Below are 72,089 nucleotides of genomic sequence, written 5' to 3' on the forward strand. Positions count from 1 at the left end.
TGACTAGTCCGTCTCACGTGATGATCGGACACGACCTAGTTGACTCAGATCATGTTTCACTTAGATGACTAGAGGGATGTCTATCTAAGTGGGAGTTCATTGAATAATTTGATTAGATGAACTTAATTATCATGAACTTAGTCTAAAATCTTTACAATATGTCTTGTAGATCAAATGGCCCACGCTAATGTTGCCCTCAACTTCAACGCGTTCCTAGAGAAAACCAAGCTGAAAGATGAGGGCAACAACTATACGGACTGGGTCCGGAACCTGAGGATCATCCTCATAGCTGCCAAGAAAGATTGTGTCCTAGAAGCACCGCTAGGTGACGCACCCATCCCAGAGAACCAAGACGTTATGAACGCTTGGCAGCAGTGTGCTGATGATTACTCCCTCATTCAGTGCGGCATGCTTTACAGCTTAGAACCGGGGCTCCAAAAGCGTTTTGAGCAACACAGAGCATATGAGATGTTCGAACAGCTGAAAATGGTTTTCCAAGCTCATGCCCGGGTCGAGAGATATGAAGTCTCCGACAAGTTCTTTAGTTGTAAGATGGAGGAAAATAGTTCTGTCAGTGAGCACATACTCAAAATGTCTGGGTTACACAACCGCTTGACTCAGCTGGGAGTTAATCTCCCGGATGACGCGGTCATTTACAGAATCCTTCAGTCGCTTCCACCGAGCTACAAGAGCTTTGTGATGAACTTCAATATGCAGGGGATGGAAAAGACCATTCCTGAGGTATATTCAATGCTGAAATCAGCGGAGGTGGAGATCAAAAAGGAACATCAAGTGTTGATGGTGAATAGAACCACTAAGTTCAAGAAAGGCAAGGGTAAGAAGAACTTCAAGAAGGACGGCAAGGGAGTTGCCGCGCCCGGTAAGCCAGTTGCCGGGAAGAAGCCAAAGAATGGATCCAAGCCTGAGACTGAGTGCTTTTATTGCAAGGGAAGTGGTCACTGGAAGCGGAACTGCCCCAAGTACTTAGCGGACAAGAAGGCCGGCAACACCAAAGGTATATGTGATATACATGTTATTGATGTGTACCTTACCAGCACTCGTAGTAGCTCCTGGGTATTTGATACCGGTGCGGTTGCTCATATTTGTAACTCAAAGCAGGAGCTGCGGGATAAACGGAGACTGGCAAAGGACGAGGTGACGATGCGCGTCGGGAATGGTTCCAAGGTCGATGTGATCGCCGTCGGCACGCTACCTCTACATTTACCTACGGGATTAGTTTTAAACCTCAATAATTGTTATTTAGTGCCAGCTTTGAGCATGAACATTGTATCAGGATCTCGTTTAATTCAAGATGGCTACTCATTTAAATCCAAGAATAATGGTTGTTCTATTTATATGAGAGATATGTTTTATGGTCATGCCCCGCTGGTTAATGGTTTATTCTTAATGAATCTCGAACGTAGTGTTACACATATTCATAGTGTGAATACCAAAAGATGTAAGGTTGATAATGATAGTCCCACATACTTGTGGCACTGCCGTCTTGGTCACATTGGTGTCAAACGCATGAAGAAGCTCCATGCGGATGGACTTTTGGAGTCTCTTGATTACGAATCATTTGACACGTGCGAACCATGCCTCATGGGTAAGATGACCAAGACTCCGTTCTCCGGAACAATGGAGCGAGCAACCAACTTATTGGAAATCATACATACTGATGTGTGCGGTCCAATGAGTGTTGAGGCTCGCGGTGGCTATCGTTATGTTCTCACTCTCACTGATGACTTAAGTAGATATGGGTATGTCTACCTAATGAAACACAAGTCTGAGACCTTTGAAAAGTTCAGGAATTTCAGAGTGAGGTTGAGAATCAACGTGACAGAAAAATAAAGTTCTGACGATCAGATCATGTAGGGGAATATTTGAGTCACGAATTTGGCACACACTTAAGGAAATGTGGAATAGTTTCACAACTCACGCCGCCTGGAACACCTCAGCGAAATGGTGTGTCCGAACGTCGTAATCGCACTCTATTGGATATGGTGCGATCTATGATGTCTCTTACTGATCTACTAGTCACATTTTGGGGCTATGCTTTAGAGACTGCCGCATTCACTTTAAATAGGGCTCCGTCGAAATCCGTTGAGACGACACCGTATGAATTATGGTTTGGGAAGAAACCTAAGCTGTCGTTTCTAAAAGTTTGGGGATGCGATGCTTATGTCAATAAACTTCAACCTGAAAAGCTCGAACCCAAGTCGGAAAAATGCGTCTTCATAGGATACCCTAAGGAAACCATTGGGTATACCTTCTACCTCAGATCCGAATGCAAGATCTTTGTTGCCAAGAACGGGTCCTTTCTGGAGAAAGAGTTTCTCTCGAAAAGAAGTAAGTGGGAGGAAAGTGGAACTTGATGAAGTACTACCTCTTGAACGGAAAGTAGCGCAGCTCAGGAAGATGTTCCTGTGGTGCCTGCACCGACTAGAGAGGGAAGTTAATGATGATGATGATCAAGGTACTTCGGATCAAGCTCCTACTGAACTTCGTAGGTCCACAAGGACACGTTCCGCGCCAGAGTGGTACGGCAACCCTGTCTTGGAAATCATGTTGTTAGACAACGGTGAACCTTCAAACTATGAAGAAGCAATGGGGGGCCCAGATTCCCGACAAATGGCTTGAAGCCATTGCAATCCGAGATAGGATCCATGTATGAAAACAAAGTGTGGACTTTGACAGACTTGCCCGATGATCGGCGAGCGATAGAAAACAAATGGATCTTTAAGAAGAAGACAGACGTGGATGGTAATGTTACCATCTATAAAGCTCGACTTCTCGCTAAGGGTTATCGACAAGTTCAAGGGTTGACTACGATGAGACTTTCTCACCGTAGCGAAGCTGAAGTCCGTCCGAATCATGGTTGCAATTGCCGCATACTATGATTATGAGATATGGCAAAATGGACGTCAAAACGGCATTCCTTAACGGCTTTCTTAAGGAAGAATTGTATATGATGCAGCCGGAAGGTTTTGTCGATCCTAAGAATGCTAACAAGGTATGCAAGCTCCAGCGCTCCATCTATGGGCTGGTGCAAGCATCTCGGAGTTGGAACATTCAATTTGATGAGATGATCAAAGCGTTTGGGTTTACACAGACTTATGGAGAAGCCTGTGTTTACAAGAAAGTGAGTGGGAGCTCTGTAGCATTTCTCATATTATATGTGGATGACATACTGTTGATGGGAAATGATATAGAATTCTTGGGAAGCATAAAGGCCTACTTGAACAAGTGTTTTCACTGAAGGACCTTGGAGAAGCTGCTTATATATTAGGCATCAAGATCTATAGAGATAGATCAAGACGCCTCATTGGTCTTTCACAAAGTACGTACCTTGACAAGATATTGAAGAAGTTCAATATGGATCAGTCCAAGAAGGGGTTCTTGCTGTATTGCAAGGTGTGCAATTGAGCACGGCTCAATGCCCGACCACGGCAGAAGATAGAGAAAAGATGAGTGTCGTCCCCTATGCCTCGGCCATAGGGTCTATTATGTATGCCATGCTGTGTACCAGACCTGATGTAAACCTTGTCGTAAGTTTGGTAGGAAGGTACAAAGTAATCCTGGCATGGAACACTGGACAGCGGTCAAGAATATCCTGAAGTACCTGAAGAGGACTAAGGATATGTTTCTCGTTTATGGAGGTGACGAAGAGCTCGTCGTAAAGGGTTACGTCGATGCTAGCTTCGACACAGATCTGGATGACTCTAAGTCACAAACCGGATACGTGTATATTTTAAATGGTGGGGCAGTAAGCTAGTGCAGTTGCAAGCAAAGCGTTGTGGCGGGATCTACATGTGAAGCGGAATACATGGCGACCTCAGAGGCAGCACAAGAAGCAATCTGGGTGAAGGAGTTCATTACCGACCTAGGAGTTCTTCCCAATGCGTCGGGCCTGATGACTCTCTTCTGTGACAACACTGGAGCTATTGCCCTTGCCAAGGAGCCCAGGTTTCACAGGAAGACCAGGCATATCAAGCGTCGCTTCAACTCCATTCGTGAAAATGTTCAAAATGGAGACACAGATATTTGTAAAGTACATACGAACCTGAATGTAGCAGATTCGTTGACTAAACCTCTCCCTAGAGCAAAACATGATCAACACCAGAACTCTATCGGTGTTCGATTCATCACAATGTAACTAGATTATTGACTCTAGTGCAAGTGGGAGACCATTGGAAATATGCCCTAGAGGCAATAATAAAATGGTTATTATTATATTTCCTTGTCATGATAATTGTCTATTGTTCATGCTATAATTGTGTTATCCGGAAATCGTAATACATGTGTGAATACATAGACCACAACATGTCCCTAGTGAGCCTCTAGTTGACTAGCTCGTTGATCAATAGATGGTTACGGTTTCCTGACCATGGACATTGGATGTCATTGATAACGGGATCACATCATTAGGAGAATGATGTGATGGACAAGACCCAATCCTAAGCATAGCACAAGATCGTGTACTTCATTTGCTAGAGCTTTTCCAAATGTCAAGTATCATTTCCTTAGACCATGAGATTGTGCAACTCCCGGATACCATAGGAGTGCTTTGGGTGTGCCAAACGTCACAACGTAACTGGGTGGCTATAAAGGTGCACCACGGGTATCTCCGAAAGTGTCTGTTGGGTTGGCACGAATCGAGACTGGGATTTGTCACTCCGTATGACGGAGAGGTATCTCTGGGCCCACTCGGTAATGCATCATCATAATGAGCTCAATGTGACCAAGTGTTTGGTCACGGGATCATGCATTACGGTACGAGTAAAGTGACTTGCCGGTAACGAGATTGAACAAGGTATTGGGATACCGACGATCGAATCTCGGGCAAGTAACGTACCGATTGACAAAGGGAATTGTATACGGGATTGATTGAATCCTCGACATCGTGGTTCATCCGATGAGATCATCGTGGAACATGTGGGAGCCAACATGGGTATCCAGATCCCGTTGTTGGTTATTGACCGGAGAGTCGTCTCGGTCATGTCTGCATGTCTCCCGAACCCGTAGGGTCTACACACTTAAGGTTCGGTGACGCTAGAGTTGTAGAGATATTAGTATGCGGTTAACCGAAAGTTGTTCGGAGTCCCGGATGAGATCCGGACGTCACGAGGAGTTCCGGAATGGTCGGAGGTAAAGATTTATATATGGGAAGTCCTATTTTGGCACCGGAAAATGTTCGGGATTTTTTCGGTATTGTATCGGAAGGTTCTAGAAGTTCCGAAGTGGGGCCCACCTGCATGGGGGGACCCACATGAACGTGGGTAGTGGGGGCAAGGCCCCACACCCCTGGTCAAGGCGCACCAAGATCCCACCTTAGAAGGAATAAGATCATATCCCGAAGGGATAAGATCAAGATCCCTAAAAAAGGGGATAACAATCGGTGGGGAAGGGAAATGATGGGATTTCTTTCCCCCACCTTTGCCAACGCCCCAATGGACTTGGAGGGCAAGAAACCAGCCCCCTCCACCCCTATATATAGTGGGGAGGCGCATGGGAAGCAGCACCCCAGCCCTGGCGCCTCCCTCCCTCCCGTGACACCTCTTCCTCCCGCTGCACTTGGCGAAGCCCTGCCGGGATCCCGCTACTTCCACCACCACGCCGTCGTGCTGCTGGATCTCCATCAACTCTCCCCCCCCTTGCTGATCAAGAAGGAGGAGACGTCCCCGCCCGTACGTGTGTTGAACGCGGAGGTGCCGTCCGTTCGGCGCTAGGATCATCGGTGATTTGGATCACGACGAGGTACGACTCCATCAACCCCGTTCTCATTGAACGCTTCCTGCCGCTGCGATCCTACAAGGGTATGTAGATGCACTCCCTCTCTCTCGTATGCTAGATACTCCATAGATTGATCCTTGGTGATACGTAGAAAATTTTAAATTTCTGCTACGATCCCAACAATAATAAGATGAAATTAATAACTTTGGCATAAATCGACGAAAATAGTACCAAATGAGTTTTGAGATCAGAATCAATTACATCGAGGGAACAACCCAAACTTCTTCCTGTGCTTGCTCCCACCCCAAGAAACAAGGCCGCGCAGGAATTAGCCCATGCCCGGGCAACGGTGCCTTTGAGGCGCTCCTCAAGGCCGTTAGAAACTTGGATTGGGAAATGAAAAAACTCGGATTGGAAACTGCACAATCCCGCAGCCGTCCACCTACGAGCCAAAAGGCGCATATTACGGCCCATCCCATGAACGCCTAGATGAGAAATCCCCAATCAATGTCAACCCAATCCAAATCGACTTACCTCACTGTCTGCGGAGGAGCTTACAGACGAACATTGGCGGACTACACATGGACGGGCCCAGTCGTGCCTCCTCCAGAGCTCCAAATCACCGGTGCCCAACCGCCTTCCTGTCTCCTATGGTCGTCGGGAGGTGAAGAGACGAGTGAGATAGATAACTGTCGGCCAGGTCCCATTGTAAGGAGGGGCATACTTGTCCAGAAAAAGTCCCGAAGTCAGTCAAACTCCTTTGACTGGACGGAAACGGTGCGGAGGGGTTATTTTCCATAACGCCATCTAACGGAAGAGGGTATAGTTGAGACGTTTTATTTTAGGGGTAAAGATGAGCTCGGGACAAAGTTAGGGGGAAAATGGAATTGGCCTTCCTTTATGGTCATGCACCTTGAAGAGTGGTCTATTTTTGTTGAATCTCGATAGTAGTGTACACATATTCATAATATTGAAGCCAAAAGATCAGAGTGATATGATAGTGAACTTATTGTCCACTGCCGTAGGTCATACTGTAAAGCAGAGAAACTCCATACTGATGGACTTTGAACCACTTGTATGATCCTTGGTACTTGGACGTGGCCTCATGGGCAGAACTCCGTTCCGGAACTATGAGAGAGCAAGATTTGTTTGGAATTACATACATTGTATGTGTCCGATGAAATGTTGATTGGTGATTCGTTATTTTCTCACCTTCCAGATGATTGATGCAGATATGTATATCTATTAATGAAAACAAAGTTGAACTTGAAAAGTTAATTATTTCAGAGTAAGTTGTAAATTTCGTCTAACTAAGATAAATATTTCTTACGATTCTGATCGTGAGGAAATTATTTGAGTTATGAGTTTAGTCCTTCATTAAACAATGTGGAATAGTTTTCGCAACTGTGACGCCCCCAATTTGGCCGTACACTAATCATGCACGCAAATGTGTACGATCAAGATCAGGGACTCACGGGAAGATATCACAACACAACTCTAAAACATAAATAAGTCATACACGCATTATAATACAAGCCAGGGGCCTCGAGGGCTCGAATACAAGTGCTCGATCATAGACGAGTTAGCGGAAGCAACAATATCTGAACACAGACATAAGGTAAACAAGTTTGCCTTAAGAAGGCTAGCACAAACAGGGATACAGATCGAACGAGGCGTAGGCCTCCTGCCTGGGACCTCCTAACTACTCCTGGTCGTCGTCAGCGGCCTGCACGTAGTAGTAGGCACCTCCAGTGTCGTAGGTGTCGTCGTCGACGGTGGCGTCTGGCTCCTGGACTCCAATATCTGGTTGCGACAATCAGATAGATAGGAAGGGGGGAAAGAGGGAGAGAAGCAACCGTGAGTACTCATCCAAAGTACTCGCAAGCAAGGAGCTACACTACATATGCATGGGTATATGTGTAAAGGGGCATATCAGTGGACTGAACTGCAGAATGCCAGAATTAAAAGGGGGATAGCTAGTCCTGTCGAAGACTACGCTTCTGGACATCTCCATCTTGCAGCATGTAGAAGAGAGTAGATTGAAGTCCTCCAAGTAGCATCGCATAGCATAATCCTACCCGGCGATCCCCTCCTCGTCGCCCTGTTAGAGAGCGATCACCGGGTTGTATCTGGCACTTGGAAGGGTGTATTTTATTCAGTATCCAGTTCTAGTTGTCATAAGGTCAAGGTACAACTCCGGGTCGTCCTTTTACCGAGGGACACGGCTATTCGAATAGATAAACTTCCCTGCAGGGGTGCACCACATAACCCAACACGCTCGATCCCATTTGGCCGGACACACTTTTCTGGGTCATGCCCGGCCTCGTAAGATCAACACGTCGCAGCCCCACCTAGGCTCAACAGAGAGGTCAGCACGCCGGTCTAAACCTATGCGCGCAGGGGTCTGGGCCCATCGCCCTATGCACACCTGCACGTTGCGTACGCGGCCGGAAGCAGACCTAGCCCCCTTAATACAAGCGCGAGCTTACGGTCCAATGCGGCGCGCGCCACTCAGTCGCTGACGTCAAAAGAGCTTCGGCTGATACCACGACGTCGGGATACCCATAACTACTCCCACGTAGATGGTTAGTGCGTATAGACCAAATGGCCAGACTCAGATCAAATACCCAGAACTCGTTAAGCGTGTTGTTTATCTGCGAACGCCGACCAGGGCCAGGCCCACCTCTCACCTAGGCGGTCTCAACCTGCCCTGTCGCTCCGCCATAAAGTAACAGTCGGGGGCTGTCAGGAACCCAGGCCCACCTCTACCGGGGTGGAGCCACCTGTCCTTTCAGCCCCCTCATCAGAATCACTTGCGGGTACTCAACGAGCCGACCCGACTTTAGTCACCACATGTGTCATGTATATAATGTATATAGTATATACCCGTGATCACCTCCCGAAGTGATCACGGCCCAGTAGTATAGCATGGCAGACGGACAAGAGTGTAGGGCCACTGATGAAACACTAGCATCCTATACTAAGCAGTAGGATAGCAGGTAAGGGTAACAATTGTAGAAACAATGACAGGCTATGCATCAGGATAGGATTATCGGAAAGCAGTAACATGCTACACTACTCTAATGCAAGCAGTATAGAGAAGAGTAGGCGATATCTGGTGATCAAGGCGGGGGCTTGCCTGGTTGCTCTGGCAAGTAGGAGGGGTCGTCGACTCCGTAGTCGAACTGGGCAGCAGCAGTGTCGGTCTCGTAGTCTACCGGAGAGAAGAGGGGGAAGAAACAGTAAATACAATGCAAACATAAGCATGACGATGCGTGACATGACAATGAGCGGTGCTAGGGGTGTCCTAACGCGACAGCAGGTGGTATCGGTGAAGGGGGGGACATCCGGGAGGTATTCCCGATGTTACGCGTTTTTGGACAGACGGACCGGAGGGGGAAAGTTGCTAGTTCGAGGGAGGTGTGGTGGACGAACGGACTGCGTATCCGGATTCGTCTCGTCGTTCTGAGCAACTTTCATATAGAAAACATTTTCATCCGAGTTACGGTTTAAAAGATATGAATTTTCAAAGTTTATTTGAACTTCTGGAATTATTTATATTAAGAAAAATGAATTATGACGTCAGCATGAGGCAATGCTGACGTCAGCAAGTCAACAGGTCGGCTGACCAGTCAAACCAGACAGGTGGGTCCAGTGGGACCCACATGTCAGCCTCTGTTAGTCTAATACTTAATTAAACTAATCTAACAGTATAATTAGAGGGGTGGGCCCCACATGTCAGTGAGTGATTAGTTAAAATAATTATTTTTATTTATAAAACATTTTCTTTTCTTTATTTTTGCGGCGGGGCCCGCATGTCAGTGACTGGGTCTGCCCAGTCAGCAGTTGACTGGGTCAACCGAGTCAACTGGGGCCCGTGGGGGCCACTGGCAGGGGCACTGGGGTGGCCCCAGGCCTGCCACGTCGGCGGCCGGCGCCGGAGCAACGCCGGCGACCAAAACGCACGGCGGCGCGCGCGGGAGGGGCGCGGGTTTCACCCACAGTGGGTTTGCGGGGGCGGGGCTGGGCGCGTTCGACGCGGCTCGACGTCGCGCGTCCAACGGCGGTGGTCGGAGGGGCTGAAACGGCCGGGGACGACCGCTACGAGCTCGCCGGCGGCGAGGTGCTACGGGTGCCCGACGGAAGCTGCGTTAGAGCGCGCGAACGGCCGAACTAACTACCTAGGCGGGCGCGGCACGGTGCGGTCGGGCTAGCGGGCCTACGGCCGTGACCATTTGGTCACCGGAGACACGCCGGCGGCGAGCTCCGCGGCGTGGCGTTCGGGCGCGCGTGGGGGAGCAGCTACGGAGCGCGAGCGAGCTAACGGAGAGGGGGAGGAGAAGGAGAGGCTCACTGCGAGGCTGTAGGGAGTGGCAGTGAGCTCGGGGAGGGCGCGGGGTAGCCGGAATCGGCGACGAACGACGGCGGCCGAAGGTTGAAGACGAGCTCGGGGAGGCCGGTGCAGAGGCGCTCGACTCGTTCCCGAGGGCGTAGTCGACGTAGTCGACGGCGGGAAGTCGTTCGGGCACGTCGTCGGGGCGATCGGGGCACGGTGGCCGCGAGTTCGACGGTGAACGGCGGCGAGCACGCGCGGGCAGAGGAGATCGAAGGGGAGAGAGAGGTGGATCTGGCGGGGGAGAGGCGCAGAGGCCGAGGGAGTGAGCGGGGTGAGTGGGAGAGAGGCCCGAGGGGGCGGGGGCCGCTGGCGCCCTTATCCTCTCCGGCGTCGGTGCCGGCGAGGGGGTCGGGCGGGAGCGCGCCCCTGTTCCGACCCGGTCGGGGGAACAGGGAAGGGGGCGAGGGAGGAGAGGTGGGCTGGGCCGGGGTCGGGGGTGCGGGGGTGCGGCCCAGTTTGGGCCGGGGGGGTTCGGTGCAGATGGGCCACGGGTCCAGTGGGGGGGGAAGGCCTGCTCCTTTTTTTTCTTTTCCTGCTCTGTTTCTGTTTTCTGTTTTCTTTTTATTTGCTTATTTCCTTTTCTGTTTTATTTCATTTAAAAGTATTTAGGTATTTTATAAAAATGTGTTTTCTCCACCATAATTACCAGTGTAATATTTGGCACCCACTGAACATTTTTGTTTGAGTTTTTGAAAACTTTTATTTTTCACTTTAATTATATTTGAAGTTTGAACTAGGAGTTTGAAAAGGAAGGTGATTCAAATGTGATCAAGCCCTGTTTAGCAACATGATTAGTTTAATCACAGGGAGTTACTGTAGCATGATTCTCAGGGTGTTACAAATCTCCTCCACTACAAGAAATCTCGTCCCGAGATTTAGGAGGTAGAAGGAAACAGTGCGGGGTATTCTTCGCGCAGACGATCCTCTCGTTCCCAAGTGGCCTCATCTTCAGAATGGTGCGACCACTGGACTTTGAGAAACTTGATCGTCTTCTGACGTGTGCGGCGTTCAGCTTGGTCGAGAATGCGGACCGGATGCTCCTTATAGGAGAGGTCTTGCTGCAATTCGAGCACTTCATGATCCACAGCTCGGATTGGATCCTTGAAGCAACGGCGGAGCTGTGACACATGGAACACATCGTGAACCTGAGAAAGGTTCGGCGGTAGCTCCAGTTGGTATGCCACTTTTCCACGCCTTTCGAGAATAGTGAATGGGCCAATATAGCGAGGAGCTAGTTTGCCCTTGATCCCGAAGCGGTGAGCACCCTTCATAGGTGTGACTCGAAGATAAGCCTTTTCGCCAGGTTGATAGACCATGTCTTTATGATGACGGTCATACTGACTCTTCTGACGTGACTGAGCAGTCTTGAGATTCTCGCGAATAATGCGGACTTGTTCTTCGGCATCTTGGATAATATCCGGACCGAAGAGTGGACGTTCCCCAGTTTCTGACCAGTTCAGAGGGGTTCGGCACTTTCGTCCATATAACACTTCGAAGGGGGCCATCTTCAGACTAGCTTGATAGCTATTATTATAAGAGAACTCAGCATACGGGAGAGATTCCTCCCATTTCTTGCCGAAGGAAATAACGCAAGCTCGAAGCATGTCTTCGAGAACTTGGTTGACGCGTTCAACTTGTCCTTGCGATTGAGGATGAAACGCAGTACTGAATGACAGATGAGTTCCCATAGCTTCTTGGAAACTTGCCCAGAATCTTGAAGTGAATAAGCTACCACGGTCTGAACTGATAACCAATGGAATACCGTGGAGTGAAACAATCCTGGACATATAGAGCGTTGCCAACTGGCTAGCAGTGATCGTTTCTTTGACTGCCAGGAAATGTGCAACTTTGGAAAGCCGGTCAATGACGACAAGAATAGCATCATTACCTTTCTGTGATTTGGGAAATCCAGTGACGAAGTCCATCTCAACATGGTCCCATTTCCATTCAGGAATAGAGATAGGTTGCAGAGTTCCAGCAGGCCTTTGATGTTCTGCTTTGATACGACGGCAAACGTCACACTCAGCAACATAACGAGCAATGTCTTGCTTCATATTAGACCACCAGAATCTCTGTCGGATGTCTTGATACATCTTTGTACTACCAGGATGGATACACAGAGGCGTATCATGAGCTTCTTTCATAACTTCCTGTGTCATATCCAGGTTTTTCTCTGCACATGGCACCACTAGGCGGCCCTTGAAGTATAGGGTGCCATCTTCAGCAATGGTGAAGAATGAGGGCTTTCCTTCTGCGAGGTAGCGCTTAATCTTGTAGGCTTCAGAGTCATACTGCTGTAGCCTTTTGATGCTGTCCTCGAGATCTGGTTTAGCAACTAGGGTATTGAGAGAACCCTGGGTAACAACGTGGAGGTTCACCTTGCCAAACTCCTTAGGAGGGGGAATGAGTGCACCCGGAGGAACAATATGGAGGTTCAGCTTCCTGAATTCCTCAACAAGCGAGGGCTGAACTTTGTGAACCTGAAGGTGGTTGCAGTAAGACTTGCGGCTCAAGGCATCAGCCATTACATTAGCCTTGCCTGGCGTATAGGAAATACCCAAGTCAAAGTCTGCAACAAGCTCCATCCATCTCTGCTGGCGGAGGTTCAGATCTGGCTGAGTAAACAGATACTTCAGACTTTGGTGGTCAGTGAAGATCTCGCAACGATTACCGAGAAGGTAATGTCGCCACTGCTTCAGCGCATGAATGACTGCAGCAAGTTCGAGGTCATGAACTGGGTAGTTCTCTTCGTGAGGGCGCAATTGTCGAGAGGCATAAGCAATCACTTTGCGGTCTTGCATTAGGACACAGCCTAATCCTTGACGGGAAGCGTCGCAGTAGATGACGAAGTCCTTCTTAGTATCAGGTGGAGCTAGAACTGGAGCAGAGGTCAACTTGTCTTTGAGTGCCTGGAAACTTTCCTGACATTTGTCTGTCCATTGGAACTTGACACCCTTATGCAACAGGTTAGTCAGAGGCCTGGCGATCTTGGAGAAGTTCTCGACAAATCGACGGCAATAGCTGGCGAGACCGAGAAAACTTCTGACTTGCTTAACGTTCTTGGGAGGAGTCCAATCAAGAATAGCCTGAACTCGCTCGGGGTTGACGGCAATACCATCCTTAGAGATGACATGCCCAAGATAGGTTACCTCCGGTAGCCAGAATTCACATTTGGAGAACTTGGCATATAGTTGATGTTCTCGTAGCTTTTCCAGCACAAGTCGAAGATGTTCAGCATGTTCTTCTTCGTTCTTGGAGAATATCAGGATATCATCCAGATAAACCACGACGAACTTGTCGAGGTAATCCATGAATATGTAGTTCATCAGACGAGAGAAGGTGGCTGGAGCATTGGTTAAACCGAAAGACATGACGGTGTACTCGTATGAACCATAGCGAGTCACGAAGGCGGTCTTTGGGATATCCTCTTCGCGAACACGGATCTGGTGGTAGCCCAACCTCAAGTCGAGCTTAGAGAACACTGACGAACCCGCCAGTTGATCATACAGATCATTGATCCGAGGAAGAGGGTATTTATTCTGAATGGTAGCTTGGTTTATAGGACGGTAGTCTTGAACCAATCGGTTAGTCCCATCCTTCTTCTTGACAAAGAGAGAAGGTGCTCCCCAAGGAGAGCAACTTGGGCGAATGAATCCTTTGCGAAGAGACTTGTCGATTTCCTCCTTAAGCTCAAGGAGTTCATGCGGCGGCATTTTGTAGGGTCGCTTGGCTATGGGAGTGGTGCCTGGTTTCAAGTCGATGATGAATTCGACAGCTCTAGCAGGGGGAATCCCCGGAAGTTCTTCAGGGAAGACGTCGAGGAATTCACGCACGACGGGAATGTTTTCAATGCCCTCGAGTGGTGCAGCGTTCAAGGCATTCAATGCGTAAAGCCTTGCCTCGGCATTTTGCACCAGATGAGCTTGGTAAGCAACTATTTCATCAGAAGGGTGTAGCAGATGGACGGTCTTAGTGGCGCAAACTATAGAAACAGTATGCGCTTTCAACCAATCCATACCCAAAATGAGGTCGATGTTAGACGACTTCAGGATAATGGGAGAGGCATAGAATTCCAGCCCTTCGATTTCCACGGGGACATCGATGCCAACCAAGGAGGTTTGACACTGTCCCACGGGGGTTTTGACCAATACAGAGGTGTTCATCTCCTCACATTTAACGTCGTGCTTGTATGCAAAATCTTCTGACATGAATGAATGCGATGCACCTGTATCAAATAAAACGGATGCTGGTACTGAATTTACGAGGAGTGTACCCATCACAGTAGCAGGCTGGTCTTGAGCTTCGTTGAGATCAACGTGGTTGGCATGAGCACGACCATAAGGCTTAGCATTGTTGCTGCGGGGCTGGTTGTTACCACGGCCCGTTGCTGGAAGGGCAAGTTGATTCTGATTCTGATGGCAGTCCCTGGCACGGTGACCGGGTTGTCCACACTTGTAGCACAGACCATTATTGGGAGTGGGAACCGGAGCTTGGGATGGTGGGGCTGGAAGTCTTGTCTGCCTAGATGGTGGTGGAGGCAGACGAGGTGCAGCATAGGTCTGCCTTGGGGCAGATGCATTTGGACGGTACGTGCTGTTCGGGATCCATATCTTACGCTTCTGTGCGGGCGAACCCGAAGATGAGCCCGTGTCACGGTTGCGCCTGTGAGAGCTCTGGTATTCCTGCAGACCAGTTTCGACATTGATGGCCTTGTTCACCAAGGTGGCGAAATCAGCAAAGTCATGCACTAGAAGTGCGAGCTTGATGTCAGCTTGAAGGCCATCACGGAACTTCTCCTGTCTGCGTGCATCAGTTGCAATGTCTTCTTCAGCATAGCGGGACAAGTCCAGAAACTCCCGCTGATAAGCTTCGACAGATTTGTTGCCTTGGGTGAGGTTGCGGAACTCACGCTTCTTCCGGTCCATGACTCCTTGAGGAATGAAGCGGGCACGGAAAGCAGCTTGGAAGTCTGGCCAGGTGATGATTGTTCCAGCTGGCAGAGTACGCCTGTGGCTGTCCCACCATTGAGCTGCGGGTCCCTTCAAGAAGAAGGAAGCAAAATTGACATAGCTGGCAGGGGCTACATCAGCAGACTCCATCTCATAGGTGATGTCACGGAGCCAGTCATCAGCATCCAGAGGCTGAGTTGAGCTGCGGTAGATGGTTGGGTTGAGGCGTATGAAATCTTGAAGAGTCACTTGAGCTGGCTGTTGGTTCAAATTGGGGCGAGGAAACTGAGCCATCATATTTTCCATGAATTGGCGGTTCAGTTCAAACTGTTGGATCATACCAGCCATGTACTCAGGTGGTGGTGGGGCATCGCCACCACGACCACGACCACCTGGTCTAACCATCCTGCTAATATATAACAGGGGTAGTTCAGCATTTAGAAAATTTGCAATGACAAGAATCATTCATGATGAAACATGCATAATGAAAGGAGCACGATAGCTACTACATAGTAGTCGGCATAGCTTACAAAAGGGGTCATGCATAGAGTTCAGTACACAGAGTTCAGTACATAGACTAAAACATCATAGGCGGCACACAGGCTCGCGGCGAATGCCTTTAACACTACAAACAAGCCTACATCAGTCCCAAGAGGTACTGTGGAGGTAATCGTAGCCCGACAGCTGGTAGTGAGGCAACGGATAGCCCTCCACGTCAGCAGACTGGGGGCCGCGGATACTCAGGTGTAGAGCCCGACGCTCAGGTGGCAGAAGAGGACCAAGTGCGGGAGAGTAGCCTCCCACCTCTGGCCAACCAACACCGTGGGGCATCACGGTCCTGGCTGGGTAGATCGCAGTACGCGGTACCTGTCCAGACCGGACAAAGGGGTGCAGCAGCGTCAGAGCACGGTAAAGGTGCTGACGGGTGGTGTACATCTCGTGGCGAAGAGCTCGGTTAGCTCGATCCAGCCCATCAGCATGCAGAACCAGGTGCTGATGGTAGAAGGGCTCTCGGGTGACAGTGGAGTAGGCAGCAGTATAGTATCCCTCCGCACCAACATCAGAGGCGATAGCAATGTGCCTGAAAGGGGAGGTGTCCAACTCCTGATACTCTCCACGAAGACGTGTCAGAGCAGCATAGGCAGCATCGTGGACAGCCATATCGATGGTCACACCAACACCATGTGCGGTGTGCAGCACAGTAGTGGAGTCGTACTCCCGAGAGTAGAGGTGGACGATGGCACAGTACTGCTCCTGGTTAAAATCCTGGTACTCCTCGTAGACGGTGTACTCAGGGTGCCAGCGATAACCCAGATAGGTCATCATCTCAGCTAGCACCGCAGGTGATCCCGAGGCACCAATGGCCATCGTGTGGCGAACGACCTGCCTCGTGGGTTCCATCTGAAAGCAAAAGACGTTTCAAAGGAGTCAAATGCCAGTGTGTGTATTGTTCAAAATACTACTCTAAGAAACAACTATGGCTTATCCAACTTTGGGGTGAATGTGGTCACGGGATCCTAGTGTTAGAGTTAGTAAATTCGTTTAACCCGAGTAGAAGAGAGTTCAGAGTCCCAGAGTAAAGGTCGAGGAGTAAAAGATCCTAGTACCACCCAATGGCGACGTGGGCCCGTAAGACACACAACCATGTTAGTAAAATGTTTTGTAATGTCTAGACTCGACTTCGGCCAAGGAGTGTGGATAGGGGGATTCCTACAGGCAGTCGGCTCTGATACCAACTTGTGACGCCCCCGATTTGACCGTACACTAATCATGCACGCAAATGTGTACGATCAAGATCAGGGACTCACGGGAAGATATCACAACACAACTCTAAAACATAAATAAGTCATACAAGCATTATAATACAAGCCAGGGGCCTCGAGGGCTCGAATACAAGTGCTCGATCATAGACGAGTTAGCGGAAGCAACAATATCTGAACACAGACATAAGGTAAACAAGTTTGCCTTAAGAAGGCTAGCACAAACAGGGATACAGATCGAACGAGGCGTAGGCCTCCTGCCTGGGACCTCCTAACTACTCCTGGTCGTCGTCAGCGGCCTGCACGTAGTAGTAGGCACCTCCAGTGTCGTAGGTGTCGTCGTCGACGGTGGCGTCTGGCTCCTGGACTCCAATATCTGGTTGCGACAATCAGATAGATAGGAAGGGGGGAAAGAGGGAGAGAAGCAACCGTGAGTACTCATCCAAAGTACTCGCAAGCAAGGAGCTACACTACATATGCATGGGTATATGTGTAAAGGGGCATATCAGTGGACTGAACTGCAGAATGCCAGAATTAAAAGGGGGATAGCTAGTCCTGTCGAAGACTACGCTTCTGGACATCTCCATCTTGCAGCATGTAGAAGAGAGTAGATTGAAGTCCTCCAAGTAGCATCGCATAGCATAATCCTACCCGGCGATCCCCTCCTCGTCGCCCTGTTAGAGAGCGATCACCGGGTTGTATCTGGCACTTGGAAGGGTGTATTTTATTCAGTATCCAGTTCTAGTTGTCATAAGGTCAAGGTACAACTCCGGGTCGTCCTTTTACCGAGGGACACGGCTATTCGAATAGATAAACTTCCCTGCAGGGGTGCACCACATAACCCAACACGCTCGATCCCATTTGGCCGGACACACTTTTCTGGGTCATGCCCGGCCTCGTAAGATCAACACGTCGCAGCCCCACCTAGGCTCAACAGAGAGGCCAGCACGCCGGTCTAAACCTATGCGCGCAGGGGTCTGGGCCCATCGCCCTATGCACACCTGCACGTTGCGTACGCGGCCGGAAGCAGACCTAGCCCCCTTAATACAAGCGCGAGCTTACGGTCCAATGCGGCGCGCGCCACTCAGTCGCTGACGTCAAAAGAGCTTCGGCTGATACCACGACGTCGGGATACCCATAACTACTCCCACGTAGATGGTTAGTGCGTATAGACCAAATGGCCAGACTCAGATCAAATACCCAGAACTCGTTAAGCGTGTTGTTTATCTGCGAACGCCGACCAGGGCCAGGCCCACCTCTCACCTAGGCGGTCTCAACCTGCCCTGTCGCTCCGCCATAAAGTAACAGTCGGGGGCTGTCAGGAACCCAGGCCCACCTCTACCGGGGTGGAGCCACCTGTCCTTTCAGCCCCCTCATCAGAATCACTTGCGGGTACTCAACGAGCCGACCCGACTTTAGTCACCACATGTGTCATGTATATAATGTATATAGTATATACCCGTGATCACCTCCCGAAGTGATCACGGCCCAGTAGTATAGCATGGCAGACGGACAAGAGTGTAGGGCCACTGATGAAACACTAGCATCCTATACTAAGCAGTAGGATAGCAGGTAAGGGTAACAATTGTAGAAACAATGACAGGCTATGCATCAGGATAGGATTATCGGAAAGCAGTAACATGCTACACTACTCTAATGCAAGCAGTATAGAGAAGAGTAGGCGATATCTGGTGATCAAGGGGGGGGGCTTGCCTGGTTGCTCTGGCAAGTAGGAGGGGTCGTCGACTCCGTAGTCGAACTAGGCAGCAGCAGTGTCGGTCTCGTAGTCTACCGGAGAGAAGAGGGGGAAGAAACAGTAAATACAATGCAAACATAAGCATGACGATGCGTGACATGACAATGAGCGGTGCTAGGGGTGTCCTAACGCGACAGCAGGTGGTATCGGTGAAGGGGGGGAACATCCGGGAGGTATTCCCGATGTTACGCGTTTTTGGACAGACGGACCGGAGGGGGAAAGTTGCTAGTTCGATAGGTTAGGGAGGTGTGGTGGACGAACGGACTGTGTATCCGGATTCGTCTCGTCGTTCTGAGCAACTTTCATACAGAAAACATTTTCATCCGAGTTACGGTTTAAAAGATATGAATTTTCAAAGTTTATTTGAATTTCTGGAATTATTTATATTCAGAAAAATGAATTATGACGTCAGCATGAGGCAATGCTGACGTCAGCAAGTCAACAGGTCGGCTGACCAGTCAAACCAGACAGGTGGGTCCAGTGGGACCCACATGTCAGCCTCTGTTAGTCTAATACTTAATTAAACTAATCTAACAGTATAATTAGAGGGGTGGGCCCCACATGTCAGTGAGTGATTAGTTAAATAATTATTTTTATTTATAAAACATTTTCCTTTTCTTTATTTTTGCGGCGGGGCCCGCATGTCAGTGACTGGGCCTGCCCAGTCAGCAGTTGACTGGTCAACCCAGTCAACTGGGCCGTGGGGGCCACTGGCAGGGGCACTGGGGTGGCCCCAGGCCTGCCACGTCGGCGGCCGGCGCCGGAGCAACGCCGGCGACCAAAACGCACGGCGGCGCGCGCGGGAGGGGCGCGGGTTTCACCCACAGTGGGTTTGCGGGGGCGGGGCTGGGCGCGTTCGACGCGGCTCGACGTCGCGCGTCCAACGGCGGTGGTCGGAGGGGCTGAAACGGCCGGGGACGACCGCTACGAGCTCGCCGGCGGCGAGGTGCTACGGGTGCCCGACGGAAGCTGCGTTAGAGCGCGCGAACGGCCGAACTAACTACCTAGGCGGGCGCGGCACGGTGCGGTCGGGCTAGCGGGCCTACGGCCGTGACCATTTGGTCACCGGAGACACGCCGGCGGCGAGCTCCGCGGCGTGGCGTTCGGGCGCGCGTGGGGGAGCAGCTACGGAGCGCGAGCGAGCTAACGGAGAGGGGGAGGAGAAGGAGAGGCTCACTGCGAGGCTGTAGGGAGTGGCAGTGAGCTCGGGGAGGGCGCGGGGTAGCCGGAATCGGCGACGAACGACGGCGGCCGAAGGTTGAAGACGAGCTCGGGGAGGCCGGTGCAGAGGCGCTCGACTCGTTCCCGAGGGCGTAGTCGACGTAGTCGACGGCGGGAAGTCGTTCGGGCACGTCGTCGGGGCGATCGGGGCACGGTGGCCGCGAGTTCGACGGTGAACGGCGGCGAGCACGCGCGGGCAGAGGAGATCGAAGGGGAGAGAGAGGTGGATCTGGCGGGGGAGAGGCGCAGAGGCCGAGGGAGTGAGCGGGGTGAGTGGGAGAGAGGCCCGAGGGGGCGGGGGCCGCTGGCGCCCTTATCCTCTCCGGCGTCGGTGCCGGCGAGGGGGTCGGGCGGGAGCGCGCCCCTGTTCCGACCCGGTCGGGGGAACAGGGAAGGGGGCGAGGGAGGAGAGGTGGGCTGGGCCGGGGTCGGGGGTGCGGGGGTGCGGCCCAGTTTGGGCCGGGGGGGTTCGGTGCAGATGGGCCACGGGTCCAGTGGGGGGGAAAGGCCTGCTCCTTTTTTTTCTTTTCCTGCTCTGTTTCTGTTTTCTGTTTTCTTTTTTTTGCTTATTTCCTTTTCTGTTTTATTTCATTTAAAAGTATTTAGGTATTTTATAAAAATGTGTTTTCTCCACCATAATTACCAGTGTAATATTTGGCACCCACTGAACATTTTTGTTTGAGTTTTTGAAAACTTTTATTTTTCACTTTAATTATATTTGAAGTTTGAACTAGGAGTTTGAAAAGGAAGGTGATTCAAATGTGATCAAGCCCTGTTTAGCAACATGATTAGTTTAATCACAGGGAGTTACTGTAGCATGATTCTCAGGGTGTTACAGCAACTCACGCCACCCGGAACACCACAGCGTAATGGTGTGTCCGAACATCGTAATCGTACTCTACTAGATATGGTGCGATCTATGATGTCTCTTACTGATTTACCGCTATCGTTTTGGGGTTATGCTTTAAAGACGGCCGCATTCACGTTAAATAGGGCACCATCAAAATCTGTTGAGACGACGCCTTATGAACTGTGGTTTGGCAAGAAACCAAAGTTGTTGTTTCTTAAAGTTTGGGGCTGTGATGCTTATGTGAAAAAGCTTCAACCTGATAAGCTCGAACCCAAATCAGAGAAATGTGTCTTCATAGGATACCCAAAGGAGACTGTTGGGTACACCTTCTATCACAGATCCGAAGGCAAGACTTTTGTTGCTAAATTCGGAATCTTTCTGGAGAAGGAGTTTCTCTCGAAAGAAGTGAGTGGGAGGAAAGTAGAACTTGATGAGGTAATTGTACCTGCTCCCTTATTAGAAAGTAGTTCATCGCAGAAACCGGTTTCTGCGACGCCTACACCAATTAGTGAGGAAGTTAATGATGATGATCATGGCACTTCAGATCAAGTTGTTACTAAACCTCGTAGGTCAACCAGAGTAAGATCCGCACCAGAGTGGTACGGTAATCCTGTTCTCGAGGTTATGCTACTAGACCATGACGAACCTACGAACTATGAAGAAGCGATGGTGAGCCCAGATTCCGCGAAATGGCTTGAGTCCATGAAATCTGAGATGGGATCCATGTATGAGAACAAAGTGTGGACTTTGGTTGACTTGCCCGATGATCGGCAAGCAATTGAGAATAAATGGATCTTCAAGAAGAAGACTGACGCTGACGGTAATGTTACTGTCTATAAAGATCGACTTGTTGCAAAAGGTTTTCGACAAGTTCAAGGGATTGAGTACGATGAGACCTTCTCACCCGTAGCGATGCTTAAGTCTGTCCGAATCATGTTAGCAATTGCCGCATTTTATGATTATGAAATTTGGCAAATGGATGTCAAAACTGCATTCCTGAATGGATTTCTGGACGAAGAGTTGTATATGATGCAACCAGAAGGTTTTGTCGATCCAAAGGGAGCTAATAAAGTGTGCAAACTCCAGCGATCTATTTATGGACTGGTGCAAGCCTCTCGGAGTTGGAATAAACGCTTTGATAGTGTGATCAAAGCATTTGGTTTTGTACAGACTTTTGGAGAAGCCTGTATTTACAAGAAAGTGAGTGGGAGCTCTGTAGCATTTCTAATATTATATGTGGATGACATATTGCTGATTGGAAATGATATAGAATTTCTGAATAGCATAAAGGGATACTTGAATAAGAGTTTTTCAATGAAAGACCTCGGTGAAGCTGCGTATATATTGGGCATCAAGATCTATAGAGATAGATCAAGACGCTTAATTGGACTTTCACTAAGCACATACCTTGACAAAGTTTTGAAGAAGTTCAAAATGGATCAAGCAAAGAAAGGGTTCTTGCCTGTGTTACAAGGTGTGAAGTTGAGTAAGACTCAATGCCCGACCACTGCAGAAGATAGAGAGAAGATGAAAGATGTTCCCTATGCTTCAGCCATAGGCTCTATCATGTATGCAGTGCTGTGTACCAGACCTGATGTGTGCCTTGCTATAAGTTTAGCAGGGAGGTACCAAAGTAATCCAGGAGTGGATCACTGGACAGCGATCAAGAACATCCTGAAATACCTGAAAAGGACTAAGGATATGTTTCTCATTTATGGAGGTGACAAAGAGCTCATCGTAAATGGTTACGTTGATGCAAGCTTTGACACTGATCCGGACGATTCTAAATTGCAAACCGGATACGTATTTACATTGAACGGTGGAGCTATCAGTTGGTGCAGTTCTAAACAAAGCGTTGTGGCGGGATCTACGTGTGAAGCGGAGTACATAGCTGCTTCGGAAGCAGCAAATGAAGGAGTTCATATCCGATCTAGGTGTCATACCTAGTGCATCGGGTCCAATGAAAATCTTTTGTGACAATACTGGTGCAATTGCCTTGGCGAAGGAATCCAGATTTCACAAGAGAACCAAGCACATCAAGAGACGCTTCAAATCCATCCGGGATTTAGTCCAGGTGGGAGACATAGAAATTTGCAAGATACATGCAGATCTGAATGTTGCAGACCCGTTGACTAAGCCTCTTCCACGAGCAAAACATGATCAGCACCAAGGCTCCATGGGTGTTAGAATCATTACTGTGTAATCTAGGTTATTGACTCTAGTGCAAGTGGGAGACTGAAGGAAATATGCCCTAGAGGCAATAATAAAGTTATTATTTATTTCCTTATATCATGATAAATGTTTATTATTCATGCTAGAATTGTATTACCGGAAACATAATACTTGTGTGAATACATAGACAAACAGAGTGTCACTAGTATGACTCTACTTGACTAGCTCGTTGATCAAAGATGGTTATGTTTTCTAGCCATAGACATGAGTTGTCATTTGATTAACGGGATCACATCATTAGGAGAATGATGTGATTGACTTGACCCATTCCGTTAGCTTAGCACTCGATCGTTTAGTATGTTGCTATTGCTTTCTTCATGACTTATACATGTTCCTATGACTATGAGATTATGCAACTCCTGTTTACCGGAGGAACACTTTGTGTGCTACCAAACGTCACAACGTAACTGGGTGATTATAAAGGTGCTCTACAGGTGTCTCCGAAGGTACTTGTTGGGTTGGCGTATTTCGAGATTAGGATTTGTCTCTCCGATTGTCGGAGAGGTATCTCTGGGCCCTCTTGGTAATGCACATCACTTAAGCCTTGCAAGCATTGCAACTAATGAGTTAGTTGTGGGATGATGTATTACGGAACGAGTAAAGAGACTTGCCGGTAACGAGATTGAACTAGGTATTGAGATACCGACGATCGAATCTCGGGCAAGTAACATAACGATGACAAAGGGAACAACGTATGTTGTTATGCGGTCTGACCGATAAAGATCTTCGTAGAATATGTGGGAGCCAATATGAGCATCCAGGTTCCGCTATTGGTTATTGACCGGAGACGTGTCTCGGTCATGTCTACATAGTTCTCGAACCCGTAGGGTCCGCACGCTTAACGTTTCGATGACAGTTATATTATGAGTTTATATGTTTTGATGTACCGAAGGTTGTTCGGAGTCCCGGATGTGATCACGGACATGATGAGGAGTCTCGAAATGGTCGAGACATAAAGATTGATATATTGGAAGCATATATTTGGATATCGGAAGTGTTCCGGGTGAAATCGGGATTTTACCGGAGTACCGAGGGGTTACCGGAACCCCCCCCCCCCCCCCCCCCGGGGGGGGGGGGGGCTTAATGGGCCATAGTGGGCCTTTGTGGAGAAAAGGAGAGGCGGCCAGGGCAGGGCCGCGCGCCCCTTCCCCCCTAGTCCGAATAGGACAAGGAGAGGGGGGCGGCGCCCCCCCCCCCCCCCTTTCCTTCCTCTCCTCCACCTCTTTCCCCTCCACTCCTAATCCAACTAGGAAAAGGGAGGGTGTCCTACTCCCGGTGGGAGTAGGACTCCATCTGGCGCACCCCTCCTGGCCGGCCGCACCTCCCCCCTTGCTCCTTTATATACGGGGGCAGGGGGGCACCCTAGACACAACAATTGATCGTTTGATCTTTTAGTCGTGTGCGGTGCCCCCCTCCACCATAGTCCACCTCGATAATACTGTAGCGGTGCTTAGGCGAAGCCCTGCGTCGGTAGAACATCATCATCGTCACCACGTCGTCGTGCTGACGAAACTCTCCCTCAACACCCGGCTAGATCGGAGTTCGAGGGACGTCATCGGGCTGAACGTGTGCTGAACTCGGAGGTGCCGTGCGTTCGGTACTTGATCGGTCGGATCGTGAAGACGTACGACTACATCAACCACGTTGTGCTAACGCTTCCGCTTTCGGTCTACGAGGGTACGTGGACAACACTCTCCCCTCTCGTTGCTATGCATCACCATGATCCTGCGTGTGCGTAGGAAATTTTTTGAAATTACTGCGTTCCCAACAGTTTCGTGGGCGTCCTGTGTCCTACAGTTTGACTCCCCTGCTTCTTGGGCTTTAGGGAGGGTTTTTTCCACTTGTGCTGCTGTTTTTTCTCTTTTGTGTTTCCTGGGTTTGTTATCGTAGTGTGCTCTTTCTTGTGGACACCGGCATTGCCCCGATTCTCTTGGCTGGATGGTAGGGGGCAGTGCTAAGTGGGAATATTTGTAACTCGTGGTTCTTCAGTTGTGTTGTATGATTTTGACTGTACTAGGATGGGCTTGCTTGTTTACTCATTCTTGTACCTTGACCTGAGAATTACTTGCATGGAACTGACTGCTGATTCTTATTTTTCTTCAGGAGTTCAGGGTGTATTTCTGAGGGGAGCGTATGAACTTCGATTGAGTTGAGTTTCGTCTGCTGTACTTCCTGTAACTAACAGCAGCAAAGAAAGGGCGTCATGGTTGAGAAGGTATGCTTGAGCTCTATCATTGCACAACTTTTGATTGCTCATTTACACCAAAGTGTGATTAAAATCTACAAGTTCTGTAATAAACAAGCCATTTGTTTTGAAGCCTTGAACATCCAGTCTGGCTCAAATAAATAAAACCCTGAGTATCACTTTGATTGCTGGTTCCTCATATGCTAAAGGAAAAGTTGAATTTCTTTTTGTTCTGGATCACATAGAATATCTCATTTTTTTAGCATTGACATAGTGAACATGATGAACTTTTGACATGTCATGTGTTATGTGGTTCTTTGAAAGCCGCTGACATGTTTAATCTCTTATGCAGATTGAACATCACACAAGTCCAAAGAACATAATAGCAATGGGATCTCGAAGCATCTGCCTTCTCATTCTTCTTGTGATCTTCATCCCCAGTTCTGTCATGTCTGAATCAAGTGATATAAAAAGTTTATTCACTCCGAGGCACTCAATTGCTGAAGAAAAGGGTTTCCTCCGCAGCTGGTTTGATTCAGAAACTCCCCCTTGCAGCTGGTTAGGTATAACCTGTTCGGGGCGTAGTGTTGTGGCCATAGACTTGTCCTCCATGCCACTCTACGTCCGGTTTCCTTCATGCATTGGGGCATTCGAGTCGCTTGTTCTGCTGAACTTAAGTGGGTGTGGGTTTACCGGTGAGGTTCGGGACACCCTGGGGAATTTGCAGCGTCTTCAGTACCTAGAACTGAATGATAACCAGCTTAGTGGGTCCCTGCCTCCCTCATTATATACCTTGAAGATGCTAAAAGAAATGGTGCTTGACAACAACTTATTACATGGACAACTGAGCCCTGCAATTGCTCAGTTGCAGCATCTCACCAAGCTGTCCATATCCGGGAATTCCATCTCTGGTGGCATTCCTACAGAGCTGGGCAGTCTGCAAAACCTAGAGTTCCTGGACCTTCACATGAACAGCCTAAATGGATCAATACCAGCAGCTTTTCGCAATCTGTCTCAGCTGTTGCATCTTGATCTAAGCCAGAATAACCTCAGTGGATTAATATTTTCTGGAATAAGTTCGTTGGTGAACCTTATGTCACTTGATCTGTCCTCAAACAATTTTGTGGGGCCAATACCTAGGGAGATTGGTCAATTGGAAAACCTTCAACTGCTGATTTTGGGCCAAAATGCGTTCACCGCGAGCATTCCAGAAGAAATTGGTAATCTGAAGCGGCTTCAAGTACTTCTGCTCCCTGAATGCAAACTCACAGGCACCATCCCTTGGTCAATCAGCGGTCTTGTAAGCCTGGAGGAATTTGACATATCAGAGAACCACTTCGATGCTGAACTCCCAACATCAATCGGTCTGCATGGCAATCTGACACAGTTGATTGCGAAGAATGCAGGGCTCAGGGGGAGCATACCGAAAGAACTAAGTAACTGCAAGAAGATTACTCTCATACATCTGTCATTTAATGACTTCACTGGCTCCATCCCTGAAGAACTTGCAGAACTGAAAACTGTTATTTCTTTTTCTGTGGAAGGGAACAAACTATCAGGCAATATTCCAGATTGGATAAGGAACTGGGCAAATGCAAGATCTATATCGCTGGGTCAAAACTTGTTCAGTGGACCTTTGCCATTGCTGCCATTGCAGCATCTACTCAGTTTCTCTGCAGAAACCAACCGTCTCTCAGGTTCTGTCCCTGCTGAGATGTGTCAAGACAACTCCCTGCAAACACTCATATTGCATGATAACAATCTGACTGGAAGTATCGAGGAAACTTCTAAGGGATGCACAAACCTCACCGAGCTGAATTTGCTAGGTAACCATCTTCATGGAGAGATACCAGGGTACCTGGCTGACCTGCCTTTAGTTAGTCTGGAATTGTCCCTAAACAATTTCACAGGAATGCTGCCTGACAGGTTGTGGGAGTCATCAGCTCTTTTGCAGATCTCTCTCAGCAATAATCAGATTACCGGCCAGACCCCAGATAGCATTGGTAGGCTGTCCAGCTTGCAGAGGTTGCAGATTGACAATAACTATTTGGAAGGACCCATACCACAGTCTGTCGGCTATCTACGAAATCTGACTATTCTGTCTCTGCATGGCAATGGGTTATCTGGGAACATTCCAATAGAACTCTTCAACTGCCGAAACCTTGCTACACTGGACCTGAGCTCTAATAATCTGACCGGGCACATCCCGAGGGCCATATCTAACTTGACATTGCTCAATAGCTTGATTTTGTCTTATAACCAGCTCTCTGGTGCTATTCCTGCCGAGATCTGTGTGGGGTTTGAAAATGAGGTTCACCCTGACTCGGAGTTTGTGCAGCATAACGGCCTTCTTGATCTGTCATACAACCGGTTGACTGGTCAGATTCCGGCAGCAATAAAGAAGTGTTCTATGCTGATGGTGCTAAACCTGCAAGGCAACTTGCTAAATGGCACCATTCCCTCAGAGCTTGGTGAGCTGACAAATCTTACAAGCATTAATCTGTCTTCTAATGGATTAGTTGGACCAATGCTTCCTTGGTCTGCACCATTGGTACAACTTCAAGGCCTTATTCTATCAAACAACCACCTAAATGGCACCATTCCTGTTGAGATAGGCCAAGTTCTTCCCAAAATTTCAATGCTAGACTTGTCCGGTAATGTACGTACTTACCGGAAGTCTACCCCAGTCTTTGCTGTGCAACAAATATCTGAACCGCCTGGATGTCAGTAACAACAATCTCTCTGGGAAAATTTTATTCTTTTGTCCCATGGACGGAGAATCCTCAAGCTCACTGCTGTCATTCAATTCAAGCAGTAACCGTTTCTCAGGGACCCTAGATGAGTCTATCTCGAACTTCACACAACTGTCTTCTCTTGATATCCACAACAATAGCCTCACTGGAAGCTTACCATCAGCACTCTCTGATCTCAGCTTTTTGAACTATCTTGACCTCTCAAGCAATGATTTCTATGGTGTCATCCCTTGTGGTATTTGCAATATATTTGGCCTCACATTTGCCAACTTCTCTGGTAACCACATCGACATGTTCAGCTCATCAGATTATGCAGCAGGAGGTGTTTGTTCCACTAATGGCACTGGTCGTAGGGTGGCTCATCCATCTCATCGAGTTCGAAGATTAGGGATCATTTGTATCCTTTCACTTGCTGTCATCATTGTGTTAGTACTTCTGCTGTTTTATCTGAGACACAAACTATCGAGGAACAGTTCATTGGTTATTGTGCCTGCTGGTAAGGCTAAGGCTACCGTTGAGCCAACCTCAAGTGATGAGCTCCTAGGAAGGAAGTCACGGGAACCTCTGAGTATCAATCTCGCAACTTTTCAGCATTCACTGTTGCGGGTCACCACTGATGATATACTGAAAGCCACAAAGAATTTCAGTAAAGAACACATCATAGGCGATGGTGGCTTTGGCACTGTCTATAGAGCGGCACTCCCTGAAGGTCGGAGAGTCGCGATCAAGAGGCTTCATGGTGGCCATCAGTTCCAGGGTGATCGTGAATTCCTAGCTGAGATGGAGACCATTGGAAAGGTGAAGCATCCAAACCTTGTTCCCCTGCTTGGTTACTGTGTTTGTGGCGACGAACGGTTCCTGATCTACGAGTACATGGAGAATGGGAGCCTTGAGATATGGCTGAGGAACCGAGCAGATGCGGTTGAAGCGCTTGGATGGCCAGACCGTCTCAAGATCTGCCTCGGTTCTGCCCATGGACTTGCTTTCCTTCATGAAGGATTTGTGCCTCATATCATCCACCGGGACATGAAATCAAGCAACATCCTGCTGGACGTGAACTTCGAGCCGAGGGTCTCTGACTTTGGCCTCGCAAGGATAATCAGCGCGTGCGAGACTCATGTCAGCACCGACATCGCCGGTACATTCGGATACATCCCCCTAGAGTACGGCCAGACAATGAAGTCCAGCACGAAAGGCGACGTGTACAGCTTCGGCGTCGTCATGCTGGAGCTGCTTACAGGACGGCCACCTACAGGGCAAGAGGACTTGGAAGGTGGTGGAAACCTTGTTGGGTGGGTACGATGGGTGATCGCTCGCGGAACGAGGAACAAGCTGTTTGATCCTTGCCTGCCAGTCTCAGGCGTGTGGCGGGAGCAGATGGTGCGCGTGCTCGGCATCGCCCTGGACTGCACGGCCGACGAGCCGTGGAAGAGGCCAAGCATGGTGGAGGTGGTGAAGGGCCTCAAGACGACCCAGGCGATGGAGTGCGGACCTCTGGTGGTGACGGTGTCCAGGGGCGCGTAGTGCTGGCTTCGTAGCACTGTTCTTATTGATAGTGATGTGATGTGATGTAATAATGTAGGCTGATGGTAGGTAACTTGTAGCTGTAGTTGGGACAAATGCTGGAGATTGTAATGAGATGAACCAGTGTCGCTCATGTTCAGGCTGTAGTTGGGACAAATGCTGTTGTATCTTAATTCATGTACTGTGTGTCAGTCACTCATGGCAGCATGGGTGTTTCACAAGCTCTGAAGATGGTTGTGCTGAAAGTTCACTTCTCCTTTCTTTTGTTTATGCATTTTAGAGAGCTAGTAGTTCTAAGCTCATGTGTTTTTTTACCAGATCCAGAGCTCTTCTGATCTGATGTTGTTCGCGCTTTGCTGCTGCTTCTGTTTTGACTGGTTTTTTTCTGTGTCGTAGTACACCATAGAATTCCTAGTACTGTTTATGCTTATCTCTTTTTTTTGCGAGAGACTGTTTATGCTTATCTGTTTGCCAGAATATGCTCTTCTGCTCTTCCCTCTTTCTTCGGGTTCATGTGGCCATACCATACTTGCAGTAGCAGTATCTCTTGCAAGGCCAGCTGAATCTTGAGAAGAAACGACGCAACGCGGGAATGAGCAGTTGAGAATTCAAGTTACTGCCTACATTACGTTCCTAGAGGCTTCTAATTTCAGTACTTTCAAGCTAGTTGCATTTTTTTGTTTGGTTTAACAATCTGCTCTTCTACATATATCAGAAACACGAGGAGCAAGATGTCTTACACTGAAGCCTGGAGGAACTATGCTCAGGTAAAAGGCAGGGCATTCTCTTCCTAGTCTAGAATTTACTCTAAGGGTGACAATTTTTTCTCCATATCCCTAGACTCTGTATGGTGCTGGCAGAATGGCTTGTGTCGTTCTTGTTTCTATGTGTATCGCCGATGCCAGTGTTTCTAGATGGTGATTTTTATGTGTGTTTCCTACTTTTGTTCTGATGTAGAAGAAGAGCATCACAGATGCTAATCTTTTCTGCTGTCATACAGGCAATACCATCGCTCCAGGTTTAGGGGTAGAAATGTAGAATTCAATCAGATTTTCTATTGCTCAGGGAGCCGCTAAATGTAAATTTTCACATTGACACGAGCTAACTGCATCATCTTTCAGCCAGCAAGGCTACCCAAGGAATCTTTCCTGTTACTTAGGCCACTTTCTGACGATTCTTTGCTTGCTTAGCATCATATTCAATCCCTCGTTTCGTAGATATTCTTCTTTCTAATTACTCCCTCTGTAGACTAATATAAGATCAGTAATGAACTCTTTTCAGTTTGCTGACTTGTACCTGCTGATGATTTGCAGCTACTGGGCTTTCAGGAATCAAGTGGCATCTCTGCAATTGCTGCGCTAGGAGTCAAGGTGTGTCGTGCTGACTTGACATCTCTGCAATTTCAGGAGTCAGGTGACATCCGTGCAATTTCAGGAATCAGTTTGCTGACTTGACATCTCTGATGACTTGTCACCAGCCGTGCTGCTCGACGCCCGCCGCCGCTGACATGCGCCTCACCCCCGAGCTACGGTGGGTCTGCAGCGGCCGAGAGGACGGCCTCGTCATTGAGGTGAATAACCTGACACCTTCTCACTGGATTTGTGCTGGTCTGTGCGTCACCAGTGTGATGATTTTATCTGAGTTTCTTCTACTTCCAGCCATGTGCTCTATACAGGCGTAATTATGTGGAGAATTATACAAAAACTGCAAGTGCCAAGCGGGCTCGGTTAACTAGGAGAATCATCTTCCCTGTTGACAAGTCAACGGTGACCAAATGATGATAGCCATGGCCTGGTCCGTCAAACCCCTTCGAGAGTAGTAGGCACCCTTCACCATTAATCTCAGTCAGGCAAGAGAGCTGAGCGAAGCTAGAAGCACGATGAGGCGACGGCACGAGCTGGTTTCGCTGTCTTGTTGCTTGAGCGGCCTCGTGCTGGTGCTGCTGCTCCTCGCGCTGTCGGCTCGAGCTCAGCGGCAAGCGCAGACAGATCCGTCCGAAGGTGCGTGGCACACGCAGAGTATTTCATTCCACTCCTCTTTAACACCCTCGAATCGACTTCAGATATACTATAAGTCTTCCTCTTGTATACAAGCGCAGTGGCCTCGCTGAACGCCATCTTCTCGAGGTGGGGCCTGCGGGCGTCCACGGCGTGGAACATCAATGGCGAGCCTTGCAGCGGTGCCGCCATCGACAACACCGACATAGATAATGATCATGAATTCAATCCTGCCATTAAGTGCATCTGCTCCTACAACGCCAGCACCATCTGCCACATCACCAGGCTGTAAGTCGCTCCTTCCGACACCAACTCCATTAGTGGGTGTATGATAAACCGTACTTAATATGCAATTTAGTACAACCTCTATCAAAATATAAGACGTTTTTTGGTTTTGCATTGGGCATAAAAAAATATCTTACATTTTGTTACGGAGGGAAGATAAGACAACTGCACATTAGAATTTCTTTATGATCTGTATTGCTTTGTCAAATTTGTTGGAAAAAAGGGACATGATCCAATGTGTCTTCCATGCTTATGGACTCACCACAATTCATGAATAGTTGCATGTTCTTATCCTAGTCTATGCTTTCAAGATGTTACCCTGTTACTTACTGTTCTTCCATTTGTTCATGCAGGAAAGTATATAGACTAGATGTGGTTGGTCAGATTCCTGCGGAACTGCAAAATCTAACTTACCTGACAAACCTGTATGAACTATTTCCACCATGAAGCTTCAAAGCTAATGGACGTCCACTTAAAGCGTTACACAAGCTCATAATCACAAGATGCAGTTCCCCTTGTTAGTGTCTGCTGCATGCCTGCATGCCATTAGCGGGCGAGAAAGGGAGTACAGCAGGCTTTTATAGACTATCTGTTATAGTCTTACAACTATAGGTTAGAATAGTGCAAACAGAGTATACGCACAGTTTCTTTGTTGCTTAGTTATGCTTCTTTCAGTAGATGTCACTTCTATTGACGTTCTTGGTTTTTCAGAGCTAATGGACATCCACTTAAATTGTTACACAAGCTTATAGTTGCAAGCTGCAGTTCCCCTAGTTAGTGTCTGTTGCATGCCATTAGCGGGCGAGAGAGGGACTACGGTAGACTTTCATAGACTATCTGTTAGAATAATGGTGCCAACAGAGTATTCATGTTTTATACATACACTTTGTTTGTTGCTCAGTCACGCCTCTTTCAGGAGATGTCATTTCTATTGATGTGCTTGGTTTTTCAGACGTCCTTTCCTTTATTTACATGTTATTTCCAATCGATATACTTTTCCAATAGCTAGAAAAATGGAGTTTAACTCAGTCAGCCTCCCACTACTTCTATAGTTTATGAGATAACGTTTATGTTACATATTACTTGGTAGTGTTGTAGTTCTAGTTGTTTTTACTTTCCAAGGCATATATGAATTAAATGCTGATGCCTGCAAGCCAATAAGTGTTTCTGCAGATGGAACTTTGGAAACATTAGTTTTACATTTGGTTATCTGACGCACTTTCAGGAATTTAGCGCAGAATTACTTGACTGGATCTTTACCAACATTTCTTGAAAAGCTGGCTCAGTTGCAGTATCTGTAAGAATTGCGATTTGTGTGAAGCATTTATATGTAAATGGTAGTACTATTACGTGGTATCTCGTCCAGTGCATAACTTGCTCTGATTTCTTTTCAAAATTACAAGACATTTGGGAACCAATGCATTAACTGGAGTTTTACCGAGGGAGCTGGGTAACCTCGAGAATCTCATTTCGCTGTAAGATAATATATCTCTTGTTATTGTGGCAACTCAAATCAAATTCAAATATATTGTAGCCATGTGGAGCTTTTCGGTCTGTTGGTTCATTTTATTTGTGATGCTCAGAAACATTTTGTTAAAATAGGCTCCATAAATCAAGCACCTGTTTTTTCATGTACCAGTTGTGTCATATTTGTATTTTCTGAGCCTGCATTTCCTTATGTTTCAGGGCCATTAGCGCAAATAAGTTCGTCGGTCCACTCCCGGAAGTAGTAGAAAACTTGACCAAACTTGAGCAACTGTTATGTCTTGGTTCTGCTTGACCTAATTTCCTTGTAAGACCCATGTACCAAAACTGGGCATAACCATTTCTATCTTTAAATTTAAGGTATATCGATAGCTGTGGTTTAAGTGGAGAGCTACCATCTACCTTTTCCAATCTAAAAAAATAATAATCTTAAGAAGCTGATGATCCTGTGAATTCTCTTATCATGATTTCTGATCTGTTATAAAGTCATTAAGGCACAATCAACATATTAACTTTGTTCTTATCTATCCAGATGGGCTTCAGATAATGATTTTACTGGGAAGATACCTGATTACATTGGAAACTTATCAATTTGACAGATCTGTAAGATATCATATGTAGAATTTGTTAATGAAAATGATGAAACTGAGCCAAGAAATGATCCACATGTTTATGATGTCCATGATAGGACTGAAGTTACTGTTTTTACTAAAAAAAGCTTAGACCATTCTACTTCCGGCTGTCGGGCTGTATAACATTTTAGAGGCCGCTTTCATAATTTGTAAAGGAATTGATTCGTTTCACGGCTAATTAGATGTATGTTTTAATTCAGGAGACTCCATGGAAATAACTTTGACGGTCCCATTCCTGCAAGTTTTTCTAATCTTGTCAACATGACAAATTTGTAGGTTCTTCCTATTTTAGAATTGGTGATACCTGTTGTGCACTTAATGCAAAATAGTGCTTGTTGTTCACTAACTTTTACATTGTGAAGGCGAATAGGTGATTTAACGGGAGAGGTGTCTTCATTGGCTTTTGTGGCTAACATGACATTGTTGAAAACTCTGTACGTTGACATAGTTTGCTCGTAACAACTTTTTATTAGTTTGCACTTCACAACTTTGTATGTCTAAGCATATGTGGGGTAATCCTAAACCTCTTTATTCTATTCCTACAGAGTTCTGAGAAACTCCAGGATATCTGACAACCTTGCTTCAGCGGACTTCTCAAAATTTGTTAACCTCAATTATCTGTAAGCAATTTTGGACAAAACTTACGAGTTTAACACTACCGAGGAACTGTTTGGAATCTACTGTGTAGCTGAGAGTAAAGTATGTGCTAAAAGCTATTTGTACGTTCTGATTGATGCAGGGACTTGAGTTTTAACAGCATAACTGGCAAAGTTTCTCCAACCCTTCTGAACCTGAATACCCTGAATTTCCTGTAAGGATATCTGTATAGAATCTAGTGTTCTTGGAAGTCCTATTTAAAGTACTAGTGTTTTTATTTTCCTAAGTTCATATGGATCAGATTTCTTGGGAGCAATAACCTCTCTGGGAGCTTACCAGACATGATTAGCCCTTCACTTACTACTATGTGAGCTGTTTTCTTCCTCGTTTTAATTTGTTTTTTCTGTTTCATACTGATAGCACGTATGTCCGCTAATATGTCGAACTTGAAAGATTGGATGTATCTTGCTCTTCTTTTTTTCTTCCTCCTTCTGATCAACATGTGTGCCATCTGTCTTTGCAGTGACTTGTCATACAATATGCTCTCAGGAAGATACCCTTCTTGGGTTAACATGAATAATTTACATGTGTAGGTTTTTCTCTTCAAATTCCCATTTGGAAGGCAGACAAATCAATGCATGGCTGTTGTATTTTCAATCTGGACTGTGAGACCACATGCTTTCATGAACCCGTTTGTGACCTAATTGTCTGAATGGTATTTCTTTTAGGAATTTGGTGTGGAACAACTTTGTGATAGATAACTCAAACAACAGGTTTTTTTTTCTTCCATTGCTTCATTTAGTTGCCCTTCGTATCTATGAAACACCATGTGATTGAACGATCTATTTTGTACCTAGTACTTTGCCTTCAGGACTAAATTGTCTTCAGCGAGATACTCCATGTTTTATTGGTTCTCCATCTCGTGAGTCCTTATCTCTTAATCCTTAGCAGTATCTGCTCTGGACATCACTAAAATCTGTATCACTTCTTTATTTCTCCTAATCTGTAGATTCTTCCTTTGCGGTAGACTCTGGTGGTAAAAGACCCATCAGAGGCTCAGGCAACACCATTTACGAACCTGATGATGCCAGTCTTCAAGGTGCATCATACTACGTTACAAACTCAACGAGATGGGGTGTTAGCAACATCGGGAAATTCGTGGATTCCCCCAATGGGAGTTACATAATAGACACTTCTCGCCTGTTTACCGACGCACTTGATTCTGAACTATTTGAGACAGCCAGAATGGCACCCTCTTCATTGAGATACTACGGCATCGGGCTAAAGAATGGCTTGTACCACGTTGTACTTCAATTTGCGGAGATCTTTTTCCCAGATGACCAGACACACGTTATTCTTGATTATATCAGGAAATGATTGTTTTGCAGTGGTTCATTTGTTTTATCTATGAAATCGATTCTAGGATATCACATTTTTACCTGTGGAATATCTTTTGCTTGCTTCCCTGGTGCAGGGTGATCTTAAAGAAACAGACTTCGATATAAAGAAACAAACAAATGGAAAATCTTACACTGTTATTCAGAGACAGTATACTGTTGAAGTAATGAATAATTTCATTGGTATCCATCTCTTTTGGGCTGGAAAGGGCACTTGTTGCATTCCTGAACCTGGGTTCTACGGGCCATCAATCTCAGCATTAAGCGTATTTTCTTATGGTACCATCACTTCTGCTACTCACTACTCAATTAGATAACTAAATTAATCACATTACGATTTATAATAGTCCGCTTTCTATTACCTTACTACTACTGTAGATAGCAACGGTGAAGAGGATCCTGGTCCACAGAAAAACAGCACTACCAATAACACAGGTTTGGTTGTTGGAGTTGTAGTCTGTGTTGCAGTTTTAGGATTTCTAGCACTCGCTGGGGCCTTTATTTGGAGACAGAAAAGAAGGAAGTTAGAGGTGGAAATGGAAGGTAAGACAGACCGTAAAATTGAGTGCTAATCATGGGGAGATTTTTCACGGGGTTAATCATGGAGGAAATTGACATGTGCTTCCTTTTTTCCCCTGATGTGGCGTTTTGCAGAGCTGTTTGGTATAGTTGGAAGGCCTAACGTCTTCAGTTACGGTGAAATAAAATCTGCTACGGGCAGTTTTAGTCCTAGTAACATTCTCGGAAGAGGGGGATATGGACTTGTTTACAAGGTCAGTTACATTGCCAAGATTAGGCAGCTCTACATTTCATTGTAGATTGTTTCTATTAGCAGTCTACTAAACATATTGTACTTGTTTCATGCTGAAATCATGAGTCGTATCTTCCATGTACAGGGTAAGCTACTTGATGGGAGAATGGTAGCTGAAAGCAGCTGTCTTCTACATCTAATCAAGGGAAAAAGGAGTTCATGACAGAAATTGCAACCATATCTGCGGTGCAGCACCGAAACCTCGTGAAGTTGCACGGCTGTTGCATCGACAGTAAGATGCCACTTTTGGTCTATAAGTACCTGGAGCAAGGGAGCCTCGATCAAGCAATCTTTGGTATACCTTGTCTATTCTCCACCTCAAACTTTCTTCCTCGGTGCCATGAAAAGGAAGTATCCTTCCAAGTGTCTAAAGCTAAGTGAAAATGCAGGCAAGACAGACTTGAACCTAGATTGGAGGACACGCTTTGAGATATGCGTAGGCATTGCAAGAGGTTTAGCATACCTCCATGAGGAGTCCAGCATGCGAATAGTGCACCGGGACATCAAAGCCAGCGATGTCTTGCTCGACGCTGATCTCAACCCTAAGATCTCTGACTTCGGGCTGGCTAGGCATTACAAGGACAGCATGACTCATCTCAACACCGGAGCTGCTGGCACACTGTAAGAACATTTGTTGTCCATCTTAACAGAAAATCAATCAGACACTCACCGTATTCTCCGGTTTTAGTGGTTATCTCGCACCCGAGTACGCCATGACGGGACACCTGACAGAAAAGGCGGACGTCTTCGCATTCGGCATCGTGGCACTGGAGATCATCGCTGGACGTCGAAACTTCGATGACAGTCTTGAGGAAGACGAGAAGTGTCTTCTTGGATGTGTAAGCTTTCACATACTTATCCTGACCTCAAAAACCATCTACTCACTTTGTTCAGCATACTAAGAGCATTACAAGTAGAACCCTCAAACCCTCAAATCCTTAAAGCAGTTTTAAGGGTTGAGAAGTGCCACTTTTTGACACTTTTAAGGGTTAAAAAACAGGGGCAAATACTAGAACCCTCAAACCCAACCCTTATAACGGAATATTCCGTCGAGCACCTCGGGCATTCCGTCGAGCACCTCGTGCACGACGGGCGGAGGGTCGGCGATTGGGGGCGTGGGCGCGGTCTTCGTCCGGGAGGTGGTCCTCTTCACGACCGGGGTCCCTTCCGCGGCGAGCTTGGCCACCGCAGCACCCTTCGGCCCAACCGACGACGTCTTCCGATGGCGCTTGGTGGTGGGCGGCTGCGGCGGGGCGAGGGAGGAGGCGGGGGCCAGGGCGACTGCGGGCTGCGGAGGGACGACGTGCTGGCCAGCACGCCGCCGCTTGGCGCCGAGGACGTGGGTGGCGGCCACCACCGACGCGACCTGCGCCTGGCTCGGGACGGGCGGCTGCTGGGCCGACGTGGGCGTCGCGGAGGCGGCGACTGGGGGCGGGGCGACGGGCGGGGCAAGGGAGGAGGCGGGCGTGAGGACGGGGGCGGGCGGCGGCTCCATGGCGCGCGCGCGGCGGCCGGCGGCGATTGGGGGCGGGGCGACGGGCGGGGCAAGGGAGGAGGCGGGCGACGAACCTGATTTTTCCCTCCCGCGCGCGCGCAACGGACAAATAGAGGTTGGGGTTGTTTCCCCTCTCCAACCCTCATTTTTAGAGGCTGGGAGAGCGACCCGGGCTCTAACCCTTAAAATTGTTTACAGGTTTAGGGGTTAAAGGGTTCTAGTCTTTGCGTTTTTTTTGTTTCAACCCGTAAAAAAACGGTTATTTTTGAGGGTTTGAGGGTACTACTAGACATGCTCTAAGGAAACTAACCTCCGCAGGCCTGGCATCTGCATGAGAGCCAGCGGACACTTGAGCTGATAGACAGTAAACTCGCCGAATTTGACGAGGAAGAGGCTCCCCGACTTATCAATGTTGCTCTTCTTTGCACGATGGGCCTGCCTCAGCGACGCCCGGCGATGTCCAAGGTCGTGTCCATGCTTACGGCAGATATGGAGGTGACCGACGTGGATGCGACCATGAGGCCTAGCTACGTCCCTGAATGGCAGCTCAGCAGCTTCAGCAACAGCTACTTTTCAGGATCGGGGTCGTCAGTTCAACAGTCTTCAGGCAGCCAAGTCAGCGCATCGTCCAGCTCAAGCAAGAAACCCGGGATCCACAGGGACACCTTGCCGCTGGTTCTGTCGCCTTGTTCTAGTGGCAGGATCGACGAGGGGACGTGAATGCCAGTGCATGCAAGGCTGCAGATTTTGGTTCGGGATGGGAACCTAGATATTGCCCTTTCCAGCATCGGGTCCTGATTTCTGCGTGCCGTATACTCATATTTGGTTAGTTCTTCTGTTCACTTCAGGACGATTTGTGTTTTCTCTAACAAATACATACATGCATAGAACGTCTCGCTCTTTGATTCATTGAATTTTCAAAAGACCTTTTGATCACTCTAGCCCTTACGAAATTTTCCTGCATGTATGGCTTCATACGTTTGATTGCACTATATTTCGTAGGGAAATTCCATGGGTTCATACTTTTTTTAGGCGCGACAGATCCTGGGCATGAACCGGCCAGCTCGATAGCCGTTGGAGCAGCCATGATCCCCGCGTGATGAGTGCGGAAAATGAACCGTTGCTTTCCCGTGGTCGAGCCCGCCGCTACTCGTCCACTAACTGCGATCCAGCTCCCGTTCCGTCAGGCTGATCACGACCCATTTACCGCTGCAGCGCGGCCCGCCGGCTCGCGGCAGCCCGTGTCTCCGGCTGCACGCTCGCAGCACCATCGTCTGCCAGCCCCATTTGTGGCACCGTGCACCCGACGTCGCCACCCTCGTGGCCTCGGGCTTGGCCGCTTGCAGCACGGCCTCGCTACCCGCGCAGCTCCTGGCCGCTTGCAGCATGGCGTCGCCTGGAGCATCCGGGGCAAAAACCTTTGACTGTGCCAGAACGACCCTGAACGCGGCCCAATGTCGGTTTCACCGTTTCACCCAAAGTGGTGCACCATGCCAAATCATTCGGGCCAAACACCTACACCGTCTGCCGTCTGGGCAGCTGCACGCGAGCATATTTGGGCTTGACCCAGAGTGACACAAGGGAAGGGGCCTCGTGTCACTAGTGTAAAAAACGCTCTTATATTATGGGATGGAGGGAATACTAATTATTATGCTCTTCACTCTTTCTTTTGGGTTCATTTGGCTATACCATACTGGCAGCAGTAGTATGTATTGTCAGGCCAGCTGAATCTTGAGAAAATATGATGCGACGCAGGAATGAGCAGTTGAGAATTCAGCTGCCGCCTACATTAGTTTCAGCGCAATCCATGTCAGCATATGCAAGAGGTTCATACCATGACAGGCCATCAGGAAACTTGGGCTGACCGTTAAGGAAAACAATATCGTTGGTATAGGAACAGATGGGGTGCTTGGTTCTCTTTCTGCGGATCTGCCAAATGATAATTGTCGACGATGATGCAAACTTGCGTCCTGAGAAACTTGCAAAAGGAAGCTTCTGGAGGCAATGTCCCGGGCCTTAGGCTTTTGAGCGATGCTCAGTTCATCTCAAAGAACGTATCGCAATTATGCAAAAGGGCAGTGCCATTGCCACTTTCCCAGCTGACAACATGCCGGGCACACCGCTGCTATAGGTGACTCCTGATTATTTTCCTTTACTTATCTTTATTATTTATAGTGTGTTGAGTCCAAACTGTCTGATGTTCATTCCGCAGGAACATCCTGGAGCACCTCGTGAAGAATCACAGCCATCCCTACCCGAGCAAAGCACAGCTTTGGTACCCGGCCTTTAACACACATGATGAAACAAAGTATTGTTCTTCGTGTCCTTATTTGGTTCTTAACCTGATTATTAAAAACACTATATAGAATAGGACAAACAAACACTAATGACACAACTACATTGTTCTATCACCAATACAAAACTGTCAAACACCATGGTCAAAAGTGTAGGTCGCTGACTCGGCTTAAAGATGAAGCAGAATATATAGCCAGACCAAAGAAAAATATGCAGCGTTTATGTATGTTTCATCGATCCTAAATTTAGCGAGCTTCAATATTCGCACCTGGTCAACTTTTCAAAACTTCAGCAGTAACCAGGAAAACAAATTGAAGGTGCCCTTCTACTGTCTGTTGTGATGTACAATGGTGTTCAGTTCGCTGATCCATTTCAGGATACCCAAGAAAATCATCGATAAAGGCAGTATCCGCAGTTTGCCAACTAAATCCCTGTCCTCCGGAGAAAGATGAAATGTTCTAATCTCTTTTGCTATCATAGCCAAAACAACCCTTTCGCTTTAATCTTCACTGATCATGACAAGGCAATTTCATGATCAGAGGGTTTCACCAGAAACCGCACAAAACCTGAAGTTTTCTGTATCCTTCAATTGATGTTTTCTGTATCCTTCAGTGTAACATTCTGGAGAGGGCTATCAGGTATAATCAGGGATGAGGCCCACCATTTGGCTCGTGCCGGTGCTCTGCGGTTGCGTGTTCTAATCCCAGTTGATTGGGATGTGCACTAATCTTTCTCTCTCTCTCTCTCTCCTTTTCTAGTGTGTGTTGTATCTTGCCCTCCTGGGTTGTACTATCCTTTCTACCTTTTCAATACATCAAGAAGCAAGCCTCCTGCATTTTCTCTAAAGAAAAACATTCTGGAGAGGGCACATATACATCACAATGAGATACGTTCATGAAAAAACCGTTGGATCTATTGCATGTTTACCTTTGCTTAGTCCAGATCAAGCAAGCATTTTTCTTTTTGCAAATTATCCTGCTGATTGATGCCAACCTAGCACATTAAGGTAGAAATGATGAATACAAATGTTGTTGAGAGATCAATACAGAATTTAGTTTACAAAGTGTACCTGGTACATGATTCACCTGAACAAAGAGTGCTCTTTTATGTCCAGCAAATCATCAACATAATCATTTCAACCAGCAATCCAGTATTACTAAAGGTGATGCAAATCAATGAGCAGCTCCCTTCAATACATGAATGGACAATGGAACATCACCAATAGTCACCACATGAGCATGTTCCCTTGTCAAAATGATGAAAGCGATTGATGTCTCTCACAATAATTTCTTGTTTGACTATTTTGGATATCACCTTAAATATGGCATGGCAATCCAAGCAGGAGCGCAAATTCTTCATTATCCGAATTGGATGTCCAGGCGGTGTCATCACAAGCCCATATGCTAAAGCCAATCTCTCACTATGCACCCACAGCATGCGAGCCTTTTGTTCCTCATCTACGTCATGCAACACTACGTTAGTATCAGGAACATAACCTGCCCTATGGGTTTTCAGGTTTAGCCATTCTAGCATAGCATGTATCACTCGCATATCTGGATGGTCTTCCAACCCTACTGAAAAGGCATGAACTTCACCCTTCATCTCAACCCAACTAAGACCAGTCTCCTTCCTTACACCTATATTCCTCATTGATTTCCTCAAAAGAGCAACTTCATCCAAATTTCCAGCTGCAGAATACATGTTTGATAGCAAGACATAAGTTGTCTCATCTTGTGGTTCAATCTCAAGCACCTTCTCTGCAGAAAATCTCCCCAGATCCACATTTTTATGCACTATACAGGAGCTAAGCAATGCACGCCAAACCATAGCAGATGGTGCTGAAGGGATACTTCCAATAAAGTTCAGAGCATCATGCAGACGGCCAGCACGTCCTAGAAGCCTAACAATGCAAGTGTAATGCTCCATGGATGGTTTGATGCCATGATCAAGCTTCATAGAATTAAACAGAGAGAGTCCTTGGCTCACTAAACCCGTGCTACCATAGACAGACAGGAGAGCAACAAAAGTGATATCGTTAGCTTGAATACCATTTTTGTTCATCCTGTCAAAAAGTTCTCGGGCCTGTGCAGCATGTCCATGAACAGCATATCCTGAGATTATGGCATTCCATGAAATTAAACCATGTTCTTTCTGAGTTTCAAATATCTTGCGAGCATCCCTGATGCATCCACACTTTGCATATGAGTCAATAAGTGAATTGCTTACAATGGTGTCACTGTTGAATGTGGATTTCTCAACCAAACAGTGAACCTGGCCAACGTGATTGATGGATGCTGTGCTTGCGCAAGCCCGGAGCACGCTTGAGTATGTAACTTGAGTTGAAGGTGCTGGAGCAGCACGCATTTCACGGAATACAGTCAAAGCATCTTCTCCAAAACCAGACTGGCTGTAACCAACAATAATTGTGTTCCAGCTCACCTCGTTGGCATCCCGCAATGATGAGAAGATCTTGAGTGAGCTTTCCATGTCGCTGCACTTGGCATAGAGATCCATTAGTGCATTTCCAACAAATAACTCAGACTCATGACCAATCTTTATAGCATTGCTATGAATTTGCTCGCCTAGGTCCAAGAGGGGCATATTAGCACAAGCTTGCAGAATACTTGATAGACTAAATTCATTAGGCACCAGAGAAGACCGCATCATTTTGATGAATAGCTCGAAGGCCTGCCCGTTCTGATTGCTCTGTGCGTACAGGGATATCATAAAACTCCAAAGTATCACATCATCATGGGGAACCATCTCGAAAGCCAAGCGGGCATCCTCAATACCCCCACACTTGGCATACATATCAAGCAGCGCACCACAAACGCGAGGCTCAGCATCATAAAGCGTTTTTACTGAACAGGCATGGATACCTTTGCCTAGCGCAACCGACGACAAGCACACGGCAGCCCTGAGCACGCTGGTCAGTGCAAAGGGGTTGATCTTAGAAACCGCCACCCTCATCTCCCGGAAAACCTGAAGCGCGTCCTCCGGGCGGTTATTCTCAGAATAGCAAGAAACCATAGCAGTCCAAGCAACGGCATCCTTACCCGCGATCCGATCAAACAAGCGCCTTGCATCACCGACAACCCCACACATGGAGTAGGCGTCGATCAGCGCAGACCCGACAAAGGCGTTCCGGTCATGGCCCAGCTTGCACGCGCAAGCGTGCACGCCCCAGGCGAGCCCCAGAGCGTCCATGGCAACAACCAGCTTCAGCACCGAGGTGAGCACGAACTGGTTCACCTCGTGCCCCTCCCGCCGCAGCCTCCGGAACAGCGCCGTCGCCGGCTCAAACTCCCCCCGCAGCGCGTGGGCCTGGAGGAGCGTGACGAAAGACACCATGTTCCGCTCCGACAGCCCGTCGAACACCCTGCACGCGCCAGCGAGGGGCCCGAGCTTGGCGTAGAGGTTGATCAGGACGTTGGCGCAGAAGAGGTCGAGGCCGCCGCCCCGCACGACGTGGCCGTGCACGGCGCGGCCGCCGCGGGCGTCGCCGCGCGCGACGCAGCCCTGCAGCAGCCTGGCGCACGCGTGCGCGTCGACCCCGGGTCCGCGCCCGGGTTCGGGGAGGGCGAGCGAGGTGAGCTCGTCGTCGAGCCACTGCAGCGCCGCGTTGGCCGCGAGTTCGCGGCGGGGCGTGCGAGTGTGGTGAGAGACGGCCGGGAGGAGGCGGCGGCTCACACGCCGGATCATCGGCCGTGGCGGGACTGACGGGCGGCAGCGGCAGCGGCAGCGCACCGACAGGATTTTTTGGTCTCAGTTTTTTTCTGGGCCCCCGTCTACCGAATTAGGGCCGCGGAAGAGGATGCAGCCCACGCGAGGCTGGTGCTGGAGACCGGCCAGGCGGATGGCAACAAACCCGCCGATGTTTAGTACCACCTCGGCTACCGAAGCGAGTTCCACCCAACTTATAAATCCGCCCGCGACAGCCAGACCTGTCCCTTCGGGGACATCCGATAAAATTGGAACGATACAGAGAAGATTAGCATGGCCCCTGCGCAAGGATGACACGCACAAATCGAGAAATGGTCCAAATTTTTTTGAGGTTTCGCGCGCAGGTCCTTTTTCTTTTCACACATATGGCCCTGGTGTCTTACTTCCACGCCCTCGCTTCTTTGTGAACACTTACAGATAGGTCCTTACTTCTATTTGTAGCCCCCTAATTTGTTTACAACGCAGTCCTGTTGGTGTTGAAGCTCCACTTACGAACTGGTCCTCCTACTTTTCTTTTAAGATATATACAGTCCTTTGGGCATATAACTGTGGTTCAATTTTGTGAACCAACTTGGAAGCTCCCTTGTGCAGCTTGTTGTCGGTTTCATGTAACTTTTTTAAACGCTCTACGTAGACTTTTTAACGAGCTACCCTAGCAACTTTTTTGATATACAACGAGACATTTTTGGATCACTTTTTGCTGCTAACATATACAGTATATATTGATGATTCATGTTATTTCGTTCGATCAAGAGCATATTTGAAGAAGAAGAAATGTGCCATTGTTGACTACAAACTGATACTCGAGCACAATTTCCCCATGTAGTTGTACCAGTTAAATGTACGGAGGGCGCGAACTTGCATTTTACTAGATAACAATGCTCAACATCTCTCGTCATTTAAATTCCTCGTAGCAAGTTGGTAAGCACAAATAACAAGTTTCCAACACAATTTCCCCACAGAATGAAACTTGTAATACAAAACTTCTGGTACTAATTCCGGAGAAGAAGCTGGAATCACAAAGATAAAAATTTGATAGATGCTCGAATAACCACCAAAAGAGATGACCAGCCAAAAGAGGTTCGTGACGCTGTGTAACCAACCGCATTCTTGAGATATAGGCTTGTTTGTTTGCACTGCGGCTTCACCCAAAGCAGCTGTAAACTTGCTATGCTAAGGAAGCGGCTGCGATGGAACTTAGTTGTTTACGTCAAAAATGAATGTTAGTTGTTTGGCAATATAATTGTGAAAACGACTGCAAGTTGGTGAGAATGTGGAAATGCCCCAAAGCACGCCCATATCCACCTCCCACCAATGCGCCCTCCCCTGTCCTCCTGCACAACCCGCACCTCCGTCAACTCCGCCTCACACTTCATCGCCGCCAAGTGCGCTGCGCCTACCAAAAGTTGATTCCTAAAGGCCAAACAAACAAGGCCAAAGATGCATGTGTTGCGACTTTACATGCACTCCAATCTATTGAATTCTGGTCTTGTAAAACTCTCGCATATTGTGCACATATAAATACAATGACGTGGCCTCCTGAAAGGTAGAGACGCTTACCTATCTTCCTTTTCAATTCACAGAGTGTTCAAAAGGTCGTGTGAAAATTATACGAATCAAAGAGCGAGACATCTATGTATTTGCGAGAGAAAACAAAAATCATCCTAAATTAAGCAGAAGAACTAACCAAATATGAACATATAGCAAGAAGAAATTACTAGGACCCAATGTTGGAAAGGACAAGATCTAGATTCTCATCTCGAACCAGAATCCGCTCCCTCGTCGATCCCGCCGCTAGAACAAGGCGACAGGGCGAGCGGCGAGGTGTCCCTGTGGTTCCCGGGCTTCTTGCTCGAGCTGGACAGCGCGCTGATTTGACTGCGTGAGGACTGCTGAGCCGACGACCCCGACCCTGAGACGTAACTGCTGCTGAAGCTCCTGACCTGCCATTCCGGCACGTAGCTAGGCCTCATGGTGGTGTCCACGTCGGTCACCTCGATATCTTCCGTGAGCATGGACACGACCTTGGACATCGGTGGGCGCCGCTGAGGCAGGCCCATCGTGCATAGAAGAGCAACATTGATGAGTCGCGCAGCCTCTTCCTCGTCGAATTCAATGAGTTTACTGTCCAACAGTTCAAGTGTCCGTTGGCTCTCATGCAGATGCCAGGCCTGCAAGTTGTGGTGAGCTTAATTTCCTTAGTATGCTAGATAAAAGGAAGTTGATGGTTTATTTTGAGGTCAGGACAAGTATGTGAAAGCTTACACATCCAAGAAGATACTTCTCATCTTCCTCGAGACTGTCATCGAAGTTCCGGCGTCCAGCGAGGATCTCCAGTGCCACGACCCCGAATGCGAAAACGTCGGCCTTCTCCGTCAGGTGTCCCATCATGGCGTACTCGGGTGCGAGATAACCACTAAAACCAGAGAACACCGTGAGCGTCTGATCGATTCTCTGTTATGAATCAAGGTGCATGGAACGATTAAGACGGACAGCAAATGGTCTTACAGCGTGCCAGCGACTCCGGTGTTGAGATGCGTCATGCTGTCCTTGTAATGCCTGGCCAGCCCGAAGTCAGAGATCTTAGGGTTGAGATCAGCGTCGAGCAAGACATTGCTGGCTTTGATGTCCCTGTGGACTATCCGCATGCTGGACTCCTCATGGAGATATGCTAGACCTCTTGCAATGCCAACGCATATCTCGAAGCGCGTTCTCCAATCTAGGTTCAAGTCTGTCTTGCCTGCATTTTCACCAAAGCTTTAGACACTTGGAAGGATACTTACTTTTCATGACACCAAGGAATAAGTTGAGGTGGAGATACCAAAGATTGCTTGATCAAGGCTCCCTTGTTCCAGGTACTCATAGACCAAAAGTGGCGTCTTACTGTCGATGCAACAACCGTGCAACTTCACGAGGTTTCGGTGCTGCACCGCAGATATGGTGGCAATTTCTGTCATGAACTCCTTTTTCCCTTGATGAGATGTAGAAGACAGCTGCTTTACAGCTACAATCCTCCCATCAAGTAGCTTACCCTGTACACAAAAGATACAACTCATGATTTCGGCGTGAAACAAGTACAATATGTTCAGTAGATTGCTATAGCAACGATCTACAATGAAATGTAGAGCTGCTTAATCTTGTTGGAAATGTAACCGACCTTGTAAACAGGTCCATAACCCCCTCTTCCAAGAATGTTGCTAAGACTAAAACTGTCCGTAGCAGATTTTATTTCACCATAACTGAAAATGTTAGGCCTTCCAACTATAGTGAACAGCTCTGTAAAACGAAGTACATGTAAATTTCTCCCCATAATTAGTACATCAATTTAACTGTTTGTGTTACCTTCCATTTCCACCTCTAACCTCCTTCTTTTCTGCCTCCAAACAAAGGCCCCAGCGAATGCTAGAAATCCTAAAACCGCAACACAGACTACAACTCCAACAACCAAACCTGTTCTACTGATAGTGCTGTTTCTCTGTGAACCAGAATCCCCTTCACCGTTGCTACCTACAGTAGGAGTAAGATAATAGAAAGTGGACTGTTGTCATCTGATTTATGTAACTAATTGATTAGTGAGTAGCACAAGTAACAGTACCATAAGAAGATACGCTTAAGGCTGATATAGATGGCCCATAGAACCCTTGTTCAGGAATGCAACAAGTGCCCTTTCCAGCCCAAAAGAGATGGATATCAATGAAATTATTCATTACTTCAACAGTATACTGTCTCTGAATAACAGTGTAAGATTTTCCATTTGTTTGTTTCTTTATATCGAAGTCTGTTTCTTTAAGATCTCCCTGCACCAGGGAAGCAAGCAAAAGATATTAAAATCCATAGAGAAAAATGGAATATTCTAGAATCGGTTTAGTGCATAAAACAAATGAGAATCATTGCAAAATATTATCATTTGCTTATATGTTCAAGAATGAGCCACCTGGATATATATATTGAAAATCCTCTTTCCCACGCTTTTCCATGTCTCGTCATCTGGGAAAAAAATCTCTGCAAACTGAAGTACAACGCTGTACATGCCATTCTTGAGCCCAATGCCGAAGTATCTCAATGAAGAGGGTGACATTCTGGCTGTCTGAAATAGTTCAGAATCAAGTGTGTTGGTAAACTGGCGAGAAGTGTATATTATATAACTCCCATTAGACGGGTCCATGAATCTCCCGATGTTGCTAACGCCCCATCTCGTTGAGTCCGTAACATAGTATGATGCAACTGGAAGACTGGCATCATCAGGTTCGTAAATGGAGTTGTCTGAGCCTCTGATGGGTCTCGAACCACCAGAGTCTACCGCAAAGGAGGAATCTACAAATTAGGATAATTAAAAAAGTGATACAGATTTTAGTGATGCCCAGAGCAGATACTGCTAAGGATGAAGAGATAAGGGCTCACAAGATGGAGAATCAAAACATGGAGTATCTCGCTGAAGACAATTTAGTCGTGAAGGCAAAATACTAGGAACAACATAGATAGTTTGATCACATGGTGAATATAAGTGGTTCATACATATGAAGGGAAACTAAATGAAGTGATGGAGAAAAACCTGTTGTTCGAGTTATCTATCCCAAAGTTGTTCCACACCAAATTCCTAAAAGAAATACCATTCAGACAGTTAAGTCACAAACTGCGATGTTCACGGAAGTTTGTTGTTTCACAGTCCAGATTGAAAATACAACATGCATGATTGATTTTGTCTGCCTTATAAATGGGAATTAGAAAAGAAAAACCTACACATGTAAATTATTCATGTTAACCCAAGAAGGGTATCTTCCTGAGAGCATATTGTATGACAGATCACTGCAAAGACAGATGATAAACATGTTGACCAAAAGGATGAAGAAACATCCAATCTTGCAAGTTCGACAGATTAGCGGACATACATGCTGTCAGTATGAAACAGGGAAAGGAAATTAAAACGAAGGAAGAAAACAGCTCACATAGTAGTAAGTGAAGTGCTAATCATATCTGGTAGGCTCCCAGAGAGGTTATTACTCCCAAGAAATCTGATTCATCTGAACTTCAGTTTGGGGAAAATAAAAATACTACTTTAAATAGGACTTCCAAATACACTAGATTCTATACAGATATCCTTACAGGAATTCGAGGGGATTCAGGTTCAGAAGGTTTGGAGTAACTTTGCCTGTGATGCTGTTAAAACTCAAGTCCCTGCCTCACCCAGAACGTATAAAGAGCTTTTTAACACAAACATACTTTACTCTCAAGTATACAGTAGATTCCAAACAGTTCCAAAATTGCTTACAGATAGTTGAGGTTAACAAATTTTGAGAAGTCCACTGAAGAAAGGTTGTCAGATATCCTGGAGTTTCTCAGAACTCTGTAGGGAGAGAATAAAGAGGTTATCCTACATATGCGAAGACATACAAAGTTGTGAAGTGCAAACTAATAAAAAGTTGGTAAGAGCAAACTGTGTCACCGTACAGAGTATACAACGACGTCATGTTAACCACAAGCCAATGAAGACAGCTCTCCCATTAAATCACCAATTCGCCTTCACAATATAAAAGTTAGTGAACAACAAGCCCGATTTTTGCACTAAGTGCACAACAGCCGTCACCAAATCTAAAGTAGGAAGAACATACAAATTTGTCAAGTTGATAAGATTAGAAAAACTTGCAGGAATGGGACCGTCAAAGTTATTTCCATGGAATCTCCTGCATTGACAGATACATCTAATTAGCAGGGAAAAGAATCAATTATTTTACTAATTTTGAAAACGGGCTCTAAAATGTGATATAAAAGAAGTACAATGGTCTAAAACTTTTTTTAGAAAAACAGTAACTCCAGTCCTATCATGAACATTGAAGGCAGATGTGAATCATTTCTTGGCTCAATTCATCATTTTCATCAACAAATTCTTCATATGATATCTTACAGATCCTGCAAATTTGATAAGCTTCCAATGTGATCAGGTATCTTCCCAGTAAACCCGTTATCTGATGCCCATCTGGATAGATAAGGACGAAGTTAATACACTAAGTCTGTTTTAATGACTTTATAACAGATCATAAAGTATGATAAGAGAATTCACAGGATTTTCAGGTTCTTAAGTTTGGAAAAGGAAGATGGTAGCTCTCCACTTAAACCACAACTATCGATATACCTGAAATTGAAAGAGAGAAATGGTTATGCTGAGTTTCATTACATGGGTCTTACAAGGAAAATTAGGTCAAGCAGAACCAAGACATAACAGTTGCTCAAGTTTGGTCAAGTTTTCTACTACTTCGGGGAGTGGACCGACAAACTTATTTGTGCTAACGCCCCTGAAACATAAGGAAATGGAGGTTCAGAAAATACAAATATGATACAATTGGTACATCAAAAATTAGGTGTTTAATTTATGGAGCCTACATCTTTTATTTACTTTGCATGTAACTTCCATAAACAAAAAGATTCTGAGCATCACAAATAAAGTGAACCAACAGATTGACAAGTGCCACATATGGCTACAATACTTTTGTGTTGGATTCGAGTTGCCACAATAAAAAGAGATATATTCTCTTACAGAGAAATGAGATTCTTGAGGTTACCCAGCTCGCTCGGTAAAACTCCAGTTAATGCATTGATACTCAAAGTTCTTGTAATTTTGAAAAGAAAACAGGGCAAGTTACGCACTACACGAGATACCATTTACATTTAAATGCTTCAGAGAAAGATAAATCGTAATTCTTACAGATACTGCAACCGAGTCAGCTTTCCAAGAAATGCTGGCAAAGATCCTGTCAAGTAATTCTGCGCTAAATTCCTGAAAGCGGCAAAGCGCATCAGAATCAATGTAAATCTATTGTTTCCAAATTTTCAATTGCAGAAACTCTTATTGGCTGGCAGGCATCAGCATTTAATTCATATAGGCCTTGGAAAGTAAAAGCAACTAGAACTACCATGCTACCAAATGATATGTAACATAAATGTTATTGCATGAACTATAGAAGTAGCGTGAGCCTGTTTTAGTTAAACTACAATTTTCAAGTTATTGGAAAAAAAATCGACTGAAAATAACATGTAAATAAAGGGAAGGGCGTCTGAAAACCAAACACATCAACAGAAGCGACTTATATTGAAAGAGGCATAACTAGTCAACAAAGAAACTGTATGTATAACACATGAATACTCAGTTCGCACCATTCTAACCTATAGATGTAAGATTAGAACAAATAGTCTATGAAAAACTACTGCACTCCTTCTATCTCCCGCTAATGGCATGCATCATACAGTAACTAGGGGGACTGCAGCTTGTAATTATGAGCTTGTGTAACCCTTTAAGTGGACATCCATTAGCTTTGAAGCTTCAGGTTGGAAATAGTTCATACAGGCTTGTCAGGTAAGTTAGATTTTGCAGTTCCACAGGAATCTGACCAACCACATCTAGTGCGTATACTTTCCTGCGTGAACAAATGGAAGAACAATAAGTATTAGTGTAACAAATTGAAAGCATGGACTAGGATGAGAACATGCAATTATTCACAACAAACAAGAACTGTGTGGTGAGTTCACAAGCATGCAGACACATTGGATCATATCCCAATTTTCAACAAGTTTGTCAAAGAAATTAATATAATCATAAAGAAATTCTAATGTGTGGTTGTCTTATATCTATAGGTTAACATCACTAATTGCAACTTCAAGCTTTAATATAACATTTTTTTGTAGCAAACCTGGGCTGACTTTCAAGTTTCAACCGGCAAACCGAGTGTTGTTACCTGCAAGGACCAACCCGTTGCCCAGAGCGAACATGCACCCACCGATGGCACTAATGTTGCTTGGGATGGAAAGGAGCAACTTACAGCCTGGTGATGTGGCAGACGGTGCTGGCGTTGTAGGAGCAGTCACACTTAATGGCCGGTTTTAATTCAGGGTCTGAATCTATGTCGGTGCCGTCGATGGCGGCACCGCTGCAAGGCTCGCCACTGATGTTCCACGCCGCCGACGCCTGCAGGCCCCACCGTGAGAAGATGATGTTCAGCGCGGCCACTGTAATTGTTACGAGTATGAATAAAATTACAAGTGTTTCTCAAAAAAAGAGAAGACACTTGAAGACGATCCGAGTGTGTTAGCATGAAAGAATTGAATAAGTACTAAAATCACCTTCGGACGGATCTGTGACATCTGTCTGTGCTTGCCGCTGAGCTCGAGCAGACAGCGCCAGCAGCAGCAGCACGAGGCCGCTCAAGCAACAAGACGGCGAGACCAGCAGCTCATGTCGTCGCCTCATCGTTCTAGCTCCGCTCTCTCTCTCTCTCTCTCTCTCTCTCTCTCTCTCTCTCTCTCTCTCTCTGTCTGTCTGTCTGTCTCGCCTGACTGAGATTAATGCTGAATGGTACCTATACTGCTCTGGGGTGGGTCCGTTGATCAGGCCATGGCACCAGTTGGTCATCCTTGGCGGCCACGGACTTGTCAAAGGCGAAAATATCCAGACCCTGCTTGCGCTTGGCAATTCTGTGTGATTCTCCACACGGAAAAACACGCGGATACCTGTAGGCTGTAGCTGAGCATAAGAATTCTGTATAACTCTCCACACGGTTCCGTACAATCCTGTACTGTACAACGGGGGCAACAGGCATGAGAACTGAGAAACCTCCATGACAGAACAGTGGGTTTCATTTTCAGTCGGCTGAAAATTCAGCACAGAACACCTGGAAGAAACTCAGATAAAAATAAAATCCATCAAATTGGCATACGGACCATCACAAATCCGGTGAGAAGGAGTCGCGTTATTCACCTCAATGACGAGGCCGTCCTCTCCGCCGCCGCTGATCCCCATAGTTCGTGGGTGAGGCGCATGTCGGCGGCAGTGGGCGTCGGACAGTATGGCTAGTGACTACGACCCTATGAGCTACCTGCGGCGGAGCACTACAAGGACCAGTCACTCGCATACGTATTCAGCTCCACTAGCTCGAATCTAGATCTTGGCGACCTAATCCCGGAAGGTATAGTGATGTGGGAGGACAGGGTCGTATAGGGCGGCGGAGGCGCAGGGTGCTGGGGAAAGCTCTTTGAGCAGCGGGAGCGAGAAGGGACATCGGAGGTGTTGCGCCGCTGGTCGGAAGGCCGCCGCCATGGGCGCTCATCTTTTTCTCCGCTCATCTTCTTCCTGGCCGCCTGGAGTAGAGAACGACATTGCCGGGTTAGACCGTTAGAGTGATGAACCGGTTTTATGTGTTTCTTTGGGTCGGTTTTTCTTTTTTTCCTTTTTAACACTGTACAATTGAAGTCGTTCACATACACGATATAGCTGGCCAAACGGGCCGGCCCGGCCGATTCTAATCGTGTCTGGCACGGCCCGGCCAGCCGAGGCACAATTATTATACGTGTCGTGCCGTGCCGGCCCACGTGCTGCAGCCCAGGCACGACCCAGCTGCTAATCGGGCCAGCCCATTGGCACACCAGGCCCACTAGTCTGCCTGCTATTTGGCGCACTGGGCGTATTTTAGCCTATCTTTACCTGAAGATAATCGGGTCGTGCCGTGCCGGCCCGCGTGCTCAGCCTAGCAGCCCAAGCATGTCCCAGGGCGTGTCGCGTGCCGGGCCCGACCCGTTTAGCCCGTGTCGTGCCTGGTTCATGGTAGGCCGTGCTTTGCGTGCTCGCAGGCCGGCCTGATTGGCCCCGCCCATTTGGCCAGCTATAATACACGAGCACACTCACCCTATGAATGCATGCACGCACAACATATACCTATATGAGCACCTCCGAGAAACTGAGTAGGCATTAGCATATTGAGATTGGCGATGTCACCACAAGCGTCTCATAGTCAATGCGAACGTCTCTTTCCACCGAACGAACATCGCCGAAAAAGTTGAAATAATTTTAGAAAAATGTGAGCACCAATGTCAAGTCTAGAACTTGAACCCTTATGGGTTGGTGATACCACTGTCCTCCTATCCATGTGGTTAGTTCCCATAATTTAAATACATGAACAATTTCAAATCGAGGAGTATTTAAATCCAAGAATATTTAAAAAAATATTATTGAAATTTGGAGCAATTTTTTAAATCCAAAAACATTTTTTATTTTTTAATTCGAGATTTGTGAACACTTTTTTATGTCTTAAACATTTTTTAAATGTACGAACATTTTTCAAAATCATGAATATTTTTTAAATCATGAAAATTTAACAAAATTATTAAAAAAATCAAATTCATGAACAATTTTTAAATTGACAGACATTTCACAAAACATGAAAATTTTAAAATTTAGGAGCATTTTTTGAATCCGCAAACACATTGAATTATTTTGTTTCAAATTCATGAACAATTTTTTTATTTGTGAAGATTTTTTAAATTTAGGAACAATTTTAGAACCTTTTAAATAAATTCACGGAGATTGTTTTGAATTTGTGAACATTTTCTAAATGACAAACTTTTTTGAATTCATGATATTTTTTATAAAAAGGAAAGATTTTTGAATTAATGAACATCTTCGAAAATTACAATATGTTTTTTAGCCAGTAACTAGACTCTAAACTGGTCAGACCAGACACCTTTTCCTGAATTAAATTAACCGAGAAAATGGGCTAGTCCACTAGGGTAGCGTCGGGGTGTGTGATAGGTGAGTATCTCGAGCGGTACGTGTCGGACAGGAGGTCTTGTAAATTTTCTTAGGGTTGTCTATTACACCAGAAAAACCAGTTTCCGACCATCCAACCGGGTAGGGGGTTATCAGGGAAGGGAAAAAATTGGGCGCGGGAGGGGGGGTAGTTAGTTGTCTCAAAACTTACACCAAATAGGCAAACAGGGACATAATCATTCTAGTGAGAATCAGCACTAATTTACTTATGGAAACATGATTGTATTTGGTAATCCAATAAAATGTGAGCAAGTAGAGAAGATCTTTAGGTAAAAATCGGTGGCGAAAAGATAATCATAGGGGGGAGGGCGTACGCAAAAGGAGGGTAGGCAAAGAAAGGACGAAACATGAACATTGTTTTTTTAGTAAAATCTATATGAGAGAAGAAATTCTATAATTCTACAATGTTTGTTGTTTTCTTCCCTTGGTTAGGGTTCCTCCCTCCCTGTCATGTCTGCGGCGGATAGGGAACTCATCCCCTTCAATCTTCACCGGCAAGCCTGTGGATCCACTTGTTGCACAAGCGGTCGGTGGCTAGGAGCGGGATCCTGGTACCTTGGCTTTTGCTACTGGTTTAGGTTTGGGTTTTTTTCTCTCAGGGGTGGCAATCCAACGGATGGCGGCGCTTCATCTTCAAGTTGGTCTTCGGGGCTTCAATCCTCCTCGATTCACGTATCAGGACAGAGTCGACGAAACTCCGGCGACGCTTCATGTCATCTTCTTGGGGTGGCGATGTTAGGGTTTCTCGTCGTGCATGCGTGCTGGCGAGATTTGTTGACTGACGCTTCATATTGATTTAAGGGTTCAACAACAACGATTGGGGCTCTGGGGTGCTGGTCCTTAGGAGCACGTGCACGAAGACTTCTTGAATATCATCGACAAGGGCAAGCCCACTCTGATAGAGGCGCAGTGACAGTGGTGCGTTGGTGGCTCATTCTGGTGGCGGTAGTAGTTGTTTCCTTTAATTTTTTATGTTGGGGGTGTTGGGGAACGTAGTATTTCAAAAAAATTCCTACGATCACGCAAGATCTATCTAGGAGAAGCATAGCAACGAGCGGGGACAGTGTGTCCATGTACCCTCGTAGACCGAAAGCGGAAGCGTTATATCAACGCGGTTTATGTAGTCGTACGTCTTCACAATCCGACCGATCCTAGCACCGAACGTATGACACCTCCGTGTTCAGCACACGTTCAGCTCGATGATGTCCCTCGTACTCTTGACCTAGTTGAGGCCGAGGGAGAGTTCCGTCAACATGATGGTGATGATGAAGCTACCGACGCAGCGCTTCGCCTAAGCACTACGACGATATGACCGAGGTGTGTAACTGTGGAGGGGGGCACCGCACACGGCTAAGAGATTGCCTGTTGTACCTTTGGGGTGCCCCCTGCCCCCGTATATAAAGGAGGGGAGGAGGAGGCCGGCCAACAAGGGGCGCACCAGGGAGAGGGGAGTCCTACTAGGACTCCAGTCCTAGTAGGATTCGGCCCCACCCTTTTTTCCTTCTACCGGAGGGGGAAAAGGGGAAGGAGAGGGAGTAGGAGAAGGAAAGGGGGGTGGCGCCCCCTTCCCAAGTCCAGATCGACCTCCTCCCTTGTGGGGGGCGCACCAGCCCCTTGTGGGCTGGTTAGCCTCCCTCCTATGGCCCATAAGGCCCATATCTTTCCCCAGGGGTTCCGGTAACCTCCCGGTACTCCGGAAAAATGCCTGAATACTCGGAACCATTCCGATGTCCGAATACAACCTTCCAATATATGAATCTTTACCTCTCGACCATTTTGAGACTCCTCGTTATGTCCGTGATCTCATCCGGGACTCCGAAAAAACTTCGGTACATAAAATCACATAACTCATAATACAAATTGTAATCGAACGTTAAGCGTGCGGACCCTACGGGTTCGAGAACTATGTAGACATGACCAAGACACATCTCTGGTCAATAACCAATAGCGGAACCTGGATGCTCATATTGGCTCCTACATATTCTACAAGGATCTTTATCGGTCAAAACCGCGTAACAACATACGTTGTTCCCTTTTTCATCGGTATGTTACTTGCCCGAGATTCGATCGTCAGTATCATCATACATAGTTCAATCTCGTTACCGGCAAGTCTCTTTACTCGTTCCGTAATGCATCATCCCGCAACTAACTCATTAGTCACATTGCTTGCAAGGCTTATAGTGATGATCATTACCGAGAGGGCCCAGAGATACCTCTCCGATACTCGGAGTGACAAATCCTAATCTCGATCTATGCCAACTCAACAAACACCATTGGGGACACCTGTAGAGCATCTTTATAATCACCTAGTTACGTTGTGACGTTTGATAGCACACAAGGTGTTCCTCCGGTACTCGGGAGTTGCATAATCTCATAGTCAGAGGAACATGTACAAGTCATGCAGAAAGCAATATCAATAAAACTAAACGATCATTATGCTAAGCTAATGGATGGGTCTTGTCCATCACATCATTCTCTAATGATGTGATCCCGTTTATCAAATGACAACACATGTCTATGCTAGGAAACTTAACCATCTTTGATTAACGAGCTAGTCAAGTAGAGGCATACTAGGGACACTCTATTTTGTCTATGTATTCACACATGTACTAAGTTTCCGGTTAATACAATTCTAGCATGAATAATAAACATTTATCATGATATAAGGAAATATAAATAACAACTTTATTATTGCCTCTAGGGCATATTTCCTTCAGTCTCCCACTTGCACTAGAGTCAATAATCTAGTTCACATCGCCATGTGATTTAACACCAATAGTTCACATCTTTATGTGATTAACACCCATAGTTCACATCTCCATGTGACCAGCACTCAAAGGGTTTACAAGAGTCAATAATCTAGTTCACATCGCTATGTGATTAACACCCAAGAGTAATAAGGTGTGATCATGTTTTGCCTGTGAGAGAAGTTTTAGTCTACGGGTCTGCCACATTCAGATCCGTATATATATTTTGCAAATTTCTATGTCTACAATGCTCTTCATGGAGCTACTCTAGCTAAATGCTCCCACTTTCAATATGTATCCAGATCGAGACTCAGAGTCATCCAGATCGGTGTCAAAGCCTGCATCAACGTAACTCTTTACGATGAACTCTTTATCACCTCCATAACCGAGAAATATTTCCTTAGTCCTCTAAGGATAATTTTGACCAATGTCTAGTGATCTACTCCTAGATCACTATTGTACCCTCTTGCCAAACTCATGGTGAGGTTCACAATAGGTCTGGTACACAGCATAACATACTTCATAGAACCTATGGCTGAGGCATAGGGAATGACTTTCATTCTCTCTCTATCTTCTGCCTTGGTCGGGCTTTGAGTCTTACTCAACTTCACACCTTGCAACACAGGCAAGAACTCCTTCTTTGATTGTTCCACACTATTAGGGAAATCCCTAGTAGTAGCGCGGGTTTTGAGGCTATCAGCAGCGCGGGCAGCCGCGCTACTACTATGAAGGTACAGCTAACTGTTAGTAGTAGCACGGTCTGTACCCGCGCTACTACTACTGACTATAACAACAGTGCTTTTCCAGAACGCGCTACTATTAGTTAGCTGTAGCGCTTTCTTAGCCCCGCGCTACTGCTATAACTTTCATCATTCCCCCCCCCCCCCCCCCCCGCTTCCTACCCCGTTTTAGTTTCAATAAACTGCAATTTCTAGATACTAGGTACTACTAGATATTTGCAATTTCCAATATCAATTTCATAAAGCATTATAGGTATTGGGTAGTACTCCCTCCGTTCCAAATTACTCGTCGTGGTTTTAGTTCAAATTTGAACTAAAACCACGACGAGTAATTTGGAACGGAGGGAGTACTAGATAACAATTTCATATATAGTCAACATGATTCCTCAAACAGTACTAGGTGATATCGACGATGATCATGATATGTAGTTCTAGATGATATCAACAACGATCATCATATGTAGTTCTAGATGATATCGATGACGATCATCATATGTAGTTCTAGATGATATAGCCACACACACATATGTAGTTCTAGATGATATCGACGACGATCATCATCCTGAAGCCTGGGCGGTGGGTGTTCCTGATAGTAATTAGGATGGCCTGTCCAACAGTAAGATTCTTGCCAACGAGGAATCTCTTCCACCCAACCGAGTTTAAGTGTGTGCGACCGTCTGTGTCCATGCGGTAAGTACAGGTGGTGACGGAGCCCTTGCGGTAAGGCGTAGTCCAGCTGAGCCTTCTTCATCAGGCTCGATACCACAACTCACAGATAGGTTCTTTGGCAATTTCTGAATAAGAAAAACATATCAATTAATAAATAGCCTCTCACATACTCTTGCAAATATATTTCTATTAAGTATAGATTTCTACACTATCAAAAGACATAGTACTACGCATTTGTACTAATTAAGCATGAATTCTACTAATAAGTATATATGGATTATCTACACTATTAATAGTTCCTTGGATTCTACACTAATAAGCATGTGATCAGACTCTACACTAAAGCATATCATCGACTAGATTCCATACAACATATATATCATTGGACTCTACACTAAGCATATCATCGGATTGACTAAGCATATCATCGGATAATTTGCATTTGTAAGTATAACAATAAAGCATATATATATCATCAAATTACTATAGTCAGTATAACATACCATTTCATGCCGATCGACCATGGTACTTGTCCGGCGGGTCACGAAGGGCACCCCGACAAAGTCATCACATGGCGGAATTATGTCCCATAGGTTGCACACACCCTCCCCGCTCAGCCTCATTCTTTGAGCTACGATGGCTTCATGAAGTGGGTTCTCATCATCTTCATCGAGTGGGTCCTCATTATCTTCATCATTTTCATCATCTTCGTCATCTTCGTCATCTTCATCATCTTCCACCAAGTTGATATAAATGACAAACAGCTTGGGTCTTTCTGCTCTGAAGGAGAAGCTGATCAACTCACCACCAGTAAGACGCATGCGGGCGAGGAAACGGGCCCATCCATCTCATCCAATCTGCGATATATTGCGTCCTTTCTCGACCTCCATAGTGTACGGCCCCCAGGAGCCTCAAATGTCACAGTGTCTCCTGTCAGCTTGTTGAATTTCAACCTCACATTGCATGGGACGATCTATGTAAAAAAAGCAAAATGACACAATGCAGTAATGCCAACACCAAAAATAAAATAGTTGTTACATTTCATCTAATTTCTTACCGCCGCATGACGAAAACTCGGCTGGAAGTAGATGCTGAACAACTTGCCAGTTGCAAGGCTGTTGGCACACCTTGACTTGCACAGTCGACATGGTGGTGGTGATGGTGGCGCCTATTGCCTAAGATATTTCATCTAATTTGGCTCCTATTGCCTAAGATAATTGATTAAAAAACAAGTGGAAAATTTAACAAAATTGGCACCTACATTTTGCCAAAAAATAACTTATTACAGAAAAACAAAAGCATCTAGCAATCCATCTACAGAAAAAATAACAATAAAATGGTGCATACTAAATCAACTAAATCAACTAGCCTACTAAATCAACTAGCATACTACCTCAACTAAATCAAAATGTTCTAAATCAACTAAATCAACTAGCCTACTAAATCAACTAAATCAAAATGTTGCATATGAACTAGCCTACTAAATTAAAATGTAGCAGGGAGGAGGGGTTGTGGATGGAGGAGGGAGGAGGGAGAAGGAGGGGCGATTCGAGGAGGGAGAAGAGAGTAGGACGGAGGAGGAAAGCGGAGCAAGGAGGGGCCAGCCGGCGGCGAGTGGAGGGAGGACGGAGGAGGAAGGCGGAGCCAGGAGGGCGGCGCCAGCGGCGAGTGGAGGGAGGACGGAGGAGGAGGGCGGTACCGAGTCCAGCGAGGAGGAGGAGGTGGCAGCAGCACAGAGGGAGGAGGGGCGACGGGGAGGACTGGCGCGGGGGGGTTGAGGGGGAGATTGAGTGAGTGTGAGTGTGAGTGGATCGGATAGAGGAGAGTGGGGGTGGGAGATGGAATGGCTTAGCAGTAGCGCGCTATAGAGAAAGACACTACTGCTAAACGACCTAGCAGTAGCGCCTTTAACGAAGAACGCGCTACTGCTATGTGTCAGCATGTAAAAATAGACATAAAAAATACATTGGTCAGCAATGATCTTTTTGTGTACAATCTGATTTGTCAATATGAGTCCTCGCCGGTTTAGTAACTGGGGAAGACTCATATTGCGGCCACAAATTTTACACATAGAGTTCAGTGAAGACCAAGTGCTTGTGATAGTTTGAGAAGTAACATATTTAAGGTGGTAGAAACCCTCTTCGCGAAGCGAGGTGGGACTAATTTTTTTAGTAAAATTAGCAGTAGCGGGTATTATAGGAATGCGCTAGTTCTATTATCTATAGCAGTAGCGCTCTTCGCGCTAACGCGCTGCTGCTAAAACGCTTCGCGGCGGGGTCGGGGGAATTATAGCAGTAGCGCGGCTTTGAGGGGCCCGACTACTGCTAATTCTATTTCAGCAGCGTGTTTTGCTGGAGCGCGTTGCTGCTATGTAGCAGCAGCGCCTTATTTTAAAACATGCTGCTGGTAAGATTCTGTGTATAGGCTTTTCCCTAGTAGTGCCATTTTGAACTACTTCAAAAACTTTTCAAGGTATGTACTCATTGAAGAAAATTATCAAGCGTCTTGATCTATCTCTATAGATCTTGATGCTCAATATGTAAGCAACTTCACCGAGGTCTTTCTTTGAAAAACTCCTTTCAAACACTCCTTTATGCTTTCCAGAAAATTCTACATCATTTCCGATCGACAATATGTCATTCACATATACTTATCTGAAAGGCTGTAATGCTCCCACTCACTTTCTTGTAAATACAGGCTTTACCGCAAGTCTGTATAAACCTATATGCTTTGATCAACTCATCAAAGCGTATATTCCAACTCCGAGATGCTTGCACTAGTCCATAGATGGATCGCTGGAGCTTTGCACACTTTGTTAGCACCTTTAGGATCGACAAAACCTTCTGGTTGCATCATATACAACTCTTCTTTAAGAAATCCATTAAGGAATGCAGGTTTGACATCCATTTGCCAAATTTCATAAAATGCGGCAATTGCTAACATGATTCGGACAGACTTTTAAGCATCGATACAAGTGAGAAAATCTCATCGTAGTCAACACCTTGATCTTGTTGAAAACCTTTTTTTGACAATTTCGAGCTTTGTAGATAGTAACACTACTATCAGCGTCCGTCTTCCTCTTGAAGATCCATTTATTCTCTATGGCTTGCCGATCATCGGGCAAGTCCACCAAAGTCCACACTTTGTTCTTATAGATGGATCCCATCTCAGATTTCATGGCGTCAAACCATTTTGCGGAATCTGGGCTCATCATCGCTTCCTCGTAGTTCGTAGGTTTGTCATGGTCAAGTAACATGACCTCCAGAACAGGATTACCGTACCACTCTGGTGTGGATCTTACTCTGGTTTACCTATGAGGTTCGGTAGTAACTTGATCTGAAGCTTCATGATCATCATCATTAACTTCCTCACTAATTGGTGTACGAATCACTGTAACTGATTTCTATGATCAACTAATTTCCAATAAGGGAGCAGGTACAATTACCTCATCAAGTTCTACTTTCCTCCCACTCACTTCTTTCGAGAGAAACTCCTTCTCTAGAAAGTATCCATTTTTAGCAACGAATATCTTCCTTCGGATCTGTGATAGAAGGTGTACCTAACAGTTTCTTTTGGGTATCCTATGAAGACGCACTTCTACGATTTGGGTTTGAGCTTATCAGGCTGAAACTTTTTCACATAAGCATCGCAACCCCAAACTTTAAAAAAGGACAGCTTAGGTTTCTTGCCAAACCACTGTTCATATGGTGTCGTCTCAACGGATTTAGAGGGCCCTTTTAATGTGAATGCAGTTGGCTCTAATGCATAACCCCAAAACGATAGTGGTAAATCGGTAAGAGACATCACAGATCGCACCATATCTAATAAAGTACGGTTATGACGTTCGGACACACCATTACGCTATGGTGTTCCAGGTGGCGTGAGTTGCGAAATTATTCCACATTGTTTCAAATGAAGACCAAACTCGTAAATCAAATATTCGTCTCCGTGATCAGATCGTAGAAACTTTATTTTCTTGTTACGATGATTTTCGACTTCACTCTGAATTTCTTTGAACTTTTCAAATGTTTCAGACTTATGTTTCATCAAGTAGATATACCCATATCTGCTCAAATCATCTGTGAAGGTCAAAAAATAACGATACCCGTCGTGAGCCTCAACACTCATCGGACCGCATACATCAGTATGTATTATTTCCAATAAGTCAGTTGCTCGCTCCATTGTTCCGGAGAACGGAGTCTTAGTCACCTTGCCCATGAGGCATGGTTCGCAAGCATCAAGTGATTCATAATCAAGTGATTCCAAAAGCCCATCAACATGGAGTTTGTTCATGCGCTTTACACCAATATGACCTAAACGACAGTGCCACAAATAAGTTGCACTATCATTATTAACTTTGCATCTTTTGACTTCAATATTATGAATATGTGTATCACTACGATTGAGATTCAATAAACCATTTATATTAAGTGTATGACCATAGAAGGTTTTATTCATGTAAACAGAACAACAATTATTGTTTGACTTAAATGAATAAACGTATTGAAATAAACATGATCCAATCATATTCATGCTCAACGCAAACACCAAATAATATTTATTTTAGGTTGAACACTAATCCCGAAGGTAAAGGGGGTGTGCGATGGTGATATTATCAAACTTGGAATCACTTCCAACACACATCATCACCTCGCCCTTAACTAGTCTCTGTTTATTTTGCAACTCCCGTTCCGAGTTACTACTCTTAGCAACTGAACCAGTATCAAATACGGAGGGGTTGCTATAAACACTAGTAAAATACACATCAATAACATGTATATCCAATATACCTTTGTTCACTTTGCCATCCTTCTTATCCGCCAAGTATCTTGATACGTCCATTTTGCATCATGCTTTTATATCGTTATTTATTGCATTATGGGCTGTTATCACACATTATGTCACAATACCTATGCCTATTCTCTCTTATTTTACAAGGTTTACATGAAGAGGGAGAACGCCGGCAGCTGGAATTCTGGGCTGGAAAAGGAGCAAATATTAGAGACCTATTCTGCACAACTCCAAAAGTCCTGAAGCTCCACGGAAGTTATTTTTGGAAATAATAAAAAATACTAAGCAAAGAAAATACCAGAGGGGGCCCACACCTTGGCCACGAGGGTCGGGGCGCGCCCTACCCCCCTGGGCGCGCCCCTGCCTCGTGGTCCCCCTGGTGGCCCTCCAGTGCCCATCTTCTGCTATATGAATTCTTTCGTCCGAGAAAAAATCATAAGCAAGCTTTCGGGAAGAAACTCCGCCGCCACGAGGCGGAACTGTGGCGGAACCAATCTAGGGCTCCGGCGGAGCTGTTCTGCCGGGGAAACTTCCCTCCGGGAGGGGGAAATCATCGCCATCGTCATCACCAACGCTCCTCTCATCTGGAGGGGGCCAATATCCATCAACATCTTCACCAGCACCATCTCCTCTCAAACCCTAGTTCATCTCTTGTATCCAATCTTTGTCCCAAAGCCTCAGATTGGTACCTGTGGGTTGCTAGTAGTGTTGATTACTCCTTGTAGTTGATGCTAGTTGGTTTATTTGGTGGAAGATCATATGTTCAGATCCTATATGCATATCAATATCCCTCTGATTATGAACATGAATATGATTTGTGAGTATTTACGTTTGTTCCTGAGGACATGGGAGAAGTCTTGCTATTAGTAGTCATGTGAATTTGGTATTCGTTCGATATTTTGATGAGATGTATGTTGTCTCTCCTCTAGTGGTGTTATGTGAACGTCGACTACATGACACTTCACCATTGTTTGGGCCTAGAGGAAGGCATTGGGAAGTAATAAGTAGATGATGGGTTGCTAGAGTGACAGAAGCTTAAACCCTTGTTTATGCGTTGCTTCGTAAGGGGCTGATTTGGATCCATATGTTTCATGCTATGGTTAGGTTTACCTTAGTACTTCTTTTGTAGTTGCGGATGCTTGCAATAGGAGTTAATCATAAGTGGGATGCTTCTCCAAGTAAGGACAGCACCCAAGCACCGGTCCACCCACATATCAAATTATCAAAGTACCGAACGCGAATCATATGAACGTGATGAAAACTAGCTTGACGATAATTCCCATGTGTCCTCGGGAGCGCTTTTCTCTACATAAGAGTTTGTCCAGGCATGTCCTTTGCTACAAAAAGGATTGGGCCATCTTGCTGCACTTTATTTACACTTGTTATTCGTTACCCGTTACAAATTACCTTATCACAAAACTATCTGTTACAAATAAATTTCAGTGCTTGCAGAGAATACCTTGCTGAAAACCGCTTATCATTTCCTTCTGCTCCTCGTTGGGTTCGACATCTTACTTATCGAAAGGACTATGATAGATCCCCTATACTTGTGGGTCATCCAGACTCTTTTCTGGCGCCGTTGCCAGGGAGTGAAGCGCCTTTGGTTGGTGTAATTTGGCGAGGAAAAAATTATATAGTGTGCTGAAATTTACTGTCACTTGTTATTATGGAATGTAATCCTTTGAGGGGCTTGTTCGGGGTATCTTCAACCCCGACCAGTAGAGAAAAGAGTTGCTCCTCAACCTACTGAACCTACTGAAATTTTTTACTTTGAAATTCCTTTGGGTATGATAGAGAAACTGCTAGCAAATCCTTTTGCAGGAGATGGAACATTGCATCCTGATTTACACTTAATCTATGTGGATGAAGTTTGTGGATTATTTAAGCTTGCAGGTATGCCCGATGATGTTATCAAGAAGAAGGTCTTCCCTTTATCTTTGAAGGGAGATGCATTGACATGGTATAGGCTATGTGATGATATGGGATCATGGAACTACAAACGATTGAAATTGGAATTTCATCAGAAGTTTTATCCTATGCATCTTGTTCATCGTGATCGTAATTATATATAAAATTTTTGGCCTCGCAAAGGAGAAAGCATCGCTCAAGCTTGGGGGAGGCTTAAGTCAATGTTATATTCATGCCCCAATCATGAGCTCTCAAGAGAAATGATTATTCAAAAAATTTATGCTCGGCTTTCTGACAATAATCGCGCCATGCTCGATACTTCTTGTACTGGTTCTTTTATGATGAAGACTATTGAATTCAGATGGGATTTATTGGAAAGAATTAAACACAACTCTGAAGATTGGGATCTCGACAAAGGTAAGGAGTCAGGTATAACACCTAAGTTTGATTGTGTTAAATCTTTTATGGATACCGATGTTTTCCGTAAATTTAGCACTAAATATGGACTTGACTCTGAGATAGTAGCTTCTTTTTGTGAATCTTTTGCTGCTCATGTTGATCTCCCTAAGGAGAAGTGGTTTAAATATCATCCTCCCATAGAAGTAAAAGTAGTTGAACCTATTAAAGTTGAATAAAAAACTATCACTCATAATGATCCTATTGTTCCTACTGCTTATGTTGAGAAACCACCTTTCCCTGTTAGGATAAAGGATCATGCTAAAGCTTCAACTGTGGTTCGTAAAAGCAATATTAGAACCTATACACCTCCTGAGCAAGTTAAGGTTGAACCTAATATTGCTATTGTTAAAGATCTCTTGGCTGATAATATTGATGGGCATGTTATTTACTTTTGTGATGAGACTGCTAGAATTGCTAAACCTGGTGCTAAAGATAAACATTGACCTGTGGTAGGCATGCCTGTTATTTCTGTTAAAATAGGAGATCATTGTTATCATGGCTTGTGTGATATGGGTGCTTGTTGGAGAACGTAGCAGAAATTTAAAATTTCTACGCATCACCAAGAACAATCTATGGAGTCTTCTAGCAACGAGAGGGAAAAGAGTGCATCTACATACCCTTGTAGATCGCGAGCGGAAGCGTTCAAGTGAACGGGGTTGATGGAGTCGTACTCGTCGTGATCCAAATCATCGATGACCGAGCGCCGAACGGACGGCACCTCCGCGTTCAACACACGTACGGTTTGGGGACGTCTCCTCCTTCTTGATCCATGAAGGGGGAGGAGAAGTTGATGGAGATCCAGCAGCACGACGGCGTGGTGGTGGAAGTAGCGGGATCCCGGCAGGGCTTCCCCAAGCGCAAGCGGGGAGGAAGAGGTGTCACGGGAGGGAGGGAGGTGCTAGGGCTTGGGGTGCTGCTCCCATGCGCCTCCCCACTATATATAGGGGTGGAGGGGGCTGGTTTCTTGCCCTCCAAGTCCATTGGGGTGTTGGCAAAGGTGGGGGAAAGAAATCCCATCATTTCCCTTCCCCACCGATTGTTATCCCCCTTTTTTAGGGATCTTGATCTTATCCCTTCCTTCTAAGGTGGGATCTTGGTGCGCCTTGACCAGGGGTGTGGGGCCTTGCCCCCACTACCCACGTTCATGTGGGTCCCCCCATGCAGGTGGGCCCCACTTCGGAACCTTCTAGAACCTTCCCGGTACAATACCGAAAAATCCCGAACATTTTCCGGTGGCCAAAATAGGACTTCCCATATATAAATCTTTACCTCCGGACCATTTCGGAACTCCTCGTGACGTCCGGGATCTCATCCGGGACTCCGAACAACTTTCGGTTAACCGCATACTAATATCTCTACAACTCTAGCGTCACCGAACCTTAAGTGTGTAGACCCTACGGGTTCGGGAGACATGCAGACATGACCGAGACGACTCTCCGGTCAATAACCAACAGCGGGATCTGGATACCCATGTTGGCTCCCACATGTTCCACGATGATCTCATCGGATGAACCACGATGTCGAGGATTCAATCAATCCCGTATACAATTCCCTTCGTCAATCGGTACGTTACTTGCCCGAGATTCGATCGTCGGTATCCCAATACCTTGTTCAATCTCGTTACCGGCAAGTCACTTTACTCGTACCGTAATGCATGATCCCATGACCAAACACTTGGTCACATTGAGCTCATTATGATGATGCATTACCGAGTGGGCCCAGAGATACCTCTCCGTCATACGGAGTGACAAATCCCAGTCTCGATTCGTGCCAACCCAACAGACACTTTCGGAGATACCTGTAGTGCACCTTTATAGCCACCCAATTACGTTGTGACGTTTGGTACACCCAAAGCATTCCTACGGTATCCGGGAGTTGCACAATCTCATGGTCTAAGGAAATGATACTTGACATTAGAAAAGCTCTAGCAAACGAACTACATGATCTTGTGCTATGCTTAGGATTGGGTCTTGTCCATCACATCATTCTCCTAATGATGTGATCCCGTTATCAATGACATCCAATGTCCATGGTCAGGAAACCATAACCATCTATTGATCAACGAGCTAGTCAACTAGAGGCTTACTAGGGACATGTTGTGGTCTACGTATTCACACATGTATTACGGTTTCCAGTTAATACAATTATAGCATGAACAACAGACAATTATCATGAACAAGGAAATACAATAATAACCATTTTATTATTGCCTCTAGGGCATATTTCCAACAGTGCTAGTGCTAGTGCAATACCTATTTCTTTATATCAAGAAATTATGCATGATATTGCACCTGCTGAGATAGAAGAAATTGATGTCACCATTAAGCTTGCCAATAGAGATACTATTTCACCGATCGGGATTGTTAGAGATGTTGAAGTCTTGTGTGGGAAAGTTAAATATCCTGCTGATTTTCTTGTTCTTGGTTCCCCACAAGATAGCTTTTGTCCCATTATATTTGGTAGACCCTTCTTGAATACTGTCAATGCTAGGATAGACTGCGAAAAGGATGTTGTTACTATTGGTTTGGATGATATGTCTCATGAGTTTAATTTTTCTAAATTTCGTAGACAACCCCGTGATGAGGAATTGCCTAGTAAGGATGAAATTATTGGTCTTGCTTCTATTGCCGTGCCTCCTAATGATCCTTTAGAACAATATTTGCTAGACCATGAAAATGATATGTTTATGAATGAAAGTGTTGGGGAACGTAGTAATAAATCAAAATTTTCCTACGTGTCACCAAGATCAATCTAGGAGATGCTAGCAATGAGAGAGAGGGAGTGCATCTTCATACCCTTGAAGATCGCTAAGCGGAAGCATTACAAGAACGCGGTTGATGGAGTTGTACTCGCGACGATTCAAATCGCGGAAGATCCGATCTAGCGCCGAACGGACGGCGCCTCCGCGGTCAACACACGTACAGCCCGGGGACGTCTCCTCCTTCTTGATCCAGCAAGGGGAGAGGAGAAGTTGAGGGAAAGCTCCGGCAGCACGACATCGTGGTGGTGGTGGAGCTCGTGCTTCTCCGGCAGGGCTTCACCAAGCACTATGGAGGAGGAGGAGGTGTTGGAGGAGGAGAGGGCTGCGCTAGGGAAGGGGGTGCGGCTGCCCTCTCTCTCCCTCACTATATATAGGGGGAAGGGGGGAGGAGGAGGCGCCCTAGGGTTTCCCTATGGGAGGGGCGGCGGCCACAGGGGAAACCCTAGATGGGTTTGGGCGCCCCCACCCCTAGGAAACTTGCCCCCCAAGCCGGGAGGGGTGGCTGCCCTAGGGGAGGCGCCCCCACCTCTCCAAATTACGTGAGATGGGATGGGAGGGGCGCAAAGCCCCTTAGTAGGATGATGTGCCCCCTCCCCTTGGCCCATAAGGCCCCCCAACGCTTGCGGGGCCTCCGAAACCCCTTTCGGACACGCTGGTCGTCACCGGGTACCCCCGGAACGATTCCGGACTCCAATACCCTTCGTCCAATATATCGATCTTCACCCCCGGACCATTCCGGAGTTCCTCGTCACGTCCGGGATCTCATCCAGGACTCCGAACAACCTTCAGTAACCACATACTATTTCCCATAACAACTCTAGCGTCACCGAACCTTAAGTGTGTAGACCCTACGGGTTTGGGAACCATGCAGACATGACCGAGACGTTCTCCGGCCAATAACCAACAGCGGGATCTAGATACCCATGTTGGCTCCCACATGTTCCACAATGATCTCATCGGATGAACCACGATGTCGGGGATTCAATCAATCCCGTATTCAATTCCCTTTGTCTATCGGTATGTTACTTGCCCGAGATTCGATCGTCGGTATCCCCATACCTCATTCAATCTCGTTACCGGCAAGTCTCTTTACTCATTACATAACACATGATCCCGTGGCTAACTTCTTAGTCACATTGAGCTCATTATGATGATGCATTACCGAGTGGGCCCAGAGATACCTCTCCGTCACACGGAGTGACAAATCCCAGTCTCGATTCGTGCCAACCCAACAGACACTTTCAGAGACACCTGTAGTGCACCTTTATAGTCATCCAGTTATGTTGTGACGTTTGATACACCCAAAGCATTCCTACGGTATTCGAGAGTTGCACAATCTCATGGTCTAAGGAAACGATACTTGACATTAGAAAATCTCTAGCAAAATGAACTACACAATCTTGTGCTATGCTTAGGATTGGGTCTTGTCCATCACATCATTCTCCTCATGATGTGATCCCGTTATCAACGACATCTAATGTCCATGGCCAGGAAACCATGACCATCTATTGATCAACGAGCTAGTCAACTAGAGGCTTACTAGGGACATGTTGTGGTCTATGTATTCACACATGTATTACGGTTTCCGATTAATACAATTATAGCATGAACAATAGACAATTATCATGAACAAGGAAATATAATAATAACCATTTTATTATTGCCTCTAGGGCATATTTCCAACAGTCTCCCACTTGCACTAGAGTCAATAATCTAATTCACATCGCCATGTGATTAACACTCATAGTTCACATCGCCATGTGACTAACACCCAAGAGTTTACTAGAGTCAAAAATCTAGTACACATCGCCATGTGATTAACACTCAATGAGTTCTAGGGTTTGATCATGTTATGTTCATGAGAGAGGTTTTAGTCAACGGGTCTGCAACATTCAGATCCGTGTGTTCTTCGCAAATCTCTATTTCATATTGTAGATGTTGCTACTATGCTCCACTTGGAGCTATTCCAAATGGTTGCTCCACTATACGTATCCGGTTTGCTACTCAGAGTCATCCGGATAGGTGTTAAAGCTTGCATCGACGTAACCCTTTACGCCGAACTCTTCATCACCTCCATAATCGAGAAACATTTCCTTATTCCCAAGGACAATTTTGACCGCTGTCCAATGATCCACTCCTGGATCACTCTTATACCCCCTTGCCAGACACGTGGCAAGGCACATCGCGGTACACAGCATGGCATATCGTATAGAGCCTATGGCTAGGCATAGGGGACGACTTTCGTCCTTTCTCTTTCTTCTGCCGTGGTCGAGCTTCAAGTCTTAACTTCACACCTTACAACTCAGGCAAGAACTCCTTCTTTGACTGATCCATCTTGAACTCCTTCAAGATCATGTCAAGGTATGTGCTTTGTGAAAGTCTTATCAGGCATCTTGATCTATCTCTATAGATCTTGATACCCAACATGTAAGCAGTTTTACCCAGGTCTTCCTTTGAAAAACTTCATTCAAACAACCCTTCATGCTTTCCAGAAATTCTACATCATTTCTGATCAATAATATGTCATCCACATATACTTATCAAAAATGTTGTAGTGCTCCCACTCACTTTCTTGGAAATACAAGTTTCTTGCAAACTTTGTATAAACCCAAAAACTTTGATCACCTCATCAAAGCGTATGTTCCAACTCCGAGATGCTTGCTCCAGTCCTTAGAAGGACCGCTAGAGTTTGCATACCTTTTAGCATCCTTAGGATCGACAAAACCTTCTGGTTGTATCACATACAGCCTTTCCTCACGGAAACCGTCAAGGAAACTTTGTTTTGACATCCATCTGCTAGATTTCGTAAATGAAAATGCAGCAACTGCTAACATAATTCTAACAGACTTTAGCATCGCTATGATTGAGAAAGTCTCATCACAGTCAACTCCTTGAACTTGTCGGAAACTTCTTTGAGACAAGTCGAGCTTCATAAATGGTGACATTACCATCAGTGTATGTCTTCTTCTTAAAGATCCATTTATTCTCAATGGCTTGCCGATCATCGGGCAAGTCCACCAAAGTCCATACTTTGTTCTCATACATGGATCATATCTCGGATTTCATGGCTCCTAGCCATTTGTTGGAATCCGAGCCCACCATCGCTTCTCCATAGCTCATAGGTTCATCGTTGTCCAACAACATGACCTTTAAGACAGGGTTACCACTCGGAAGTTGTACACACCCTTGTCGACCTATGAGGTTCGATAGTAACTTGATCTGAAGCTCCATGATCATCATCATTTGCTTTCTCTTCAACTGAGGTAGGTTCCACAGAAACATTTTTCTGTGTTGTGCTACTCTCTGGTTGAAGTAAAGGTTCAACAACCTCATCAAGTTCTATCTTC

At 46.2% G+C, this 72,089-nt stretch overlaps 1 protein-coding gene, 1 long non-coding RNA gene, 1 other non-coding gene and 3 pseudogenes across 7 annotated transcripts; 4 read left to right on the forward strand and 2 right to left on the reverse strand.

The window, feature by feature from the left end:
* The first annotated feature begins 25,893 nt into the window (after window positions 1-25,893).
* LOC123080272 (leucine-rich repeat receptor protein kinase MSP1-like) lies at window positions 25,894-31,040 on the forward strand (annotated as a pseudogene).
* Window positions 31,041-31,452: 412 nt separating this feature from the next.
* LOC123080273 (uncharacterized) lies at window positions 31,453-33,219 on the forward strand. The gene is made up of 4 exons (XR_006438277.1): window positions 31,453-31,644; window positions 31,995-32,253; window positions 32,867-32,938; window positions 33,045-33,219. It is a non-coding gene; the product is annotated as an uncharacterized lncRNA (long non-coding RNA).
* Window positions 33,220-33,762: 543 nt separating this feature from the next.
* On the forward strand, window positions 33,763-37,188 carry LOC123076451 (probable LRR receptor-like serine/threonine-protein kinase At1g56140; annotated as a pseudogene).
* Window positions 37,189-40,380: 3,192 nt separating this feature from the next.
* Window positions 40,381-44,163, reverse strand: LOC123080274 (putative pentatricopeptide repeat-containing protein At5g13230, mitochondrial). Of its 4 annotated transcripts, none has more exons than XM_044503186.1 (3): window positions 41,439-44,163; window positions 41,281-41,346; window positions 40,381-41,209 (listed from the first exon to the last, which is right to left on the reverse strand). In XM_044503186.1, exon 1 carries the CDS (start codon window positions 44,053-44,055, stop codon window positions 41,569-41,571), a length of 2,487 nt encoding a protein of 828 aa, XP_044359121.1. In that variant the 5' UTR covers window positions 44,056-44,163; the 3' UTR covers window positions 40,381-41,209; window positions 41,281-41,346; window positions 41,439-41,568. The 4 variants fall into 4 exon arrangements, with proteins under 4 accessions (XP_044359121.1, XP_044359119.1, XP_044359120.1 ...); XM_044503184.1 differs by having other exon boundaries at window positions 41,423-44,163; XM_044503185.1 differs by lacking the exon at window positions 40,381-41,209 and having other exon boundaries at window positions 41,249-41,346.
* A 136-nt stretch (window positions 44,164-44,299) lies between these two features.
* On the forward strand, window positions 44,300-44,402 carry LOC123081130 (U6 spliceosomal RNA). Its single transcript, XR_006438643.1, has one exon. It is a non-coding gene; the product is annotated as a U6 spliceosomal RNA (small nuclear RNA).
* Window positions 44,403-45,637: 1,235 nt separating this feature from the next.
* On the reverse strand, window positions 45,638-53,229 carry LOC123080276 (probable LRR receptor-like serine/threonine-protein kinase At1g56140; annotated as a pseudogene). The gene is made up of 25 exons (XR_006438278.1): window positions 52,823-53,229; window positions 52,189-52,736; window positions 51,888-52,074; window positions 51,414-51,485; window positions 50,777-50,848; window positions 50,609-50,680; window positions 50,295-50,366; window positions 50,135-50,206; window positions 49,979-50,050; window positions 49,686-49,757; window positions 49,525-49,594; window positions 49,346-49,420; window positions 49,180-49,251; window positions 49,023-49,088; window positions 48,817-48,882; window positions 48,629-48,673; window positions 48,478-48,539; window positions 48,011-48,390; window positions 47,672-47,873; window positions 47,419-47,583; window positions 47,234-47,352; window positions 46,898-47,108; window positions 46,585-46,816; window positions 46,342-46,492; window positions 45,638-46,247 (listed from the first exon to the last, which is right to left on the reverse strand). The product of XR_006438278.1 is annotated as a probable LRR receptor-like serine/threonine-protein kinase At1g56140 (transcript).
* Window positions 53,230-72,089: the final 18,860 nt, after the last annotated feature.

Source organism: Triticum aestivum, chromosome 3D (assembly GCF_018294505.1).
Source record: "Triticum aestivum cultivar Chinese Spring chromosome 3D, IWGSC CS RefSeq v2.1, whole genome shotgun sequence".
NCBI lineage: Eukaryota > Viridiplantae > Streptophyta > Magnoliopsida > Poales > Poaceae > Triticum > Triticum aestivum.

Bases quoted from the DNA above. Each gene is read 5' to 3' on its own strand.
- LOC123080274 (XM_044503186.1), bottom strand. From the start codon at position 44,055: ATGATCCGGCGTGTGAGCCGCCGCCTCCTCCCGGCCGTCTCTCACCAC.